At 45.0% G+C, this 72,089-nt stretch overlaps 1 protein-coding gene and 1 long non-coding RNA gene across 2 annotated transcripts; both read right to left on the bottom strand.

The window, feature by feature from the left end:
• Positions 1 to 49,766: 49,766 nt before the first annotated feature.
• LOC127345133 (uncharacterized) lies at positions 49,767 to 50,450 on the bottom strand. The gene is made up of 3 exons (XR_007878445.2): positions 50,435 to 50,450; positions 50,242 to 50,329; positions 49,767 to 49,930 (listed from the first exon to the last, which is right to left on the bottom strand). It is a non-coding gene; the product is annotated as an uncharacterized lncRNA (long non-coding RNA).
• A 5,984-nt stretch (positions 50,451 to 56,434) lies between these two features.
• LOC127345134 (uncharacterized) lies at positions 56,435 to 63,184 on the bottom strand. The gene is made up of 4 exons (XM_051371566.2): positions 63,070 to 63,184; positions 62,850 to 62,987; positions 58,382 to 58,450; positions 56,435 to 57,038 (listed from the first exon to the last, which is right to left on the bottom strand). The coding sequence occupies exons 1-4, from the start codon at positions 63,082 to 63,084 to the stop codon at positions 56,697 to 56,699; spliced, it is 564 nt and encodes a 187-aa protein (XP_051227526.1). The 5' UTR covers positions 63,085 to 63,184; the 3' UTR covers positions 56,435 to 56,696.
• Between the last annotated feature and the right edge of the window lie 8,905 nt (positions 63,185 to 72,089).

Raw genomic sequence — 72,089 nt, 5'->3', positions numbered from 1 at the left:
TACAGCAGCAAATGATTGAAAACATAAGAGTCTACGTGCTGATTGAAAACATAAGATATGTGCTGATAGAAGTTCAGATATGTGCTGATAGAAGTTCAGATTTGTGCTGACAGAAGTTCAGATATGTGCTCAAATTTGATTTTTGACTTTTGAAAGACATAGATAAACAAAAATTGTGGAAATAAATAGACTGATGAAACAAAGTACATGATTAAAAACTTCATTACATTGTTAAGACATGCATTGCAGGTGCAAACTAACTAGTTCCATAGAAAACAGCAAACAATTGTTCTAGATCAAACTCTGCTTCCCTCTGAAACTGAGGAATAAAAGTCTGAAGCAATGTCGTTGTTAACTGTAGCTCGTCAGGCTGTTTTCGGCAACGGCTGGAATTAGTTCAGTTAAGTGTTTCGGCAAACAATTGTCTATGCAAAAGATTGTACAAAGCAATGGGATGGCAAAGATTGTATAGCACGGCATGATTGTCTCTGCAATAAAAACGATAAACCCTATACGTATGATGTCGGGATTGGATCTATCAAATATGCAAGATCTAGATATAGGTCAAACGGGCGTGGTAGACATGTAAAACCGATCTCTCGATCTAACCATCCGAAAAACACGACAACAAGCCGATCACCGACAGATTTACCTTGGCGTTTCTTCGAGCCGGGCGCCTTCTTCGGCGTGTGTGTGCGATTTTCCTTCCCCCCGACGTTTCGACGACTGCCGGCCATGGCGACCACCGGCCGGGGAGATAGATGCGAGATGGATGAACGTCCGGCGAAGACACCGGATCGGGGTGAGCACGAGAGGATGAGGTCGGGCCGTCGGGGGGGTGGGTAGTTAAGATGCTCGTAAATCATGGGGTAGAGGCACGACGTATATAAGGGAGGGCGAAATATTTGATAGGTGGGGTGCGCGGGAGGAGTGGAGGGAACAAAAAATTTGGGCGTTTTGGCAGCCGGCGTACTACAATTTGGAGGGAACAAGTTTTTGCCGCGAAAGAAAAAATATTACTCTGAAAATGGAACTGTACATGTATATTTTAATTAAAAAATGACAGAAAATGAGTAAAACTCATAATAAATGCTAAATTCAATGTAAAATCATCAGTAACTAGTGGGACTGAGTAAATGTTGTGACATTCATGTGCAAAATTCAAATTTAAATTTTTCATGAGGTTTGGTGTAGTTTGATGTGAATTTACACAAGTGAGGGCATTTTCGGCATAACGGTCGAATCGTCGACCCCGGAAGTTGTAAAACCTTTTGCATGTGAGGTATATGTGAGAACACATCCCACATATACATGTGAGATTTTGTCTGAAAACACTTGTGGAACCTCATGTTGGTTGGGTCGATCCATGTGTGGACCCACATCGATCATGTCGGTGAAGGGCTCTTTTTCAAGCAAGCTGCAGTTCAAATACTCAGATTGAGCTGCAAATTTTTGTGAGTGGTCATGAAGGGTAGGTATGTGTGCCTAAGGAGTTTCAGATTTTTCTGACAATTTTAGGTGTTTGTTGATTTTTTTATTAAAAAATGACAGAAAACGAGTAAAACTCATAGTAAATGCTAAATTTAAATTTTTCATGAGGTTTGGTGTAGTTTGATGTGTTGAAGTGATGCCTACTTTGGTATAATTGTGCACTTCGTCCACAAATGAGCATTTGTTTTTTATGTATGTTCAAAAAATGACTAACATGCCATAATTGTTCTGACCTAACCTATAGTCCGAACAAAGGCATGTAGTCAACATTTTGTTGTACATTTGAAGTTGTAAATCATATGGTTTTAAATAATTTTGAAGTGCAACGTTATGATTCAATGTATTTTTCAATGTGCTGATGTTTTGCCATTGTGAACTTATTGACAGAGTTTACATAATAGCAGTGGGCTCCATTTTTGCATGACATACTTTGTGTTTGACTTTTGAACTTACAGGATAGCAACCACCATCTACCCCACAGCCTCATTAAATAGCGGTTGTAGGCAGTTACTACTACTTATTGTATTTATAATGCCCCTGGTTGGTTTTGCCTTCTGCCCTCACTTGTTCATGCGGTGAAGCAAGTCTCCTTCATCTTCTTTCTCTCTCTTTTGTGCTGAAAATCTCTTTTCTCTCTGAAGATTTTCGTTTGTTTTGAGAGGTAGGAAAATATGTTTTTACATGTCACTACTTCACCTCACCTCCTTTTTCTCTGTTTGTTGAAAATCCTTTTTGTCCTCTGAATAATCTTGTTTGTTCAGATCTATGGATATATGTGTGTATGGTTTCAGATCTATGGATAGATTTCTATGAATATGCCCTACCTACCTGTATTTTGTACTAGCTTTGGTAAAATTGCTAAATATACACAGGATGAACTGTGTTGTTTGTGGTTCGATGGGCAATCATTGTCAGCAGAGGCGGGAGACTCTCAGTTCATTTCGCTGTTATCTTGGAAGCAGATTTGATGACTTTATGGTATATATCCTTTTTTAGAATGTATCTTTTTTGTTGACAGATTCTAGACTATATCCTTATTTTCTGCATTTTTGTTCTACTATTTTTTCAGACTGTGCCTTGTTTTGTGAGGAGGCAGTTCAACAACCTTGTTGGTAATATCTTTTTTGTCGTTACATCGGATGAAGTGAAGTACAAATTTCATGTTAAGAAAGGCAGTTCGAAGACACGTGTTTTTGGTACTGGATACCAAAAATTTCTTCATGACTACGACCTGAAAGTTGGTGATTGTATCATGTTTGGGTTTGATAGTGCTCCTGAACTGTTTGGGATTTTTGCAGTAGGTCCTGATGGCACTGAAAAGCATCGTGTCGATGGTAATTCTGTTTTACCTTTTACCATGTGTTGCCCATTTTTTTAATATAACTGATGTTATATCTCCTCGTTTTTTATTCTTTTATTAATTTTAAATTTGTATGCAGAAATTCCAACTGCAGTTGTCCACACTAAAGGTGTTATGCTTACTACTGCTCAAACATTGAAGAAGGAACAACTTCTCCGTGAGCGTGGTCTTGGTCTTGGTGTTGTTTTTGTGCACACCTTGACGAATACTGATTTGAAGGGCAATGGACTGGTATAATTCTCCTTTTCTTTATGTAATCTTAGTTATCCTTTATATCCTTCCCATATATAATTTAATTTTTATTATTCAGCGTATACCGAAGGAAGTTGTTAGGTCCTTGAATATCTCTGAAAGCGGGGAGGCATGTTTTTTTGTTGATGACTATGGCTACCACCCTCAGGGTGCATACTACACTACTACTGATGGAAGGATGAAGTTCGATTCCTGCTGGTCGGAGTTTACTAAGGAGTATAACTTTGAATCTGGGAATGTTGTTCTCATTCTTTTCAACCAGGGCGGCCGTGGTGGTATTGAAGTTTCAGTTGATATCCTATGATATAATCTTTATCATATGATATAATTGTTTTAGTCTACAATTTTTGTGTGCCCATTGTGTGTTTATGTCATATCGCTACCCTGGCCGCTCTTGTGTGAAGGGATTGTATAGTGGGATTATGTAGGGGGTACACTTTACGATTGACTATTTGGTCCTGCATTTTTCTACCGCAGTTCAATTTTCACTGATTTTAATTGTTCATTTTTTGCAAATTAATATGTACTTCCCTGGGCCTTGGGAAAAACAGAACAAGCCCACTAGGCTGGTAGTTAAACAACTGGGTATGATTGCCCAGGTTCCAAATAACAAAAGTAGAACATAGTCTTTGAAACATGACATAGTTTAACCATGAACCTACAGGGGAACAACTAAACAGAAACTAAATTTAGTGGAGAACATGAGGGCCAACAGCTGGACCGACGAGCGGGATGAGGCCAGTCCTGACGTAGTCCCTGAGGAACTTGCCAAAGGCAGCGTGCTTCGCCTTGCTAGCAGGATTGTGCTTCTGCTTGCTACCTTTTCCAACTCCCGTCGCGTGCTGGATCAGACACACGAGATCGTTCGGGAAAACCCTGCCGCAGAATGGGCAATGTGGCTTTCCGTTACGACGGAAAGGGATCTCGCCGCCTTCGCCTTCTTCAGAACGAAGCGGCTCTTCCGGTCCCGGTCCTCCTTGTCGCTGTCAACGTCCTCAGAGTCTTCCTGCGATTTTGAAAGTAAAGAATAAGTGAGAGAAGGAAATTAACTGAAATACAATTGAAGCATTAAATATTTTTGTATGAACATTATTAAGAATTAATCATGTAGAATCAACATTTATGATCCAGATCCAACGATACATAATTACTTCACTAATATAAATAACCACCAATTTAAACTGTTGTCACAACTGGTTCATGGGTAGTCCAATCATTATTTCAGTATTATAAGTAAGCACCAATTTAAGAGAAAATGGTGATTATAAATTTCATGGATCAGGGATCAATCATTTGTTCCCTGATGATGTACTGATTCATAAAACAATATGGATTCATGACGTCAATAAGCAGGAATTGAACAAAAATTATGGTCATAAATTACATGCAACTGATAATTCACTTGTTCCCCAAATTAAAATGATGTACACACTATGGTTTCATCGTATAAATAAGCACCAGTTTAAAACAAATGGTGATTATAAAATCCATGTATCAGATCAATTAATACTACCTATAATATAATTCTTGTAATCATAATCACTCTGGTATGATTCATATTCGGATGAATTTAAGTTTGAAATGCATTGAGCGTTACACTAAGCAGGTATCATTCATCACACAAAAGGAATCATTACAGTTGAATCAAGATGTGCATCAAATATTACAGATCTAGTAACTACAAACCATAAATCAGATGAGCAAAAACCCGTAATCATCAATTTGTACAAGAAGTCGCAGACAGGGCAAATCAATCTACCCTATGAGCAAACCCTATGGTGAACAGTAAGATCAAGAAAAACAGGATCGATCGGAATAGTAGAGTACCTCGCTGCAGTTGTCGGAGGCCTCCTCTTCGAACTCGTCGCACTCTCTGGGGCCATATAGCTCGCGGTACTGCCTGGAGTGGCGGTAGAACGGGTCATTCGGATCGAAGCCCTGGTCATCTGCTTGTGCTGCGGGAGCGAGGACGTCTCCCTGGGCCTCATCAGCGACGGCGACCACGGCCGGTTGGGCGGAGCCCTCCACGGTCACGGCGCGGCGAAGAGCGGCTCCAGGTCCGGAAGAAGATCCCGCCTCCGCGACGTCGACTACTACCGGACCCTCGCCGTCGCCTCTGTCGACGTTGACGACCGCACTCGCCTCCGGCTCGTCTCCGCGAACACGCTTCATCTTCGGGATCTTCGGTGGAAGGGGAGGTCGGTGTTGCGCTGGTGGAGGTGCAAGCAGGGTTTTTCGCCAGAGATTGGGGAATAGAAGTTGCGGGTGGGAGAGACGATGGGGCCGATGGATATACAGTAGGTGCTGCCGTTTGGGTTCCTCTCTCTGACGCGTGGGTGTGAAAACGTGGATTGCTGCATGTAGTCAGTCCACTTTCCCATTACTTTGACATGGGTCCCACGCATGACGGATGGGCTGGCACAGAATTTTCAGTATGGGTATTAAAAACTCTAAATTATTTGAAATACGAATTAGTGATCACACATAGCCTCTTCTTGAGTTTAGGGGATGATTTTTTGAAAATTTCCAAACCAAACTGCCAAGATAGCATGCTAGCGTCATTACCCACATGTTGATGCACCCTTATGCCAACTTTTTTTCTAGTTTGTTATTTTCCATGGAAAGTGTTAGCCACACATTGGCCAATACACAAGGTTTGGAAAGATTTCAACAAATTTTCAATTTTATATGAAAGTTTGAGTGTTTGGTGAAACCTAGGTTGACCTAATTGCACTAAGAGGTTGTCAAACCTTTTTCCAAGTGAAACTTCTGTTGTAGGGTAATGTGGTGACGTTAAATGCCCCAAATTCATGGTGGTTTGGTGAGTTTTTGGCGATTTCCCTCTCTTTCGTCCGAAAACCCCTCGTTCGACACATGTCCACCATGGGGACACCAAGCCACCAACTCCCAAATATCAAAACCCATAGCAACCAAGGTGTCATATCACAATGTGCACAAGGGTGCCAAATCATGCCCCAAATCCATGGTGGTTTGGTGAGTTTTTGGCGATTTCCCCCTCTTTTCGTCCGAAAACCCCTCGTTCGACACATGTCCACCATGGGGACACCAAGCCACCAACTCCCAAATATCAAAACCCATAGCAACCAAGGTGTCATATCACAATGTGCACAAGGGTGCCAAATCATGCCCCAGATCCATGGTGGTTTGGTGAGTTTTTGGCGATTTCCCCTCTTTTCGTCCGAAAACCCCTCGTTCGACACATGTCCACCATGGGGACACCATGCCACCAACTCCAAAAAATGAAAACCCATAGCAACAAAGGTGTCATATCACAATGTGCACAAGGGTGCCAAATCATGCCCCAGATCCATGGTGGTTTGGTGAGTTTTTGGCGATTTCCCCCTCTTTCGTCCGAAAACCCCTCGTTCGACACATGTCCACCATGGGGACACCATGCCACCAACTCCAAAAAATGAAAACCCATAGCAACAAAGGTGTCATATCACAATGTGCACAAGGGTGCCAAATCATGCCCCAAATCCATGGTGGTTTGGTGAGTTTTTGGCGATTTCCCCCTCTTTTCGTCCGAAAACCCCTCGTTCGACACATGTCCACCATGGGGACACCAAGCCACCAACTCCCAAATATCAAAACCCATAGCAACCAAGGTGTCATATCACAATGTGCACAAGGGTGCCAAATCATGCCCCAAATCCATGGTGGTTTGGTCAGTTTTTGGCTATTTCCCCTCTTTTCGTCCGAAAACCCCTCGTTCGACACATGTCCACCATGGGGACACCAAGCCACCAACTCCCAAATATCAAAACCCATAGCAACCAAGGTGTCATATCACAATGTGCACAAGGGTGCCAAATCATGCCCCAAATCCATGGTGGTTTGGTGAGTTTTTGGCGATTTCCCCCTCTTTTCGTCCGAAAACCCCTCGTTCGACACATGTCCACCATGGGGACACCAAGCCACCAACTCCCAAATATCAAAACCCATAGCAACCAAGGTGTCATATCACAATGTGCACAAGGGTGCCAAATCATGCCCCAGATCCATGGTGGTTTGGTGAGTTTTTGGCGATTTCCCCTCTTTTCGTCCGAAAACCCCTCGTTCGACACATGTCCACCATGGGGACACCATGCCACCAACTCCAAAAAATGAAAACCCATAGCAACAAAGGTGTCATATCACAATGTGCACAAGGGTGCCAAATCATGCCCCAGATCCATGGTGGTTTGGTCAGTTTTTGGCGATTTCCCCCTCTTTTCGTACGAAAACCCCTCGTTCGACACATGTCCACCATGGGGACACCATGCCACCAACTCCAAAAAATGAAAACCCATAGCAACAAAGGTGTCATATCACAATGTGCACAAGGGTGCCAAATCATGCCCCAAATCCATGGTGGTTTGGTGAGTTTTTGGCGATTTCCCCTCTTTTCGTCCGAAAACCCCTCGTTCGACACATGTCCACCATGGGGACACCATATTATGTTATTGTTCACCACTTTGAGATTTTTTCGATGAAAAATTTCAGATAAATGAGTAAAAGTCATAAAGAAAATTTGAATCACAATTTTTGGTGATTTTTACGTCTGGTATGTTTTGATTTTGAAGAACTCTACTGCTCTGAACATTTAGTTTACTAGCACTTTGAAGTACTAGGATGTAGACAACATAAAATTGAAACCTCCCAAGACAATTGTTAACATATCATGGCAAAATATTTACAGTTTCAAAAGAACGGACTACTAGCCAAAAGCACCTCACGCAGGAGGGAGACCAAACCAAAAGATCAGGGGGTCATGCAGCAGAAGAGATGATCAATCCACCATCAGCAGGACTTTGTCGACCATGATCTTGCGGTAGAGCTCGTACGAGACCCAAGCATCAATGGCTGCATACTCGATGTTCATAGTTGGAAGTGGGAAGTCCCCCCACAGTCTGTGCCGATGGTGGTGGAACTTCTTCTTCATATCACCGAACCATGAATCAATGAGTCTTGCTGCCATGGTAGCCATGCCAGCCCTCGCATGACCAGTGTACTTGAAGTACTCGTCCTGGAGATCGACATAGTACTCAGAAGGAATCTCCATGTGCCATGTCCTCCGCAGAACTCTCTTGTCACCACGGATGTCAACACTCGCAAACGTAGCGCCTTCTCGAAAGAAATCGCAGATTGCCGGAGACTCCCACCAGTTAGCACTGCAGTAAACAAAGTAATGTACTAGTCACAGATCAGTTACAAATATGCAAGAACCTAAAGAGGTGACGAAGATGAAACAAATTAATAAATCGGGAACAATGTGTAGCAGATTTAGATCGGGAATGTACTGCTTTTCTGGAACAATGTGTAGCAGATTTAGATCGGGAATGTACTGATTTTCGGGAACAATGTCTAACGAAAATCAAAGAGAGACAGAACGGCGGCAAGTAAAAAACCCCAATCGAAAGATTAAAAAAGGGGATTAGTTCTTACGCTGCGTAGTGGAACACCAGCACATGTCGACGCATGCAGAGTTGAACCACGGCGATCTTCTTCTCGTCCTCGGCTCGATGGTTGGTGTACTCGAAGTCGAGGCCGACGAACTTGTGCTCGTCCTCCATGAGCCACTCCGTGTACATGTCGAGGACGCGGCGCACTTCCCAGGGGTCGTTGGTGTAGACCACCTCCAGGTCCTCCCTCGTCGTGCATGTGGATCACGCGCGTGCTAGTCCAGTTGTACATTTGCTGTTCATCCATGTCCATGGCGACGCAGCGGCGGGAGACGAAGATAATGAGGGAGAGGAGACGACGAGAAGTGTGGAAAGTGGAAACCAGGATGCGGTGCGAATATTGAGACGGTAGGGGAGGGGGAAGGGGATAAATATCATCCCCATTAATTACTCCGTCCGAATATTGACACGGCAGACGAAGAGAAAACTGACGCGGGTCTAGTCCAACTGACGCGCAGTCGACCGTGTTGTCACGTCTAAACCCAGCACCGCCCATTTGCACTCCTATTGACCTACCGAAATTTACTCCACGATATAACTTGCCATCATATCACGACCTCCTTCAGCCGCCGCCAGATCTCGCCACGTCTCTCGCCGCCGTATCTCGCCACGTCTCTCGCCGCCACAGCTCGCCACGTCTCTCGCCGGCGAGACTTGTAAGACTCGCGCTCCGCGTCGAGACCAACGATGGCGCCTACTAGTGGAGTACGTAAATAACATGTACGTCTCGCGATCGATCGTTGTTTCCGATTTGTAATCTTTCTTCATATTTTTTGCAGTGTCCAGTTTGCTTTGACAAGAAGGGGATGTGCGGCGGAGGGGAGTCGCGTTAGGTTTTTCGTCCAAACACTACAAGAGGGTTTTGAGGAGAAGACGGTACATGCACTTACAAGTTTAAAATTCATTCAGATGTTTTATTAATTCGCCGCCACATCAAAGTTTAACACGTGATCCTAGTAGTTATTGCTAGTTTAGTACTATTATTCAGATGTGTGTAATAATTGTTGGTCACCATATGTATTAACCGCTTATTTATGGTTGAGTTTTACGATAGTTGTGATAACTTTTACGTTCATACCAGTTTTACGATAGTTGTAGCTGTTAGAGATAGAGGTATCGGTAGTTCAGTCCTATACCGATAGAAGTTCAGATATGTGCTGATAGAAGTTCAGATATGTGCTGATAGAAGTTCAGATATGTGCTGATAGAAGTCCAAGATCTGAGACTCGGTGATTATCCGAGTAGACGCATATTTAACTTACTTTTGTATTAACTCTACTGAATTTAGGTCATCCCTTGCTACTATAGACCGTATTTCCTTAAGAAGTATGGTGTCCAGACCTCCCACAGTACAACTTTTGAAGCCGCACTCAAAACCAAAGATGGCCATGCATTTGTTGTTAATGTTACCAATCGGCAGAACCTATATCAACGGAAGATTTTGGAACGAATTTGCTAGAGTGTACAATTTTAAGGTTGGCATGGAGTTAATTTTCAGAGTTAACTCATCTGCTCAGGATACTCTTGTAATAATCGGAACTGAACCACTAATCCATCCAGGTAATTTTTCACCTTTGGACACAATGATTGATCATATTAATTATTCCATCTTATGTCGCTTATTTTAATTATGCAGCTTACTACCAGTTGTCCCGTACGAAGCGTGACATTGTTGACTCGCTCGATGAGTACTTGATGGAACAATGATAAATTGGAGGATGATGCATACCGTCATTCTTCAGTGGACAACTTGGACTACCTTGTTGACTACCACAATGCTGGAGATTATGATCCGGGAGCACTAGTTGTCCCAATGCTGCATTCTCTGCGTTGGACTAACCGCGAAAATTACAACAAACACGTGGTAAGCAGAGATCATATCATTTCATTAAGTTTGCGACCTACATTACGTACAAGTGTTAACTAAACTATGTCCCTACTGTTGGAACAGAAAATCCCTAGCCGTTTGGTTCCTAAAGATATGGAACAATATGGTGCAATCAGTATTGTGTGCCATCCCAGTACTTTGGTGCATGCGTCCTACGCAATTTCTTCAGACGATGGTCGTCTCTGCGTCAGTGGGTGGAAGGAGTTCATGGACAAGGAAAAGCACCTTCAGATGGGTGACAAGATGCTGTTCTTGCTTTACCTGGGAAATGCAGGGGTTTACTTGTTTGCTACCCATGTGCCTGAAATCGATCTGGAGTAGCTAGTCCGTGATTCATGGTGCCCGTGTGTCCAACTATGCAGCCCCTTTAGGTTTAAATTAAGTTGTAAGACTCTTTATGCGATTGTCGATTTTGCTTGTGTTAAAACAATAGTTAGTCATATCGTGCTGCTGGTTGTAATCGTGTCAAGTGTCGATTAATTAAAACCATTGTCAAAGTTATGTTACCGACATGTTGGCTTTCTTATATTTGTCCATATTTTTGCTTATATTAATTTGCTCTTAAACCCTTCTGGATAATTCAATGACAAGTTCGAGATCGTAAACATCTAAATAAGAACATTTCAAATGTTTGGAACAAAACATATAGTTGTATGCATTACATGTTTCTATCAATCTAAATCACTATCTTCTTCTGAATTTTTTCCTCGTCATCATGTATGTTCTCTTCCAAAATGACACTATCTTCCCGATTCTCTAGTTCATCTTCGCTCATATCCATGTCAACATTGGGACTATCTTCCTCATTCTCTAGTTCACGGATTGTACGAGCATCATGAATACGTACAACTTCAGCAGACGATGATCATCCTCCTCTGCTTCCACCTCTGCTTCCTCGTCTAGGTCGACAACATCATGAAATGTATGGTCGATCGAACCTTCATCCTCCTGGTATGCGTCTTCATTCCGTACAAATGCATCATCGTTACCATCTTCTAATTCTGGAACGTCGTACACATGTCTATGGCTGAACTTCGCACCACGTTCCACGGATCACCAAACTTTGTATCCTCCAAATAGAAGCATGTTTCAGCTTGACTGGCCAATATGAATGGTGAATTCTTGAACCATAGGATAGAAGTGTTAACGCTTTTAAAAAAACCATCATCTTTAATCTTGGAACCCTTGCTCGCAAGGTCGAACCGATCGCAACGAAACAAGTACACGGACTGTCACCGTGTTTGTTAGTCCCGTCTTGCAGTTCAAGAACTTCTTGCGAGAACACCATAGTAGTCGGTCTCATCTGCATCACCAAAAGATCCCTTAGTCGCTACGCCCGAATTTTGAGTCTTCGTGTCTTTATCCCGAGTAAGCGTGCGAAACCTCGCACCCTTTACGTTGCAACCAGCGTATACTACTACACGCCGGTCTGGCCCAGCAGCCGAGAGACTTCAAATCTTCTCGATGCATTGTCCAACTGTCTCACATGGTTTGCAAACCAACCTGCAAACTCTCTCTGAACCGTCTCCTCGATGTCACGCACACCCCTACCTCCCAATTCTTGTCGGAATTCACTGAAACATAGAAAAAACACATATGAAATACAGGACAATTATGTCTGCAACATTGAGAAGTAGTTATTAAAGTGAAGCTAACTACTTACTTGATATAACGTTCTACATCGTCACGGTTGTTCAGCACATACCAAACCATGTTGTCAAATTCCTTGTCAAAATGTTTCAAAATGGATTTCCCAAGACCTTTAGCTCCAACTGAAAATACTTCCATCTCGTCAGATCAGGTTTTCTCCGAATGTCTTGGTTCCTATCATCTTTGTTAAATCTTGTTTCTGTGCCATCCTTGAAAAATCTAGAGCAAAAAATCAAACACTCATCAACAATGTAGCTCTCTGCGATAGAACCTTCGGCCTTGCTTTGTTACGGACCGTAGACTTTAGATAACCTAATCTTCTCTCAACTGGATACATCCAACCATAATGAACAGGACCCCTCGAAAGAGCCTCCTCGGTGAAGATGAATAGCTAAGTGCACCATTACATCAAAAAAAGCTGGGGGAAGAGCTTCTCAAGTTTGCATAGGATCACAACAATTTCAACCTTCAATCGATTCAGCACATCAACTTTCAGGGTTTTGGCACACAGCTCCCTAAAAATCTTCCTAGCTCTGCAATAGCCACATACATTTCCTTAGATGCAATTCCCTTGAGCCCAGCCGGCAACACTCGCTGCAAGTATGTGGCAATCATGCGTCTTCATACCGGTAACCTTACAACCATCAATATTCACACATCTTCCCGGTTGCGCAATAACCATCTCTGGGAACCTAGTGTTTGCCAAATACCTACACAAATGTCTCTTCTGTTCCTTCGAAAGCGTCCACGGTGCGGGGCTTCGCATAAGTTACTGCTGCATCATCATCATCCTTCACAATTTTCTTCAACCAATACTTCTTCCACATTTTGAATTTCCTCAAATCAATTCTAGCACTAACAGTGTCCTTATTCCTGCCCTCAAGTTCAAGTAGTGTACCAACAATATTGTCACATATGTTCTTCTCAATATGCATCACATCTAAGTTGTGAGCTATCTTAAGTTCTAGCCAAGACGGTAGATGATGTAAGCTGACTTTCGTGTGCCATGTTGGTTCACCGGCATGCTTGCACGCTTCCGCTTTCTACATATTGGATTTTTCCCATGATCAAAATCCTTAAACATTTATACCATCTCAGCTACCTCTATTGGTGTGTAATTCCTTGGTGGATCTCTAGTCTCGGTTGTACCATTGAAAAGTCTCATGTTCCTGTATGGGTGATTTTTATCAAGAAATCGCCGATGCCCAATATATCCAATTTTGTTTTTCAAAGTTTCAGCGCAAGGATTCTCATCGCAATGCACACACGCATGAAATCCTCTTGTGCTTCGGCCTGACATAGTGGCATATCCAGGATAATCATGAATAGACCAAAGAAACGCAGCATGCAATGGGAAATATTCCTCTGTGCATGCATCAAATGTCTCCACACCGCTCCATAGCTGCATCATATCTTTTATCAGTGGCTGCATAAATACATGAAAATCTTTCCCCTGGGGAATACTTTCCGGGGATTAGCAATGCCATCATGTAATTCGATTGATCCATGCACATCCATGGTGGGAAGTTGTAAGGAATCACAAAAACAGGCCACATACTGTAAGGATTACTCATACTTCCAAAAGGACTGAAGCCGTCTGTGGCAAAACCTAGTCTTATGTTACGAGGATCTTTAGCAAACCAATCAAACTTGCCATCAAAGTGCTTCCATGCCTCACCATCAGCAGGGTGCCTCAGTACATTGGGCTCAACAACCCTCTTCTCTTTGTGCCATCTAGTATGTGTCGACATTTCCTTTTTAACAAATAGTCTCTGCAACCTTTTAATTATAGGAAAGTACCTTAACACCTTGTGAGGGATTTTCTTTTTTCCAGTAGGGTCTCTATATCTTGATAATCCACAAACATGGCAGTTCGTATCGTCCTTGTGATCTCCCCAAAATAAAGAACAATCAAACTTGCATGCATGAATTGTCTCATAACCAAGCCCAACATCATAAAGAACACTCTTAGCATCAGCATATGATTTGGGAAAGTCCACATCTGGCAAAGCTGTACGTAAAAGCTGAAGTAAGAGATCAAATCCTCTGTTTGTTATCCGGCTGTATGATTTGACATGAAGGAGCTTAATGATGAACGACAACCTAGTGAAAGAGGTGCATCCCTCATAAAGTTCTTTTTTCGCTGACTCAATTAGATTAGCATACAGATTTGGCAGGTCAGGACCTTTATTTCCAGACTTCTGCAGTTCATCGATCATACTAGACGAATCATCAACATAACAAACACCATTGTCTTCCTCTTCATCGTTGTCACTATCATACGCACCATCATCGTTTCTATCCCGCCCTTCGTCATCACTAAAATCTTCCCCATGTCTAGTCCATCTTGTATACGTCATGGACATACCTGAACAATTGTAGTGATCCTCGACTGTTTTTATATCCTGACGTATCAGATTTAGGCAGTCCTTGCAAGGGCACAAGATTGGTTCATCTGTATTGTCCAAGTGTTCTCGCGCAAACTTGATGAAATCCCTAACACCTGCCATGTACTTTGTTGTGAACTTCTTGGTGCCATCAGTTATCCAACTTCGATCCATTGCCTACAATTCAGTTAAGAACATGCCAACGTTCTTCAGAACAGATCTTGACAACTGATTAAAAAATCTAGACCTAACGAACAATCAGGACAACTCACCGATGATGCGTCTCGCCGCCACCACAATGGAGCCTTCACGGAATTCTTCTCACCTCGACGAGAACCCTAGTCGATTCGACTGTTAGCAAGAGCACCTATATAGGCCGTGTCTGCTAGCGGCGCGACTTAAACGAGGCACCCTCGGCCGACATAAATATTAATAAGGGAATTATTATGTCGTAACATCTAGATCACACCATTGAAATAAATATGTAGAATAGACTACTTACGGATCCAGATCAAAATTCCATATCTACCTTAGCGGTAAGACTCCGCGTCGGTCACGCCGAAGCCCTTGTTCGATTCTTCCAAACCACAATTTTTACTTAATTAAATATGTTCCTGACAAGTGGGTCACGCATGATATATAAAACTAATAACATTTAATAAAGTAACTTAGTAATATTTCGTCACCTCGATCTTTGATTTCGTCACCTATTAACAGACACGATGGAAGCCCTTCCCGCTTGGGTAATGGGTGACGATTTTTTCTTGACGAGAAATCATACCGTCAAGCATTACCTTAAATGCTTGACGAAAGATGAATTCGTCACCTATAAGGACACATCCATGACGGTATGCATTTTTGTCACCAGGGTTTTCGTCAACAAATCCCCCATCTCTTGTAGTGGACTGGGCGGGAGAATCCTCCTGGGATCGGCCGCCAGATTCGTCATTTTGTGCAGAATTATTAGAGTCATCATTTGAGCTGAATTCTTCATGGTTTTCAGTCAAATTTTGTTCTGTCACCTGTTGTTCATCAGGGACATCTGCAGGAGCAACATCTACAGAGGTATCATTAGTAACAATAGGGACAAACGGTAAAGGCATATAGTCATCAATGTGTGTCTCCCCATGAGTGGATGTAGAAGATGAGTTTGTGGGTAGAAGCAGAATGTCTTGGCGAAGTCGGGAACCAGCATTTGGATTGAGTGAGGCAAAGGGAAACAGGTTCTCATCAAACACAACATCGCGGGAAATATAGAAACGTCCAGTGGAGGGATCAAGACACTTGACGCCTTTGTGTCGAGAACTATAACCAATGAAGACACATCTAGTGGATCGAAAGGCAAGTTTTCTTTTGTTGTAAGGGCGTAAATTAGGCCAACAAGCACAACCAAACACTCGAAGAGATTCATAATTGGGAGTGGTATTAAGGAGACGCTCAACTGGGGTGTCATGGTTTATTACTTTGCTGGGAAGAAGATTAATAAGAAAGGTGGTTGTAAGAAAAGCTTCATCCCAGAATTTAAGAGGCATGGATGCATTGGCAAGTAAGGCAAGGCCAACTTCTACTATGTGACGGTGTTTGCGTTCAGCGGAACCATTTTGTTGATGAGCATGAGGGCATGATACATGATGAGTGATGCCAATTTTTTGAAAGAAACCATGGAGTTTTTCATACTCACCACCCCAGTCAGTTTGCATAGTAACAATTTTTCTATCAAACTTGCGTTCTACTAACTGTTGGAAATTAAGAAAGACTTGATAGACATCAGACTTCTTTTTAAGCAAATAAATCCAAGTGAATTTGCTAAAATCATCAATGAAGCTTACATAATATGAATGTTTTCCAACAGATAAAGGTGCTGGTCCCCATACATCAGAAAAAACTTGCTCCAATGGAACAGTGGAAACACTAGTAGAGACAGGATATGGTAATTGATGGCTCTTAGCTAGTTGACAAGAGTCACAAATGTATGGGTTTATTTCAGGAGAAAAAGAAATTCTATGTTTTTTGAGAACTTGCTGCACCACAAAGGAGGATGGATGTCCTAGGCGGCGATGCCATGTAGATGAAGAGGGCTTTATTGTAATGAAGGCTTGCTTGGATGACCCAGTAGAAAGAGGCACTAGTGGGTAGAGACCATCACGGCATGGACCTTTAAAGAGAGTGCTCCCGGTGACCAGATCCTTGATCAAAAAGAAAAAAGGATGAAACTCAATAAATACATGATTATCAAGTGTGAATCTATGAACAGACATGAGATTTTTAGATGCACTTGGAACATGAAGAATATTTCTAAGATGAAAAGAGCTATGGGGAGTACGCAACATAGAATGACCAATATGACTTATTTGCATACCGTTGCCATCAGCCGTGTGCACATGATCACGTCCTGTATACTTTTCCTGGGTAGATAGTTTGCTCAGCTCGCTTGTAATGTGATTTGTAGCACCGGTGTCAGAGTACCAGTTTGTGTCTACACCATAGGACGCCAGATTTGCGCCCTTATTGTCTTGATCATCACGACGACCACCACCATTGCGCCTATCACGCTGAAACCTCCACCAGCACACCTCAGCAGGATGCCCATGCTTCTTACATATCTGGCACTGAACATCAACATATGGAGTGGGAATTCTATCACGGCGGCGTCCATCATCACGGGGCGCATCTCTTGGTCCATCATCCCGGCGCTTGGGCCGGTCATCATAGCGATGTCTATCATCCTGGCGAGGACGCTGATCATCACGTCTGTCATCACGACGATCGCGGTATTCATCAGGGCGACGGTCATCACGACGGTCACGATAGTCATCCTGCCGAGCAGCATAGCCTGGCGAGCGGTCAGGGGCACGGCGAGCCAGGTTAGCAGAAGAGACAAACTCTTCTGCAACTGCATCTCCAAGTTTGTGCATCTGATCAAAGGACTGAAGCTGGCTGTAGAGATCTGTCAGAGAAGTTGATGGATTTGCACGAACTGCTGTTTTGAGGTTGTTGTAATCTGCACCAAGTCCATGAAGCATGTACCAGATTAACTCATCATCATCAAGCGGCTTGCCCACAGCGGCGAGTTCCGAGGCGAGAACTTTCATCTTTGCAAAGTATTTTTCAGCAGACATATTTCCTTTCTTGGTTTCATTGAGTGCAGAACGGAGATGCTGAGCCCTGGCCTTTGACTGAGTTGTGGTAAGAGAGTTGATAGTTTGCCACACCTCGGCAGAAGTCTCGAGTCCAAGAACATGAGACAGCATATCAGATGATAAGCAGCTGAGAAGATACCGCAAGACCTGTTGGTCACGGGCTATCCAGACATCATATGGAGGGTTGTCAACTTCACTTTTAACACCATCAGTATCTACTTCAATAGTTTCTGCAGGGGCCTTGTCACTTCCTTCAACGAGCTTGAGAACGCGAGCACCTCGAAGGGCTGGGACGACAAGAGCCTTCCATATGAGGGCATTGTCACGGGTAAGAAGCTGTGCGGGCGGCGCACCCAGAGCAGCGGCCAGAGACGAGACCGACGAATTTGAAGAGGAACCCATCTAGGGTTTTTTGCTGGATCGCGTCTGAAGAGGCGATCTGGAGCAGCGGCGGCGGCAGAGAAACTGCAACGGCGGCTGGTTTGTAGGCAGGTGTTGATTTTGAGAGGCGGCGGCGGCAGGGTATGCGGCGGCGGAGGCTGTAGATTTGTTTTGGTTTTGATTTGTTTTGGATTGTGGATGCAGCGGCAGAGAGATCCTGCGGCAGCAGTTGTCTAGGTTGTCTGTTTTTGGTGTTGGTTTTGAGGGGCGGCGGCGGCGGCCTAGCAGCGGCGGCGGCGGCGGTGATCAGGCAGCGATGTCGAGGAAGAGCGGCTCTGATACCATATTAGCGAAGACAAAAGCTAGGTTTGAACGACGTGCCCTCCAGGGTGTCGGGTCCGTGTTTATATAGGATGTAAAGCCCATCAAGCATTGTACAAGAGAGTCCTATACGTATTAGAGTACTACTCCATATACGATAGAATAAACAGAAGCAGATATTACACAAATATATTTAACACCCCGCTCCTGCCGACTCGGTTACGAATCCGACACGAAATCCACATGCCCGTGCCACATGGTTCCCCCTTCCCTTTGGCTGTAGCTGCTCACGCCGAGAAGGCCACCCTTTCACCATGCTGCGTAGGCAGGCCAGGGTTCTTGATTTCTCCTCCAATGGCCATGATGACAATCTCAGTTCACACATTCTAATCCAAATTTGGTGTTCTACATACGAGATTAAGATCCTAATGTGTTCATCCTAAAGCATTATGTCTAACAAGAACTTGCAGAGCACGATGGTCATGCAGCCACCGGCAGCATAAGGTCAGACGAGACCCATCCCCCGATCGACGTCCCTGCCGCGGCACATACGAAAGCAACACAGGCGAAACAACAAATACGATAATCATGGACTACCAAAAATACGCGATCCCCTCTTAGCCGTGTGACTATACTCATGATCATCTTTTGATAGACTTTCCCTTATTAATTTCTCATTAGATATACAAAGCTTTACATGAGTGCTCCAGTCTTCCAGTCGAAAACAAAATAATCAAATCGCCGGTACTTATAGCTAATTTTTTGGGGATTTGCTGGAAATCAGGTGCCTGATACTTAATAAGTTTAAATCGAGCGTTTGGAGATTCGTATTCTGTGCTTGTAGATTCGTGCTCTGACTTTTGGGCTGTTTGTGTTGTTGTTAGCCCGACGCATAAGCGGGCTGACTTGTTTTTTGCGGGCCTCGCGGAGTGGGCTCGTGGTGACGGTTCCTATCTACAAGGCGTCTTTTCTCTCTCATGGAACCGCTTACGCCGCGCATCAATTACGCGTGTGTTGCAAACGACATATTTTCAGTTGCATGTGGGTTGCAACTGAGATTTTTTCGGTTATATGTGGGTTGCAACTGATTTTTTTTTCCAATTGCATGAGTGTTGCAACTAAGATTTTTCCAGTTGTGCATATGTTGCAAATAAGAATTTTCACATACATGTGGGTTGCAACTGAGATTTTTCCAGTTACACATGCGTCACAACTAAGAATTTCCACTTACACGTGGGTTGCAACTGTTTTTTTTTTTTCAATTGAATGAGCGTTGCAACTACGATTTTTCCAGTTCCGCATATGTTGCAACTAAGAATCTCCAGTTACGCCTGCGTCGCAACTAAGAATTCCACTTACACGTGGGTTGTAACTAAGTCTTTTCCAATTACACCTAAATTGCTGCTAAGATTTTTTCTTATATCTTACATGGTTGTGCAGATTATTTTTTTTTCTAGTGAAAAATACGAACGCACAAAACTGAACGCCAAAAATAAGTTATTGATGTCAGCAACTGAGACTTATTATGTCTCATGTGACTGATCTCTAGGGGGCTCCCAATCTTTTGCTCCATGTGATGCTCACCACAGACATGATTATTGTGATGACGCACGCGCCTACTTAGCTAATCTTGCTCCATCTCGTGCTCATCGTCGTCGTCCAGGTCCGAGAAGTCCTCGTCGTCGTCGAGCTTTCGTAAATTATCCAGTTTAGCCTTGATGAACGCCTGGAACCTCTCTGCCCTCTCCTCTCTAAGGCGGGCCGTCCTCAGCGAACCAAACGGAGAGACGCGTGGCTCCGGGAGCTTGCGCTTGGTCCCCGCCGGCTGTAGGTGCACCGTCATGCGCTCGATCCTCTCTAGAGCCGCGCACACGTCCATGGCTCTCCGGCCGCCGCGCGCCCGCGATTCTTCTTGCCGCTACTTCTCTTTTCTTTTTGTTTCGGCAGAATCGATCCTCTCAGGCGTTGTCGCGCTGAGTTACGTGCGATGGATCGACGTGTGGTCTGGTGTGGCGGCTCTTCTTTCAGAGTTCATAAAGTTTTGAGACCCGGGTTCTCCGATTCCGTTTCCTACTCGAGCTGCGTGAGCGCGGCACGTTTTTCCTTCTTCTTACGGATCGCATGTCCGTGTCCGTGTCCGTGCCCAAGAGCCTCGGAGCCTTCCTCACATATAAACTGGCTTCGATCGTGTTGAACAAAAATAAGCTTATCTTGGGTGAAAAAGAGGAGGGGTTCGATCTGCAGTTGCATCGACCGGGTATTTTGTGAACTCGATCCTTTGGCCCATTCTATCATATTTTTGATGTTGGGGCGTGCTGAGCGTCCCTCGGGGGATCAAACTCGCCGATCCCCTGGACGTCCGCACAGGTCAAACGTTCCGGAGAAAACAAAAAAAAAAAATAGAAAAAATACATCACGGTAGCTTCTTCCTCCCGTCTCCCCGTGACTGCAGCCACCCGCATGGGCAGCCTCGCGGGCACCGCCGTGGCGTCGCCGGAGAAGCCGTCGTGGCGCCGCCGATGCGGCAACACTCCTCCTTTCTGCACATCCCTTCTCACCGATCTGCCTCCCCTACCCATGCACGCCGACGATCGCTTCTATGTCAGCCACGGCCATCGCCATGAAGCGGCAACACGGTGGGGCTGGGCGACTGTAGCAACGCCGATGGTGCACCGTAGCAGCCCAGATACACCTTTGTAGCAAGGCCGGCGGCCGCTTGCAGCAACGCCGCTGCACCAAGGTAGCAACGGCGGCGGCCACGCCGTAGCGCTATGGTAGCAACACATGCCGCCCTTTGTAGCAACATCGGCGGCCACCGGTAGCAACGCTGGTTGCCCCATGTAGCAAGGTCGGGCACCCCATGTAGCAAGGACGGCCGCGCCTTGTAGCAGAACCGGCCGCCGTTGGCTGCAACCCCGCCCCGCCGCTCGTAGCAAGATCCATCATGTGCAGCCCACCACCCACCTCCGTAGATTGCAGCAGACTTCATGAGGGTGACGACCTCTGCAAGCTGCGCGCGGGAGGCTGGTGAGCCCGGAGATGGATCATCTGGCCGCGGAGGTGGAGAAGACAACATCGACCTGGTCCTCGTCGCCGGCCCCATGCGCCGACCACATCGTCTCGGGGGAGCTCAGGTCGAGGCGGGTGAGCTCCGGGTGGCGAGCAGGCGGACGAGCTTCGGGATTGAGGAGATTGAGGCGGAGCTTGAGGTCGGCCGAGGGCTGAGGCTATGCGGGAGAGCCACGGAGGCGCATCGGAAGAGGAAGAAGAAGGGAATTTGTGCCAGCACAGCGACAGGGATGGAGTTGGGGGAGGAAGAAAGGTGGAGACCGACAGGAATCGGGCGGTGGTGGTGGGTCCACCACGACGCGTGTCGACAGGAGGAGCCGGGGGGACGCGAGCGTGCGATCCCCCGGGTGATATGGAGCGTTTCCCAGAGTCAATTGCTGGATCCTCATGTGATAACTTTTCACATTTTTTTTAACAAAATCTCGTCATAGGGCAGGGGAGCTCTGGGATTGCACCGTAGAAGAAGAGAATCTATCTAGTTTACGAGGATAACCATACCCGAAAACAACATAATTAAGACTCGACTAGTTAGAGAAAATCGAGCTAAAACCACGAACTCCACGACCACTACACCTAGGTCAACTAGTTCTGGAGCGTCATCAGACAGAGTGAACACTCAACACTAAACACTACACGTGTTAGAACACCGACACTAGAGAGAGAAGCCAGGACCCGGAGCAAGGGGAACGACATAGCGCGCCACTGAGACCTCCATGCACGTCTGCCGACCACACCCAAGGCCTCAAGCCTCCCACTGGAGAAGCTAAACCATGCATCATATCTCCAAGATGGCGCCTCCAGGTAGGAAATGATGCCAAAGATACCACCGATATCCGATCTAGCTAACTAGATCTAGGTTTTCACCTGTTGGGCAAGATGGTGAGGGTTGGAGGGGAGTTGATTCTCCAAGACGGCCCCATCAAGTTGGGAATGGTGCCTACAAACAACACCATCGTTGGATGACAAAGTCGAACAAGACTTTCGTTTGGCATAACTCGACAAGGTCGATCGCTCACGGATGGCCTCCCATGTTTTGAATACTCCCTGATGCGCCACAAGCAAGGCCATGACATAGCACCCACCACCTCTTTCTTGGGGCCAGCGATCTGGCCTCCATCTCCACAACTTACTCTTTCGTTGCAAACTAGACACTCACGCCCACTCATTCGGCCTACCACATGCCCAGATCTAGCCTTGCCGCCTTCACCTTCTGCATGAACGGCAGCATGCACGCTATGCACCGCAACTCTCCATTTCGTGTCAAGCCACGCGTCGAAACATGCACCTCCCGACAAAAGTAGAGTAGAAGTCCCAACCCTATACCACTCACGTGCAATAGAGAAGACACCACCTCGTTGTGTGGGCTTTCCTGCCAGCTTTGTTTGGGGAGGGAGGAAATGTGGCGGCTATGGTTTGGTTGGCTTTTGTGTCGCCCCAAATGGAGTGGCGGGGAGGGGATTGGTAGGGGACCTTTTTGCAAAAATGATGACAACTTATGTGTTACTGTTGTCCTAGTAACAAAAAAAACAAAACAAAAAAAAAGTTCAACAAAACATAATTGTGTGGGTTTCGATTTTAACCCTCATTGATACAAAACAATCTCGCGAAGAAGATACAATGTTTAGGACATGGTTTCTAAATACTTTTTTATATTTTAAACGTAAGGTTTGAAAGCTGACTTTGAATTAATAAAGCCATCAACCGGCCAGACATACAACTGTAGCAACAACAGAAAGAAAAAACAACGAAACTCTAGGGTTACCAAAATACAGCAAAAGGAGCAACAGAGAAGAAGAGAAGCAAGCTACACTACACTAACTAACTAGGCAGAGAGCTTGAATTCGTTGATGGAAGTGTTGTCCTCTGTTGCAAGGGCACGTCACCGAGAACTGATCCGAACCAACAGATCTCTCATGCGAAAGCAAAGCATACTCATGACCGGCAGATCATAGTTATCATCCTGCCTCGAGCGCATCGCCATCACCCGCACCGGACGAGGCCTTGCCGAGCTTTCTCCCTAGCCAAACCACCACCCCTAAAGACGCAACCTTGACACGTATCCTACAACTACATTGACCCCATGGTGTAAGGAAGAAAACACCAGCATCACCCGTGGCATGAAAACTGCCTAGGAAACCACCCATGGGTATCTAGGAGGCCACCCAAATCACGCAGAACACCGTGTAAAAGTAGCTAGGGAGACAATGGTCACGACAAGCACAAAGAAGATGAAGAGGGTGTGCATAAAGCCAAAGAAGAGAACCTTGCGCCATCAGAGAAGCGTGCAAGTAAATCATGGCGGTGTGATCTATGTATGAGAAAGGAAGGACATTTGGTAGCGCCTCCAGGAAGGAACACGACGTCGAGGATGTAGTCATCACCCGCAGCGGCCGAAGCCTTCCACGGATTTCGTCGATGTCCCTGATGGCGTGTAACTCACACGTTCGTTGGGAACCCCAAGAGGAAGGTATGATGCGCACAGCAGCAAGTTTTCCCTCAGAAAGAAACCAAGGTTTATCGAACCAGGAGGAGCCAAGAAGCACGTTGAAGGTTGATGACGGCGGGATGTAGTGCGGCGCAACACCAGAGATTCCGGCGCCAACGTGGAACCTGCACAACACAACCAAAGTACTTTGCCCCAACGAAACAGTGAGGTTGTCAATCTCACCGGCTTGCTGTAACAAAGGATTAACCGTATTGTGTGGAAGATGATTGTTTGCGAAAAAAGAGAACAAAGATTGCAAGAGATTGTATTTCAGTAAAGAGAATTGGACCGGGGTCCACAGTTCACTAGAGGTGTCTCTCCCATAAGACGAACAGCATGTTGGGTGAACAAATTACAGTTGGGCAATTGACAAATAAAGAGAGCATGACCATGCACATACATATCATGATGAGTATAGTGAGATTTAATTTGGGCATTACGACAAAGTACATAGACCGCCATCCAACTGCATCTATGCCTAAAAAGTCCACCTTCAGGTTATCATCCGAACCCTCCAAAGATTAAGTTGCTAACAACAGACAATTGCATTAAGTATTGCGCGTAATGTAACTAGTGACTACATCCTTGAACATAGCACTAATGTTTTATCCCTAGTGGCAACAGCACATCCATAACCTTAGTGGTTCTTGTCACTCCTCCAGATTCACAGAGGCATGAACCCACTATCGAGCATAAATACTCCCTCTTGGAGTTACTAGCATCAACTTGGCCAGAGCATCTACTAATAACGGAGAGCATGCAAGATCATAAACAACACATAAGCATAGCTTTGATAATCAACATAACAAGTATTCTCTATTCATCGGATCCCAACAAACGCAACATATAGAATTACAGATAGATGATCTTGATCATGTTAGGCAGCTCACAAGATCCGACAATGATAGCACAACGGGGAGAAGACAACCATCTAGCTACTGCTATGGACCCATAGTCCAGGGGTAGACTACTCACACATCACACCGGAGGCGACCATGGCGGCGTAGAGTCCTCCGGGAGATGATTCCCCTCTCCGGCAGGGTGCCGGAGGCGATCTCCTGGATCCCCCGAGATGGGATCGGCGGCGGCGGCGTCTCCGGGAAGGTTTTCCGTATCGTGGTTCTCGACGGGGTTTTCGTCACGGAGACTTTTTATAGGCGAAAGGGCAGGTCAAGAGGCGGCACGGGGGCCCCACACCACAGGGCCGCGTGGCCAAGGGGGGGCCGCGCCGCCCTAGGGTGTGGCCCCTCCGTGGCCCCTCTTCGTCTCTCCTTCGGACTTCTGGAAGCTTCGTGAGAAAATAGGCCCCTGGGCTTTGATTTCGTCCAATTCCGAGAATATTTCCTTACTAGGATTTCTGAAACCAAAAACAGCAGAAAACAAAGAATCGGCACTTCGGCATCTTGTTAATAGGTTAGTTCCAGAAAATGCACGAATATGACATAAAGTGTGCATAAAACATGTAGATAACATCAATAATGTGGCATGGAACATAAGAAATTATCGATACGTCGGAGACGTATCAGCATCCCCAAGCTTAGTTCTGCTCGTCCCGAGCAGGTAAAATGATAACACAGATAATTTCTGGAGTGACATGCCATCATAATCTTGATCATACTATTTGTAAAGCATATGTTGCAAGAGCTTAATCATGAGCACAACAATTGCCAAGTATCACATTACCCAAGACATTTATAGCAATTACTACATGTATCATTTTCCAATTCCAACCATATAACAATTTAACGAAGGAGAAACTTCGCCATGAATACTATGAGTAGAAACCAATGACATACTTGTCCATATGCTACAGCGGAGCGTGTATCTCTCCCATAAAGTGAATGCTAGGATCCATTTTATTCAAACAAAACAAAAAACAAAAACAAACCGACGCTCCAAGAAAAAGCACATAAGATGTGATGGAATAAAAATATAGTTTCAGGGGAGGAACCTGATAATGTTGTCGATGAAGAAGGGGATGCCTTGGGCATCCCCAAGCTTAGACGCTTGAGTCTTCTTGATATATGCAGGGGTGAACCACCGGGTGCATCCCCAAGCTTAGAGCTTTCACTCTCCTTGATCATGTTGCATCATACTCCTCTCTTGATCCTTGAAAACTTCCTCCACACCAAACTCGAAACAACTCATTAGAGGGTTAGTGCACATTATAAATTGACATATTCAGAGGTGACACAATCATTCTTAACACTTCTGGACATTGCATAATGCTACTGGACATTAATGGATCAAAGAAATTCATCCAACATAGCGAAAGAGGCAATGCGAAATAAAAGGCAGAATCTGTCAAAACAGAACAGTTCGTATTGACGAATTTTAAAATGGCACCAGACTTGCTCAAATGAAAATTCTCAAATTGAATGAAAGTTGCGTACATATATGAGGATCATGCACGTAAATTGGCTTAATTTTCTGAGTTACCTACAGGGAGGTGGACCCAGATTCGTGACAGCAAAGAAATCTGGAACTGTGCAGTAATCCAAATCTAGTACTTACTTTTCTATCAACGGCTTAACTTGGCACAACAAAACACAAAACTAAGATAAGGAGAGGTTGCTACAGTAGTAAACAACTTACAAGACACAAAATAAAAACAAAGTACTGTAGGTAAAAACATGGGTTGTCTCCCATAAGCGCTTTTCTTTAACGCCTTTCAGCTAGGCGCAGAAAGTGTGTATCAAGTATTATCAAGAGATGAAGTGTCAACATCATAATTTGTTCTCATAATAGAATCACAAGGTACCTTCATTCTCTTTCTAGGGAAGTGTTCCATACCTTTCTTGAGAGGAAATTGATATTTTATATTACCTTCCTTCATATCAATGATAGCACCAACAGTTCGAAGAAAAGGTCTTCCCAATATAATGGGGCAAGATGCATTGTATTCAATATCCAAGACAACAAAATCAACGGGAACCAGGTTATTGTTAATGGTAATGCGAACATTATCAACTTTACCCAAAGGTTTCTTTGTAGAATGATCAGCAAGATTAACATCCAAATAACAATTTTTCAGCGGTGGCAAGTCAAGCATATTATAAATTTTCTTAGACATAACAGAGATACTTGCACCAAGATCACATAAAGCATTACAATCAAAATCTTTAATCTTCATCTTAATGATGGGCTCCCAACCATCCTCTAACTTTTTAGGAATAGAGGCTTCACGCTCTAGTTTCTCTTCTCTAGCTTTTATGAGAGCATTTGTAATATGATGCGTGAAAGCCAAATTTATAGCACTAGCATTAGGACTTTTAGCAAGTTTTTGCAAGAACTTTATAACTTCAGAGATGTGGCAATCATCAAAATTCAAACCATTATAATCTAAAGCAATGGGATCATCATCCCCAATGTTGGAAAAAAATTCAGCAGCTTTATCACAGGCAGTTTCAGCAGTTTTAGCAGCTTTCGTGCAGTTTTTCGCGCTTTGCATTCGAAGTGGAAACATTGCTAACACCAATTCTTTTATTAGTATGAGTAGGAGGTGCAGCAACATGTGTAGCATTAGCATTACTAGTGGTGGTAATAGTCCAAACTTTAGCTATATTCTTCTCTTTAGCTAGTTTTTCATTTTCTTCTCTATCCCACCTAGCACGCAGTTCAGCCATTAATCTTATATTCTCATTAATTCTAACTTGAATGGCATTTGCTGTAGTAGTAATTTTATTATGATGATTCTCATTAGTCATAACTTTCGATTTCAAAAGATCAACATCAAGAAGAAGACTATCAACTTTAGAAGCAAGTATATCAATTTTCCCAAGCTTTTCTTCAACAGATTTGTTAAAAGCAGTTTGTGTACTAATAAATTCCTTAAGCATGGCTTCAAGTCCAGGGGGTGAACTCCTATTATTGTTGTACGAATTCCCATAAGAATTACCATAGCCGTTGCCATTATTATAAGGATATGGCCTATAGTTGTTACTAGAATTGTTCCGGTAAGCATTGTTGTTGAAATTATTATTTTTAATGAAGTTTACATCAACATGTTCTTCTTGTGCAACCAATGAAGCTAATGGAACATTATTAGGATCAATATTAGTCCTATCATTCACAAGCATAGACATAATAGCATCGATCTTATCACTCAAGGAAGAGGTTTCTTCGACAGAATTTACCTTCTTACCTTGTGGAGCTCTTTCCGTGTGCCATTCAGAGTAGTTGATCATCATATTATCAAGAAATTTTGTTGCTTCACCAAGAGTGATGGACATAAAGGTACCTCCAGCAGCTGAATCCAATAAATTCCGTGAAGAAAAATTTAGTCCTGCATAGAAGGTTTGGATGATCATCCAAGTAGTCAGTCCATGGGTTGGGCAATTTTTAACCAGAGATTTCATTCTTTCCCAAGCTTGAGCAACATGTTCAGTATCTAATTGTTTAAAATTCATTATGCTACTTCTCAAAGATATAATTTTAGCAGGGGGATAATATCTACCAATAAAAGCATCCTTGCATTTAGTCCATGAATCGATACTATTCTTAGGCAGAGATAGCAACCAATCTTTAGCTCTTCCTCTTAATGAGAAAGGGAACAATTTTAGTTTAATAATATCACCATCTACATCTTTATATTTTTGCATTTCACATAGTTCAACAAAATTATTAAGATGGGCAGCAGCATCATCGTAACTAACACTGAGAAAATTGCTCTCGCATAACAAGATTCAGAAAGCAGGTTTAATTTCAAAGAATTCTGCTGTAGTAGCAGGTGGAGCAATAGGTGTGCATAAGAAATCATTATTATTTGTGGTTGTGAAGTCACACAACTTAGTGTTTTCAGCGTTGGCCATTTTAGCAACAGTAAATAAAGCAAACTAGATAAAGTAAATGCAAGTAAACTAATTTTTTTGTGTTTTTGATATAGCAAACAAGATAGCAAGTAAAGTAAAACTAGCAACTAATTTTTTTGTATTTTGATTTAGTGCAGCAAACAAAGTAGTAAATAAAACTAAGCAAGACAAAAACAAAGTAAAGAGATTGAGAAGTGGAGACTCCCTTGCAGCGTGTCTTGATCTCCCGGCAACGGCGCCAGAAAATATGCTTGATGGCGTGTAACTCACACGTTCGTTGGGAACCCCAAGAGGAAGGTATGATGCGCACAGCAGCAAGTTTTCCTCGTAAAGAAACCAAGGTTTATCGAACCAGGAGGAGCCAAGAAGCACGTTGAAGGTTGATGGCGGCGGGATGTAGTGCGGCGCAACACCAGAGATTCCGGCGCCAACGTGGAACCCGCACAACACAACCAAAGTACTTTGCCCCAACGAAACAAAGGAGGTTGTCAATCTCACCGGCTTGCTGTAACAAAGGATTAACCGTATTGTGTGGAAGATGATTGTTTGCAGAAAACAAGAGAACAGTATTGCAAGAGATTGTATTTCAAGAAAGAGAATTGGACCGGGGTCCACAGTTCACTAGAGGTGTCTCTCCCATAAGACGAACAGCATGTTGGGTGAACAAATTACAGTTGGGCAATTGACAAATAAAGAGAGCATGACCATGCACATACATATCATGATGAGTATAGTGAGATTTAATTTGGGCATTACGACAAAGTACATAGACCGCCATCCAACTGCATCTATGCCTAAAAAGTCCACCTTCAGTTATCATCCGAACCCCTCCGCATTAAGTTGCTAACAACGGACAATTGCATTAAGTATTGCGCGTAATGTAACTAGTGACTACATCCTTGAACATAGCACTAATGTTTTATCCCTAGTGGCAACAGCACATCCATAACCTTAGTGGTTCTTGTCACTCCTCCAGATTCACAGAGGCATGAACCCACTATCGAGCATAAATACTCCCTCTTGGAGTTACTAGCATCAACTTGGCCAGAGCATCTACTAATAACGGAGAGCATGCAAGATCATAAACAACACATAAGCATAGCTTTGATAATCAACATAACAAGTATTCTCTATTCATCGGATCCCAACAAACGCAACATATAGAATTACAGATAGATGATCTTGATCATGTTAGGCAGCTCACAAGATCCGACAATGATAGCACAACGGGGAGAAGACAACCATCTAGCTACTGCTATGGACCCATAGTCCAGGGGTAGACTACTCACACATCACACCGGAGGCGACCATGGCGGCGTAGAGTCCTCCGGGAGATGATTCCCCTCTCCGGCAGGGTGCCGGAGGCGATCTCCTGGATCCCCCGAGATGGGATCGGCGGCGGCGGCGTCTCTGGAAGGTTTTCCGTATCGTGGTTCTCGGTACTGGGGTTTTCGTCACGGAGACTTTTTATAGGCGAAACGGCAGGTCAAGAGGCGGCACGGGGGCCCCACACCACAGGGCCGCGCGGCCAAGGGGGGGGGCCGCGCCGCCCTAGGATGTGGCCCCTCCGTGGCCCCTCTTCGTCTCTCCTTCGGACTTCTGGAAGCTTCGTGAGAAAATAGGCCCCTGGGCTTTGATTTCGTCCAATTCCGATAATATTTCCTTACTAGGATTTCTGAAACCAAAAACAGCAGAAAACAGCAACTGGCACTTCGGCATCTTGTTAATAGGTTAGTTCCAGAAAATGCACGAATATGACATAAAGTGTGCATAAAACATGTAGATAACATCAATAATGTGGCATGGAACATAAGAAATTATCGATACGTCGGAGACGTATCAGTCCCACCCAGAACCCGAAGCCGGCCACCACCATGAGGTCGTGACGGGGGAAACAAAGCTGGCGTCACCGACAATGATGCAACCAGTATTGCCAGCCCAATGGACGCAGTGACCGAGACCCGAGTCAACTAGTCGAGCTCATCGCCGACACAAGACGCACCCCGCCAGACCGCCACAACAACCAGAACGCGTACGGCCCGTCCATGCCGTCCCATAGCAGCCCTCGTTGTACGTAGCGAAGCACTGTGCCCCACCAAGTATGTGATGAGGCGGCGGCGAGAGACAGGTGCTACCAACGCCACCACCGCATCACATGCGCGCGACCGAGGCAGGCAACCAGCAAGCACCAGCGAACGCCACCGTTCGCATACATGGCAACCTAGACTACCTTTTTGCCATGTAGTACAACCTAACATACAGCAAATAAATTTAATCGAAATGGACAGGGTGTTTCTGCACCCGGGTGCATATACACCCTTTATTTGAAATGCACATTAAACATATTTACAAATGTCAAAAAAAATATGAATAAAAATGCCTCGTGTATATCTTGACATGTTACATATTCACAAAGTTGTTTCAGCAAAAACCGATATGTTTTATGCCCTGTGCAAAAAAGATAAATTTTTGGTGTTAAAATAGTCTATTTCACGAGGTATTATTTGTCTTTTTTACACATGGTATAAAAATTATCGGTTTTATGTGAAACTTTACGTGCGCACATAAAACATGTCCCTATACATGCTAAATTTCTTTCCTAATTTTTTTACATTTTTTAAATATGTTTTATACAAACCGGGTGCATATGCACCCAGGATCAGTTTTGGTTTTCCGAATCGAAATCGACATGTTTCATACTTATGCACTTGCAGGTATGATATCTAGGAGGACGATGTGCCGTGAGACACTGAACAAACTTTAGCTCTAAATAAATTCCATAAAATTAAACAAAACTTAAAAGTTCCATTATCCAGCGCTATGGTCGTGCTCGTGCAGCCGCCGGCAGCGTGAGCTCACGTCGAGGCCGATATCCACCCGAAGTCTCTGCCTCTGCGGCGGCAGGGATTCAATCCACACGAGTGAACAATAATACAAGTAGCATCAAGGATGCATATACAGATCCATGAAATTGTCTGATGTTGCAAATCAATGTGGGACTATACTCGTGGTCTTTAGATAAATTCTCCAAATAACATTCGTAATTGCTTACATATACGTTGCCTTACATATATGGTGCTCCAGTTTCTTGCGGCTAGACCAAAATAAGCAAATCTCGTGTAAAAAAGAGAAGGGGGCTTCGATCTGCAGTAGCAGCACATCGACACGATCCACACGCGCCTGCTTAACTAATCTTGCTCCATGTGGTGCTCGTCGTCGTCGCCGTCCAGGTCGGAGAAGGCCTCGTCGTCGTCGAGCTTCCGTATGTTCTCCCGTTCAGACCTGATGAACGCCTGGAACTTCTCTGCCCTCTCGGCCATCTCGAGAGGGCTGGTCGACCTCAGCGAGCTAAACGAAGGGCTCGTGCGCGGCTCCGGGAGCTTGCGCTTGGTCCCCGCCGGCTGTAGCTTCTGATGCCGGAGCAGCATACGGTCGATCCTCTCCAAATTCGCGTACAGATCCAGGTCCATCACTCCTTCTCGTCGCTTCTTCGCGGATCCTGCTACTTGATGGCGGGCGTTTCAGCGCTTCGTTACGTGCAATGGATCGATCGATGTGTGGTGTTGGCGGCTCACCTCTCGGGCTTTATAGCCTTGTTGAGACCTGAGATCTCCGATTCCGGTTACGACTCGCGTGCACGTGTCGGCGTCGGACTGAATACGAAACGAAATGCTCATGCGCCTGATACGGTTAGTGTCCCGGTCCAGGCAACTGCAGTGGCGGGAGCATGTCATCGAGCAGGATGCGGAACGGTGGGTGCATGGGGTTGTGGCCGCATCGGCAGGTAGGTGGTGCCCGCGCAACGCACACATTGATGGTTGATTTGCATTTGTCGCGGGGTTGGATACCGTCTGGTGTCTGACTCATAGATTTGGTTCTTTGATATAGTGTTAAGCGGTTAGGATCTTTGGATTATCCCACTTTAGGTCTTTTTATATTGGTATATAGGTGAAAATATGTTTCACAATGATTCAAATAATATATAGTTTTTATTGTAGATGTTGATGTTTGTCTTACATGTTTGTTCAACCCCCCCCCCCCCCCCCCCAGGGCGACGGGGCTCTTCCTCCAGCCGGCGGCCGCTCCCCCTCCCCCACCCTCTCTCGTCGCCGCCGGTGGCAAGGGGTCGCCGGGAAAAGCCCGCGTGACGCCAGTGGTGGCGGATCTTCATTCCCCGCGTCACGGAGGCCGGGCCGGGGGCCCTTCCCCTACCCAGCGACGGTGCTCTTCAGGTGACCATGGTACGGCGCAGTCGGGTGTCTCAGGCGACGGTGCCATCTCACGGCGGCGAGCCTCGGCTGGAGAGGGCACCGGCGGCTGCTGGTCTGCGCCACGGCCCCATGCATATGGGCTTGGGTGGGCTCAGATGGTGTAAGGGTACATTGCCCCTATGTGTGGTTTTGGTAATTAATGACAACCCCTATGGACTAATATTTTCATTGAGTTTATATGAATGGCAAAATATGTTGTTGCCACCCGGTGGCAATGCCCCCCCGGTGGCCACCGTCCGATGATTTGGTGGAGATTCGTTTCGCACTAGCAGATGTCCACCGCGTTTCGATTAAAACTCAATGTATCCCGCTGAGAACTGAATTAGAACCTAATTTTACGTACATTTGTCAGGGAACCAGCAGAACAATGCAGCGCACGACCCGGTCAGCTAAGCACTTTTTTTGCCAGTTCAGGCACATACCACATTGTGTCAAATAAATTGCATGCATGGCGTGTCATACTGATCCTTGCATGCATGCCCTGCTATACTACACTGCTGAGTGCTGCATGCATGTCTTGATAAGCTGTTCACTTCCCAAAAATGTAAAAGCCGTGGCTACCCATGGCCTAGGGTGATGCCAGAAAACAATGAACCATGTCAGTGACATAAACCACCCACACGACTCAAAGAGCCGGAAAAAGCGAGCACGTTTCTGGAGACACATACCTGCTCCGAGCAGCCGCCAATTTGACATTGGTCATGGCACGCACCTGTTGCAGCTTCCCGTGTATGCGTGAGAAGTACAAGCTGAATTGATACGGCCGATCTGATGCAAATCAATCAGCTTCCCGTGTGTGCGTATGAGTAGTACTGGCTGAATTGCAAGTATCGATCAGGTTAGCTTGGCATAACATGCGCATCTCGCCGGATCTTTTCCTCGTCGTCATCGTCGGAAAGTAGACGGCAGTAGCGGCAAGGACAATAACGCCGTGCAAATCTACCATCTTGCTGTGATGTTCAGAAATCATGGTACGTTAGGGCATGTACAATGGTAGGGAAGACATGCCTTTTCTTAGTAGTCCACGTCATCTAGAGAAGATGATAAATATTAGGGATACAATGCATTATCTCTTATTGTCATTTCTTACAATAAATGAGAATTAATTATTTTTAGTAAGAAATTATGTGGCTAAAGGAAGACAAGTCGTACAATGGGGAAAATAGTCTTCTCTTATTTCATAAGAGATCATCCCTTAGCTAAGGGAAGACAACCTTCTCTTTCTTCCTTCTCTCTCCTCCAACTAAGCAAATATCCTACGTGGCAAACGTAAGGGAAGGCTGACATCACCCCATTGTACATGCCCTTATGGTCTACGCGCGTCAGTCGTTCAACCTATTTATTTGGGCTTTTGCTCCGGTGTCCCCCCCTCCTCCAACTTTTAACAAATGGATGGCTAGGATATATGGATACCCTTTCGTTAGGAGGTTGTTTGGTTGAGGACCAAAAGCTGGATGACATGAATGGTACCATTTTTAATTGCGTTTGGTTGTAGATGGGGTGGATGTTCCAAAAAAAAAGTGATCTGGCAAAATTTGCCGTGCTGTTGATCCCAAAATCTCCAGAGTTATGTACCACTTCAAAGCGTCCTCTAAAGGTATTTGGCACGCGTTGGATAAATTTTCGTTCCCAGCTGTGCCCCCTAAAATCTCCTTTCGTCCGGCGCGGTTCAATACGGTGACCGACGTCCTGAGCCCATCCCCGGTCAACAGGGGACGTTCCGGGCGCGCCGGACACAACGAAAAGCGAGGCGACGAGACACGGGACTGACACGTCAGCGACACATAAAAATTGGACCCCCTCTCCCGCCACATTGGGCCTCTCCCGCCACGCAATTCTGCCCTCCCAAAAGATTTCACCGCCTCTCCCACCGATTCATTTCTCCCTCTCGCCGTCTCTACTCTCTCCCATGCATGGCGCCACTGACAGGCCCCAAAAAATTGCCAAGGAAGCGGCCACCAAGCCGTCGGGCAATGAGACGAAAGGGCCGAACGCGCCCTTCGCGAAGCCGCGGAAGGCGCCAGTTGCGAGGAAGAAGCCGGAAGGCTGGACCAATGATAGGTGGGAGCAAGACTGCCTGCTGCGGAAGCTGTCGATGACAGAGCGGGGGGATGGCGGGTGGTGCAGCATGAGAAGAAGTCGGAGACGGCGCGTGCGCACCAGAAGGCGCTGGCTGCGTTTATGGCTGCTACCAACGCGAGTCCATGGAGTACGTTGGGCCCAGCGTACATTCCAGGGTGGTGTCCCTGTCGACATTCGGCTTCTTCAACGACGGCCCTTATGCCACTCCCGGGTGCGTGACACCGAACTTGTCACCGCGGTACGAGGATGCGCCGCCGCATGGCGGCTTCAACCCCGGCATACAACCTAGCGCCCTAGCGCCGACCAGGCCCCGGTGCGGACGGCGGCCCGTTCACTGGGCGCAGGGGTCCGCTCGAATTCGAGGGCGCCGGTGGTGAGGAGGAGGAGGAGGGGGAGGAGGGACGAGGGGGTGGAGGACGACGACGAGGATGACGAAGAGGGCCGCAACGAAGAGGACGACGAGGACGAGGATATCGCAGATGCCGCGAAGGATGCAGAGGATCTCGTGGAGGTTGACGCGGTCGGCGTGAGGAAGAAGAAGAAGAAGAAGGCGTCCTCGGGCACACGAGTCCCCAAGTGGTAGGTTCTGGAGGATGAATGTCTCTGCGAGTCGCGGTCGACGGTGAGACATGACTCCATCATCGCCGCCAACCAAAAGTACGGAAAGTGTTGGGCGAGGATCAAGGCGGAGTTCGATGAGCGCAAGCTTATCAACAAGGATTACCACAAGATGACAATGAAGAGGAGCCAAAAGTCAATGTTGACACGATGGGCCTTCATCTAGGCTTCGGTGAACATGTTTCATGGGTTCCATAACGAGGTCGAGACCAGAGGCGACAACGGCACGAAACCTCGGTGACAAGCGATTAACTTGTCAATGCCTACGGGTTGTAGACTAGGGTTTCGCGGAAAGTAGAGGACGAGTAGATCTCGAAGGTTTCAGCCGAAAAGGTGCTCGACTGCTAAAAACTAGGGTTGTGTTGACAACAAAATCGATCCTTTCTTTGTCCCTCAACTCCCCCTTATATAGGAGGCGGAGCCGAGGGTTTCGTGTCGTACAAGTTACAATTTCCGAGAGACTCTTTGAGTTCATCCCGTATAATTACATCTCTTTTATTCCTAATCCATCTCTAGTTTCCATATCGACACTTCAGCGGGCTTCCGGACTTTATATTCTTCGGGTCATGGGCCTTCAAGAAACCCCGGGTAGCTTCTTCGGCAGGCCCATTCGGGGTGCCTATGTCACTGATGCGTGTGGTTGGCACGTCCGTTGGGAACCCCAAGAGGAAGGTGTGATGCGCACAGCGGCAAGTTTCCCTCAGTAAGAAACCAAGGTTTAATCGGACCAGTAGGAGTCAAGAAGCACGTTGAAGGTTGATGGCGGCGAGATGTAGTGCGGCGCAACACCAGTGATTCCGGCGCCAACGTGGAACCTGCACAACACAACCAAAGTACTTTGCCCCAACGAAACAGTGAGGTTATCAATCTCACCGGCTTGCTGTAACAAAGAGTTAACCGTATTGTGTGGAAGATGATTGTTTGCAGAAAACAGTAGAACAAGTATTGCAGTAGATTGTATTTCAGTAAAGAGAATTGGACCGGGGTCCACAGTTCACTAGAGGTGTCTCTCCCATAAGACGAACAGCATGTTGGGTGAACAAATTACAGTTGGGCAATTGACAAATAAAGAGAGCATGACCATGCACATACATATCATGATGAGTATAGTGAGATTTAATTGGGCATTACGACAAAGTACATAGACCGTCATCCAACTGCATCTATGCCTAAAAAGTCCACCTTCAGGTTATCATCCGAACCCCCTCCAGTATTAAGTTGCTAACAACAGACAATTGCATTAAGTATGGCGCGTAATGTAACTAGTGACTACATCCTTGAACATAGCACTAATGTTTTATCCCTAGTGGCAACAGCACAACACAACCTTAGAACTTTCTCACATCGTCCCTGTGTCAATGCAGGCATGAACCCACTATCGAGCATAAATACTCCCTCTTGGAGTTACTAGCATCAACTTGGCCAGAGCATCTACTAATAACGGAGAGCATGCAAGATCATAAACAACACATAGATATAACTTCGATAATCAACATAACAAGTATTCTCTATTCATCGGATCCCAACAAACGCAACATATAGAATTACAGATAGATGATCTTGATCATGTTAGGCAGCTCACAAGATCCGACAATGATAGCACAATGGGGAGAAGACAACCATCTAGCTACTGCTATGGACCCATAGTCCAGGGGTAGACTACTCACACATCACACCGGAGGCGACCATGGCGGCGTAGAGTCCTCCGGGAGATGATTCCCCTCTCCGGCAGGGTGCCGGAGGCGATCTCCTGGATCCCCCGAGATGGGATCGGCGGCGGCGGCGTCTCTGGAAGGTTTTCCGTATCGTGGCTCTCGGTACTGGGGGTTTCGTCACGGAGACTTTTTATAGGCGGAAGGTGATACGTCTCCGACGTATCGATAATTTCTTATGTTCCATGCCACATTATTGATGTTATCTACATGTTTTATGCACACTTTATGTCATATTCGTGCATTTTCTGGAACTAACCTATTAACAAGATGCCGAAGTGCCAGTTCCTGTTTTCTGCTGTTTTTGGTTTCAGAAATCCTAGTAACGAAATATTCTCGGAATCGGACGAAATCAACGCCCAGGTTCCTATTTTTCCCGGAACCATCCAGGACACCCGAGAGCCGCCAGAGGGGAGCCCTGGGGGCCCCACACCACACCCTGGCGCGGCCAGAGGGGGGCCGCGCCGCCCTATGGTGTGGGCCCCCCAGAAGCCCTCCTGCGCCGCCTCTTCGCCTATATAAAGCCCCTGGATCGAAAACCCTGATACCAATTGACGAAACTCCAGAAAGACTCCAGGGGCGCCGCCACCGTCGCGAAACTCCAAATCGGGGGACAGAACTCTGTTCCGGCACCCTGCCGGGACGGGGAAGTGCCCCCGGAAGGCTTCTCCATCGACACCGCTGCCATCTCCACCGCCATCTTCATCACCGCTGCTACTCCCATGAGGAGGGAGTAGTTCTCCATCGAGGCTCGGGGCTGTACCGGTAGCTATGTGGTTAATCTCTCTCCATGTACTTCAATACAATGATCTCATGAGCTGCTTTACATGATTGAGATTCATATGAGTTTTGTATCACAATTCATCTATGTGCTACTCTAGTGATGTTATTAAAGTAGTTCTATTCCTCCTGCACGTGTGTAAAGGTGACTAGTGTGTGCACCGTGTGGTTCTTGTCGTAGGCTATGATCATGATCTCTTGTAGATTGTGGAGTTAATTATCATTATGATGGTATTGATGTGATCTATCTGGTTATGTTGATCTATCTTACACTATAAGGTTACTTAAATATGAACAAATTGTGGAGCTTGTTAACTCCGGCATTGAGGGTTCGTGTAATCCTACGCAATGCGTTCATCATCCAACAAGAGTGTAGAGTATGCATTTATCTATTCTGTTATGTGATCAATGTTGAGAGTGTCCACTAGTGAAAGTATAATCCCTAGGCCTTGCTCCTAAATACTGTTGAGTTACTACTGCTTGTTTACTGTTTTATCACAAGCATTACTGCTGCAATACTACCACCATCAACTACACGCCAAAGCAAGCTATTTTCTGGCACCGTTGCTACTGCTCATATATATTCATACCACCCGTATTGCACTATCTCTTCGCCGAACTAGTGCACCTATTAGGTGTGTTGGGGACACAAGAGACTTCTTGCTTTGTGGTTGCAGGGTTGCATAAGAGGGATATCTTTGACCTCTTCCTCCCTGAGTTCGATAAACCTTGGGTGATCCACTTAAGGGAAAACTTGCTGCTGTTCTACAAACCTCTCGCTCTTGGAGGCCCAACACTGTCTACAGGAAAAGGAGGGGGAAGTAGACATCAAGCACTTTTCTCGGCGCCGTTGTCGGGGAGGAAAGGTAAAAAGGCACTCATACTTCGGTTCCTGTGTAAAGTACTTTTCTCGGCGCCATTGTGTTTGTGCTCGAAGCTATTTCCTTTAGATCCTGCAATTGCAACTTTTTGTTTCTTGTTTACACTAGTTAGGCATAATGGAAAACATCTGTGAGCTCTTTGTACTATTTCCTGAGTCAAGACATGAATGGTTTAATGCGAAAATTAAAAAACCCATGGAACATGTTAGCATGAATACTTTGAACACCATTGTTGCTAATGATATGGAAAATTCTAAGCTTGGGGAAGCTGGTTTTGATGAGCATGATCTTTTTAGTCCAACAAGCATTGAGGAGAAAATTTTCTTTGATGATACTTTGCCTCCTATTTATGATGATTATAATGATAGTAGTCTTTTGGTACCACCTACTATGGAGAGTAAATTTTGTTGTGATTATACTATGCCTCCAACACTTGATGAGAATAATAATGATAGCTACTTTGTTGAATTTGCTCCCACTATTACTAATAAAATTGATTATGCTTATGTGGAGAGTAATAATTTTATGCATGAGACTCATGATAAGAATGCTTTATGTGATAGTTATATTGTTGAGTTTGCTCATGTTGCTACTGAAAGTTATTATGAGAGAGGAAAATATGGTTGTAGAAATTTTCATGTTACTAAAATACCTCTCTATGTGCTGAAATTTTTGAAGCTACACTTGTTTTATCTTCCTATGCTTGTTACTTTGCTATTCATAAACTTGTTTACTTACAAGATTCCTATGCATAGGAAGCATGTTAGACTTAAATGTGTTTTGTATTTGCTTCTTGATGCTCTCTTTTGCTTCAAATACTATTTCTTGCGAGTGCATCATTAAAACTGCTGAGCCCATCTTAATGGCTATAAAGAAAAGAACTTCTTGGGAGATAACCCATGTGTTATTTTGCTACAGTATTTTGTTTTATATTTGTGTCTTGGAAGTTGTTTACTACTGTAGCAACCTCTCCTTATCTTAGTTTTGTGTTTTGTTGTGCCAAGTAAAGCCGTTGATAGAAAAGTAAGTACTAGATTTGGATTACTGCGCAGTTCCAGATTTCTTTGCTGTCACGAATCTGGGTCCACCTCCCTGTAGGTAGCTCAGAAAATTAAGCCAATTTACGTGCATGATCCTCAGATATGTACGTAACTTTCATTCAATTTGAGCATTTTCATTTGAGCAAGTCTGGTGCCATTTTAAAATTCGTCAATACGAACTGTTCTGTTTTGACAGATTCTGCCTTTTATTTCGCATTGCCTCTTTTGCTATGTTGGATGAATTTCTTTGATCCACTAATGTCCAGTAGCATTATGCAATGTCCAGAAGTGTTAAGAATGATTGTGTCACCTCTGAACATGTGAGTTTTTGATTATGCACTAACCCTCTAATGAGTTTGTTTCGAGCTTGGTGTGAAGGAAGTTTTCAAGGGTCAAGAGAGGAGGATGATATACCATGATCAAGGAGAGTGAAAGCTCTAAGCTTGGGGATGCCCCGGTGGTTCACCCCTGCATATATCAAGAAGACTCAAGCGTCTAAGCTTGGGGATGCCCAAGGCATCCCCTTCTTCATCGACAAATTATCAGGTTCCTTCTCTTGAAACTATATTTTTATTCGGTCACATCTTATGTGCTTTACTTGAAGCGTCTGTATGCTTTTGTTTTTGTTTGTGTTTGAATAAATTGGATTACATCATGCTTGTGTGGGAGAGAGACACGCTCCGCTGTAGCATATGGACAAGTATGTCCTTGGTTTCTACCCATAGTATTCATGGCGAAGTTTCTCCTTCGTTAAATTGTTATATGGTTGGAATTGGAAAATGATACATGTAGTAATTGCTATAAATGTCTTGGGTAATGTGATACTTGGCAATTGTTGTGCTCATGATTAAGCTCTTGCATCATATGCTTTGCACCCATTAATGAAGAAATACATAGAGCATGCTAAAATTTGGTTTGCATATTTGGTTTCTCTAAGGTCTAGATAATTTCTAGTATTGAGTTTGAACAACAAGGAAGACGGTGTAGAGTCTTATAATGTTTTCAATATGTCTTTTATGTGAGTTTTGCTGCACCGGTTCATCCTTGTGTTTGTTTCAAATAAGCCTTGCTAGCCTAAACCTTGTATCGAGAGGGAATACTTCTCATGCATCCAAATCCTTGAGCCAAACAACACTATGCCATTTGTGTCCACCATACCTACCTACTACATGGTATTTTCCGCCATTCCAAAGTAAATTGCTTGAGTGCTACCTTTAAAATTCCATCATTCACCTTTGCAATATATAGCTCATGGGACAAATAGCTTAAAAACTATTGTGGTATTGAATATGTAATTATGCACTTTATCTCTTATTAAGTTGCTTGTTGTGCGATAACCATGTTCACTGGGGACGCCATCAACTATTCATTGTTGAATTTCATGTGAGTTGCTATGCATGTCCGTCTTGTCTGAAGTAAGAGAGATCTACCACCATAGGGTTAAGCATGCATATTGTTAGAGAAGAACATTGGGCCGCTAACTAAAGCCATGATCCACGGTGGAAGTTTCAGTTTTGGACATATATCCTCAATCTCATATGAGAAAATTATTAATTGTTGTTACATGCTTATGCATAAAAGAGGAGTCCATTATCTGTTGTCTATGTTGTCCCGGTATGGATGTCTAAGTTGAGAATAATCAATAGCGAGAAATCCAATGCGAGCTTTCTCCTTAGACCTTTGTACAGGCGGCATAGAGGTACCCCTTTGTGACACTTGGTTAAAACATGTGCATTGTGATGATCCGGTAGTCCAAGCTAATTAGGACAAGGTGCGGGCACTATTAGTATACTATGCATGAGGCTTGCAACTTGTAAGATATAATTTACATGATACATATGCTTTATTACTACCGTTGACAAAATTGTTTCATGTTTTCAAAATCAAAGCTCTAGCACAAATATAGCAATCGATGCTTTTCCTCTATGGAGGACCATTCTTCTACTTTTCAATGTTGAGTCAGTTCACCTATTTCTCTCCACCTCAAGAAGCAAACACTTGTGTGAACTGTGCATTGATTCCTACATATTTGCTTATTGCACTTATTATGTTACTCTATGTTGACAATATCCATGAGATATACATGTTACAAGTTGAAAGCAACCGCTGAAACTTAATCTTCTTTTGTGTTGCTTCAATGCCTTTACTTTGAATTATTGCTTTATGAGTTAACTCTTATGCAAGACTTATTGATGCTTGTCTTGAAGTGCTATTCATGAAAAGTCTTTGCTTTATGATTCAGTTGTTTACTCATGTCATTACCATTGTTTTGATCGCTGCATTCACTACATATGCTTTACAAATAGTATGATCAAGTTTATGATGGCATGTCACTCCAGAAATTATCTGTGTTATCGTTTTACCTGCTCGGGACGAGCAGAACTAAGCTTGGGGATGCTGATACGTCTCCGACGTATCGATAATTTCTTATGTTCCATGCCACATTATTGATGTTATCTACATGTTTTATGCACACTTTATGTCATATTCGTGCATTTTCTGGAACTAACCTATTAACAAGATGCCGAAGTGCCAGTTCCTGTTTTCTGCTGTTTTTGGTTTCAGAAATCCTAGTAACGAAATATTCTCGGAATCGGACGAAATCAACGCCCAGGTTCCTATTTTTCCCGGAACCATCCAGGACACCCGAGAGCCGCCAGAGGGGAGCCCTGGGGGCCCCACACCACACCCTGGCGCGGCCAGAGGGGGGGCCGCGCCGCCCTATGGTGTGGGCCCCCCAGAAGCCCTCCTGCGCCGCCTCTTCGCCTATATAAAGCCCCTGGATCGAAAACCCTGATACCAATTGACGAAACTCCAGAAAGACTCCAGGGGCGCCGCCACCGTCGCGAAACTCCAAATCGGGGGACAGAACTCTGTTCCGGCACCCTGCCGGGACGGGGAAGTGCCCCCGGAAGGCTTCTCCATCGACACCGCTGCCATCTCCACCGCCATCTTCATCACCGCTGCTACTCCCATGAGGAGGGAGTAGTTCTCCATCGAGGCTCGGGGCTGTACCGGTAGCTATGTGGTTAATCTCTCTCCATGTACTTCAATACAATGATCTCATGAGCTGCTTTACATGATTGAGATTCATATGAGTTTTGTATCACAATTCATCTATGTGCTACTCTAGTGATGTTATTAAAGTAGTTCTATTCCTCCTGCACGTGTGTAAAGGTGACTAGTGTGTGCACCGTGTGGTTCTTGTCGTAGGCTATGATCATGATCTCTTGTAGATTGTGGAGTTAATTATCATTATGATGGTATTGATGTGATCTATCTGGTTATGTTGATCTATCTTACACTATAAGGTTACTTAAATATGAACAAATTGTGGAGCTTGTTAACTCCGGCATTGAGGGTTCGTGTAATCCTACGCAATGCGTTCATCATCCAACAAGAGTGTAGAGTATGCATTTATCTATTCTGTTATGTGATCAATGTTGAGAGTGTCCACTAGTGAAAGTATAATCCCTAGGCCTTGTTCCTAAATACTGTTGAGTTACTACTGCTTGTTTATCGTTTTATCGTTACTACTGCTGCAATACTACCACCATCAACTACACGCCAGCAAGCTATTTTCTGGCACCGTTGCTACTGCTCATATATATTCATACCACCTGTATTTCACTATCTCTTCGCCGAACTAGTGCACCTATTAGGTGTGTTGGGGACACAAGAGACTTCTTGCTTTGTGGTTGCAGGGTTGCATAAGAGGGATATCTTTGACCTCTTCCTCCCTGAGTTCGATAAACCTTGGGTGATCCACTTAAGGGAAAACTTGCTGCTGTTCTACAAACCTCTGCTCTTGGAGGCCCAACACTGTCTACAGGAAAAGGAGGGGGAAGTAGACATCAGAAGGGCAGGTCAAGAGGCGGCACGGGGGCCCCACACCACAGGGCCGCGCGGCCAAGGGGGGGGCCGCGCCGCCCTAGGGTGTGGCCCCTCCGTGGCCCCTCTTCGTCTCTCCTTCGGACTTCTGGAAGCTTCGTGAGAAAATAGGCCCCTGGGCTTTGATTTCGTCCAATTCCGAGAATATTTCCTTACTAGGATTTCTGAAACCAAAAACAGCAGAAAACAGCAACTGGCACTTCGGCATCTTGTTAATAGGTTAGTTCCAGAAAATGCACGAATATGACATAAAGTGTGCATAAAACATGTAGATAACATCAATAATGTGGCATGGAACATAAGAAATTATCGATACGTCGGAGACGTATCAGTCACTCCGCGATGTGGTATGCCTCTTTCTATGAAACAATTTAGCGCCTAGTTTAATCTCGACCTGATTGCGCATCCTTTGATTAGTTCGACCGCGCATGGCGATGTAGCGGAAGCACTCATAAGGGAATAAGTCTTTCGCGCTGATGCATTGCTATAGCAAGCTCAAAATGAACGAGAAATAGCGGTTGACACATCTTTCGTTATCAAAGGGGAAAAATGGCATTGATCTGGATGTGCCGCTCGCTACATCAGCAGGGCGCCCTATCGGCAACAAGGCTGCCAAGGCCGTCTTGGCCGACGCAGCGGCGACCGAGAAGACGCATGCGTCGATCACACGGTGCCTTGCCGAGGTCTCCCCGACCCTGCTCTCCCGCAACCAAAAAGCCGACGAAAGGTGGGCGGCGCTGCTCAAGAGGCAAGATGAGACGATGGAGATCTAGAAACGCAAGGAGGACATGTCCCCGCTGACCGCGTCGACAGCTGGAATGTCTCCGCAGACGCGGGCGGCGCACAACTGCTACAAAGGCATGATCCTCGACGACATCGAAGCCAAATTGGCGGCGGCCGAGGCAGCGGCAGCAACCCCACCCCAGGAGCAAGAGGCGGCACCAGCAGGCGCGTCTGCGATAGTGTCTGCTAGTACAGCTACGCTAGCGGCATCGGCATCTGCATCGGCGTCAGCCTCGGCGTTGGCCTAGGCGTCGGTGACGGAGCAGGCACACCGGGCAGAGCACAACGAGGTCATCGTGATCGACGGGCCTACGTCGACTTAGGATGCGCGGTCAGCCTTGCCGAAACCCTTCTTAGAATTTATGTTTAGGTTGCACCATTGGTCTGTAATATGACCGCGCGTCTAGTACTTTTATCGCGGCTAATTCGATCGTGACGACTTCGGCGGGAACGATCTCTTTTGAATGTCGACTATTTAAATTTCTGTTTGGGGACCGCGTTTGAAGGAAACGGTTGGGGAGTGACGTCCCCCAAACGCGGCACGAAGAAAACGCGTCCCCCAAACGCTCGATCCGGCATCGTTGGAGGGATGCTTTTGGGGACGCGGCTGGAGATGCTCTAATCCTCTATTATTTTTTGCTAGAATTGTTCACCCGTCGCTAGAACATCGGTGCCGCCGCACCTTCCCTGTTGCCAAGACCCGCGCATAAATCACATTGCGCCACTCTAGGTGAGCTCCGTTCCCAAGTCCGGTAGCAGGGCTATGCTAATCCGATACGTAGGAAGCAGACAAGGCTTGTGGTCGACGCCCCCGCCTTCGTGCGCTCTAGGGGAAGGTCAGTGCCCCTTCCTTCGTGCCCTCTAGGGGACGGCCGGAGAGCCCCGCCTCCGGATGCTCTCCACTTCTCCAGGGGACGGCCGGCGAGCCCCGCCTGCACGTGCTCTAGGGAACTGCCGGCGAGCCCCGCCTCCGCGTGCTCCTGGGGACAGCCTATGAGCCAACGCTTCCTAACATTTTGTTGATTCTTTTTTTTGAGGGCAACATTTTGTATTTTTGTTAAGTTAATAATCACAGTTAATTACCTCTAACGTCCATAAAATCCAATGAGCCAAACGAAAAATGGGATCACCTAAACGTGGACCGTCCCATCCACAAAATCTGGTCCATCCCATCCCCCTACGTATTTGTACATCAACCAAACACACACTTATCCCTTCAACTTTTATGTAAGGGGGGGACACCGAAGCATAGCTCATTTATTTGTTGGATATTACCATGCACTATCCATCGATGCATGTTGGCAGTGAATCATTACTACTAGATTTAGATGTGCGCCTTGGCGCACGATCCCGTAGTCAGAATTTGTATAATAACGTAGAAATAAGGAGGAAAATTGCATGCCTACATGTAGTCTTCTTCTATTTAATAATTGACAAACCTTCATAATACTTGGATTGGATTTGAAACATCCACATGTACACGAGAACACGAATTCAAGCAGCTATATAGATGTGTTAAAAAGAAGTCACACAAAATTTACATTCTCGCATTATTTAAGTTGGCAGTTGGCACTCAGCCTTACATACAAGCATTTTTAGCATAAGGTCGAGTAATATTTTATTAACTAACAATACCCACTACGTTTGGAGTATCCTACAATAGTAAATATAGGCACAAGTGTTAGAATTAATTCTATATACACAAGGCTGTACATGCTTAACGGCTTGTCGCATGGCTTGTCGCATACCAGAAGAACCACCGCAGCCTGCACAAAGAGAAAAAAAAACATTGACCGCACCCTACCCTGACCCAAGCACCCAACCCAAACCGAGCCCAAATTGTTGAAATTCCCCTCGATTGAGTGAAGCTTCTAATTGGTTCCTCTACTTAAAGCTGGACTGTAACTTTCAAAGCACACACAAATATGTCAGGAACTCTTGTTTACCAGAAAATTGTATTTAAAGCACACGCTGGAAAATAAGCAGCATCGCAGCAACATAGCATCAACATTCGGTAATAAAAGAATCTGATTCAACTTAACACTTAGAATGACAATAAAATAAGCAGTAGTTCTCATTAACTATTCTTCTAATATATATCTTCCGCTAAAACCTAGAAAAATCAACTACATTTTGAAAGAAAACCTTCAAGTTGAAAATAATTATTCAACTGACGTCAAACAACCAGCTGTAATAGATAGATCTACTACAGTTTGAAATAAAGTCAGCCATACATGAGAGTATAAATTATATGAAAGCTAGAATCTTAGAACTATTATGTGGAATCAACTCATGCTGTCATACATGTTGGCAATCAAATTATAAAATATACGGTTTCATGTAAATTAAACAGACATGTCAAAATTATAACATTAGTTGTCAAAATTTATAGAATAAGTACATATATAGTCTAACTTCGGAATAATGTGACATACACTATATCCATGAGAAAATGTTACAAGTAGAAGAAATCATCTGAATTAACTTGGGTTACCTGGCAGACCAAGGGTACTGAAATCATTTGGGGCGCATGTTCCCGTAAAATCTAAATAACCAAGGGTATCTCAACCTGTCTTAGCTTCTATCAATATCTTACTTGCATTTCAATAAAGCACAAATATTTATTTCGTAAATTTGGGGTATTACACTACAAAGGTCTATGCAAAGCGTGTAGCTCAGGTTTCGTAGAAACATTAAGGCTTGATCTCTAATTTTTTGAAGGATTCCTTGAGTAAATATATACTCCAATCATGCTACCTATATACTCTAGTCACATATTTCTGTTATGAACTTACAATCCGCACCATAATTTAATCACACTTGTATTTTTTGCACTGATCATACTACTCTAAAGGAGGACAAAAATTTAATTCGAGAGTAAGGAAGGAATTAGAAAGAGGGGCTCATTATATAGTCTACCTTGTCAGATTCAGAGAAACTGCAACCGTGTTAAATAACCTGAAGACGAATTAATTCACCAGCAAGTTCAAATTTCGTGTAATCATGGCAATCATACTTGTCACATTAAAGAATAGATCATCTCTGTACAACGCACGTGCATGCAAATATTTTTACAGTAACTTGTTGTAAAAAGGCAGCAAGGATCAACTTACAGTGTGCAAGTTCTGGAGCTTCTCATGCAGTCACTATTCCATTGCTGAAAGCCTGAAACCACATAGAGGCCCAAGTTTAAACACAGAAGTATAAAAACACGAGAAGCGGGAAGTATAGGCTGGATATGAAGAGTGGAAAGATTACTAAAAAGGAACGTAACAACAGAATTATGGTATTACATTGTAAATGAATATAATCTAGCTTACGGTCTGTAGCAATATCCAAGAATAGGTAGTAGTCCCTGATAATCCTTTCCTTTCTATGGCATGATGTATAAAAACACAAGAATCTAACTTTAATTTTTATTTTTGAAAATCTAGTCCATTTTGATTGCTTTTTAGGACTAAATAACTGCAGCAAATAGCATACAATTTAACGCTTTGCTCATATTTTCTGCAGATACAATATATGGTACCTGAATCCATCAGATTGAATTGCTTACACGAAGAAAAAATAAAACTAAACTGTCATCATCCTATCTAGCACACAATGCTCGGAACCAAGGGGATTGTAATGAAACAGGGCATTAAGAAGATCACTACAGAAAATAAGACAAAAAAGACCCAAAAAATGTTCTACGAACCCTGCTGTGATAAAAGTAAGCATGTTCATTTTAAAAAGTGAATCCTTGTTGAGCCTGTATAGGAACCCCGCTGTGGTTAACTAAAACCGAGTAAATATAAGCCATACAAAGCTGAATGTTTCATCACTTTCGTGGAACTCTATTTAGTTTCATATAAACTTCCTATTAGTGTAGCATGCCAATGCAAGTCAACTCATTACCTAAAGATGAATGGGCTCCGCCTTTAGTTGTTCTATTCCTATTAGATTTGAGGTTCAAACTCCTAACCAAGCATAAGGTTTTTGTCCAGAGCTGCAAGAAGACCCACCAGATGCCCTCCTTGAACCTGCATTTCCACAGTTCTGCTAATTAAATCAGATGCAAAATATGTGGTATCACTAATTAGACTGACACAACAAACCTATCGAAGTAGAGGGGGCAAACTTACGAAAAGCACAGGCAAACCCCTATCCAAGCCACAACCATCCGATGCGGAAAGCTCCAGCACGAAGATAACCCGCAAGGAGGAGAGAGCAACACACAAACCATGTGAGCGAGCAGACAACACTGACAAAAATCATAAGAAAGACGGACGAGCAGAAGAACAAATCACAGAGAGACAGGTGGAAGAACCAAAAGTGGCTAGGAAATAACAACCAGCTCAACACAAGAAGTAGACAGGGACAGCAGCCAAAAAGAATGCCAGGAAGAAGGAGATACCACAGAACCAAGGAATCCGCCAAAGAAAACAAGACCACATGCGCCCCTCAACTGAATCCACGGGAAAGGGGGCGGTGAGTAGTAAAATTGTTTCTAGAGGCAAGAATGTTGGTAGCAATCAGATGTCCAAAATAAAGTGCAAAAGGAGAAGTACTGAAAGCAATTATATTTCAAGAACTTACTATTAGTGTAACATGTTAATGCAAGTAAACTCATTACCTAAAGCTCAATGGACTCTTTGCTTTTAGTTGATGTATCCATATAGGTTTGAGGCTCATACTTAGAGCATAACCAAGCTTGCGGTTCATGTCCAAAGATGCCTGGGACCTGCAATTTCATTGATATGCTAATGAAATCAGACTATATTTTATTGTATAGCCATAAAGCAACATGCAGTCTAAAAAATGGGATGTAACTGTATCCGACCTTTTTCCGCAATTAAGCGCTTCATGGAAAATCAAAATGCCCAAGTAACAAAAATGAGCCAAAAATTTGATTATTCTCCAGTAGCCAATATTCAGCGAGCATAATTAATATATGTACATAAGAGAAGATTGCTATTACTGGGATGAACATTAATCCTAGTTACTGTATGCATGAGCATCGTTTTGGCATATTAGTAAAACAGTCTTACCGCGATTCAATGGCGGGGAAGAGATTTAAAGGCTCAATCCGATGGCCGAACCGCGCTAAGCTGTGTGGTAACTCCATGGGGGTACAATGTTTATACCTTTAGATGCATCCACATTAATCTTATAAGATCCTAACACATGGCTCTGGCATTGACAAAGGGAAAATTATGAACATGGTGATTAATACTGCACAAAGTATTGAAAAGGATGTCTATTAAGAAACAGGCTAATATTATTTTATTTGCACTTATGTTACTCGGTTACAGTTAATTCACCAAGATGGTTGAAGGACAAGGGAAAAGTTTGGATGAAACACGGCAGTTGCTTGATCAAAGAAAGTATGTGCTCAGGCTCTCCATTATCACTGCAACTTGCTAATAATTTTATGTTCGCGGTATTAACACTCCGAGATATTCAGAAGAATGATAAAATGAACCAAAGGATATGTCAATTACAAATCGACAATTCCAGGCTCATCATCCTGGCTGTAGCAGCTAGGCCCTCCTAGCCCTCTCTTTCCTGACAAGTAAGCCATAGATATACCTATAAATAGAAGTGGAAAACAATCAGTGGAATGTTAATGATCTTATTGTAAATCCTTGAAACAAACAGAAATCTCACTGTCTGGTACAGAGTCAAATAATCTACCAGCTACAAAATCCTCTGAAAAAAATCAATTCTGGAGATTATCCAGCGTAGAAGGTGGATGCTGAAAATGTTCTGACACCAGCAAGATTGGGACGAGTTGTTCCTCCTGGTCTTGATGAGTTTAAGACCAGATAAATCACTGAAAGAAGACAGGATGCATCTGGTATAGCAAACGATAATACTCTTGTTAACCAAAGAAGAGAAAGAGAGAGAGAGAGAACCGTGAGATTGAAGAGGACGCTGGCAAGCACGAATCCTCTGGCGTCGGCGGCGACCTTCAAGAGAAGACGGGTCGCCGTGGGGCCGTAGTCGCCGGTGAAGTAGGCCAGGATGGGCATGTCGGCTCGTCCCTCCAGACAGTCCGCCACATCTCGCGGTGGGATGTCTTCCTCGGCGACCTCGGGCGAGAAGAATTGACCCACGCAGAGCAGCGCGTGGAACGGCCCCGTCGACTGATTCACCTTGGAACGCACAGACATGAATGAGAGGACGAAACAAGTGAGAGGTAGAGGATAGGGGCGGAATATACCAAATCTGACGTGCTTGAAAAGCTGATGCAGGCCGCCGTGGGCGTCGCCGGCGGTACCTCGTCATGGAGCTGGCCCCGGCGGAGACCTCCTCTCCAGACTCACCTCTCGCATGACGTGCCTTCCTTCATCTCGCATCCGCGCTCATCTACTGCCAAGAGCCGGCGTAACCCACCGCGACGTCGAGGCGGCGGCGCTGCCGTAGCCATAGCGCGGCGGCGTGCTGCGACGGGGACGAGGGCGGGCAGGCGGGAGCGGGAGCGGGAGTGACGGCTGCGGGAGCGGGAGAGGCGGCGGCTGCTGGATTGGGGAGGATTGGGATAGGGCACGACGCGCCAACGCCGGGCCGGGTGGGCTTCATCGACCCATGGATAAAAAGTGGGTTCGCGCGAGGGCCTCGTCCTGGACTACTCCACCAGTGAAAAAATGAACGGACAAGATTGCCAGACGGGTAAGATCCAACGGCTACGAGCAGCTAATCTCTGTGATGCCCCCTATGGGGGGCATCATATATACCTTTAGATACATAGTTCATGTATGCATGTATACTGTTCCTATGACGCTTACCACACTCTCTGATCCTGACTAAGCAGTTCACCCATGGACAAACCTGACACTCTCTGATCCTTTCCCGCTTGGGGCGGACATGAACATTGCATAGCTGCGATCCGGGCAGCGGGTTTGCAGGTTGTGTAGTAATTAGCAGCATGACATGTGATAGTGATTTGCATGCAATGAGAATCTCAAAGCTAGATCAGACGGCAACCAAAGGGGGGGCATTGCCACCGGGTGGCAACAAATCCACTCTCTTATTTCATAGCTAATACTTGTAGTCCATGTGTTGGATTCAAGTATGGATGCCATGAAGATAAAAGATATACCTTGAGTATTGGCATCAAGATCATCGATTTGAAAACATATATTTGAAATGATCAAGAAGAAGAAATGAAGATGGAGTTCTTATGTGGAACTTAATATTAGCCATGCTCTAGCTTATGTGTTAAGCGATGAATGATCAAAATCTTGAGTGCTTGATTCCAATTGAAGAATTCAAGATATGGCTCTAAGTCGGTATCATGATAGTCTCATAAGTTGAGCTATGATTGACTAAGATTTAGAGCATGCAAACAAATGAAGAGTTCTTTATACACCTCAAGATAGTATGATAGAGCATGAAAAGATACAAGGTTGACCAATACAAAGAGTGAAGAATGATATTCAAGTTCGGTCAACACATGAAGCATGAAGAATGTGTCACATGGAGTCATGTGGTATCTTACCATGGGCTTGCATCAAAAGAAAGAGCTCATGTAGCCCATGAGAGGATGAGATCAAGTGGTGATCGTCATCAAGGTTGATTTGGGCAAGTTCAACATGGAAACCTCAAGAAGATCATATGCTTGAAGCTTGCCGTCCATTTGGTGATAATGGACATGTGAAGATGTGCTTAATGAAGCTATCTCATAGTGGCGTATGGGCGAGCAAATCATGAGTCTTCACGGAACAACAATGATCAAGTGATGCACTCCGACTTGATGGAACATGAAGTGTTGTAATCAAGATCAAACGGGATGCGCAAGGCAAAGATATGGCCTTGCTAGGATTTCCTTTTACCGGTCTCAAGGTGGTTGTTGGGAGACCGGGTTATAGGTTAGATAGCCGCACTATCAAGAGGGGCTTTCGGTTGGGTAACTTGATCACATCATCTTAGGGATCTCAATCCTTTGCATACTTTGCATTTTACTATTCTTGTTGCTTCTTGGTGTTTCTCTGTGTGAGGTTCTTGAGCTTGTTGCTAGCTTTAAAACAAGCCCAAGTTCATTGAAAACGGGAATCCATATGCATCTTCTATTGTGTTTTCGAGTTTGGAGGTTTTCTCGGTGTCTCTTTTATAGATAGGTCAAATCATTCATCTTGTGGTTTTTACTCTGTGGGTGGACAATGATGTTTCTATGCATAAAGTTTTAGGACTTGTTGTTCTCATTCCAACAAACCCAAGATCATTGAAATCGGTGTCTGAACGCCCCAAAAGTTATCACTGTTTTGTAAACATGTTTTCCTGTTGGCGAGGCTCCTGGTCGACCGGCCGCTCCACCGGCCCACCCGGCACCACGACCGGCGGCGCCGGCTGGCCCGGCACAGGCCGGGCCCCACACCGGTGCACATCGGATGCTCTCCAGTAAGCAATCGCTGCTCGCCCGTCTCGCCGGTTTCTGCCGGGTTGGCCTGGCGCCACGCTCGGCGTGCCGGCTCTCCCACCAGGCTGCCCGGCGCCATGGCTGGCGTGCCAGCCCTCCCGCCAGGATGCCCGAAAACTCTCAGATATTCCCCAAACGGTCATATTTCTTTTGGCTATAAAAGGGGCTTCTTCCCCAACAGTTTTGTAGGGTTCTTGAGCATGTTTTTTACCACCATTGTTGAACCTCTTGAGCTTTCTTCCTCTCCCTTCCCTCCTATGATTCTTGCATATTCTTGGGGGATTTGAAAAAGGAGATCTAGATCTATAACCTCCTCCAATCCGTTCCTCCTCTAAGTGAGGGGAACTCTTGGGATCTAGATCTTGGAGTCATTTGTTGATTTCCTCCATTGTTCTCCCTCTCTAATTCCTTCCTAGAATTTTGTGTTTTGGTGGGATTTGAGTGTGAAGGATTTGAACACCTTTGGTGTTCTTGCTTTTGCATCCATGCATAAGTGTTGAGCTCTCCACCACGATTTGGTCGAGTGAGAGACCGTGCGCTTATTACTCTTGGAGGGTGACCTCCTAGTTGGCTTGGTTGGTGTCCCGGTGACCCCTTCGTGGAATATTGTGAAGAGGCCCGGGCTTCTCCTTCGTGGAGCTTGTGAAGTGGTTTTGGAGCTTGCCATCTCCGGAGTGGAGGAAAAGCTAGCCATAAGGAAAGGGCTATTCCTTCGTGGGATAGGCTTGAAGAAGAAAGTGAGCCTTCGTGGCGCTGGGAAATCCTTCGTGGGATCCCCACCTTTCCAAACGTGACGTACCTTCTTGCAAAGGAAGGGAACACGGGAATACATCTTCGTCTCCGCACGTCTCGGTTATTTCTATACCCGAGTTTACTTTCCTTTGTGATAGCTATCGAGTTTGAAGTATTTATTATATCTTGCTATCACTTGTTGTTCATATATATATATATATAGTGCCAATCTTGTTTAGCTCTAGTTGTTGTTATTGCACTTAGTTGAGCCTAGCATATTTAGGGTTTGTGCATGTAAAATAAACGTTAATTTAATTCCGCATTCTTACAAGACAAATCCGTAAGAGGTTTAAAAATTAAAACGCTTATTCACCCCCCCCCCCCCCTCTAGGCGACATCTCATCCTTTCAGATGGGCTCTAGTGGGCCGGGTCTCTGCTGCGGCTAGGGCTCCAGGAGGCGGAGACGATGACGAGGAGGGGTTCAGGGGCGGCGGCTCGGCGGCCGGCCCATTGCAGCAGGGCGGCCTGAGCTTCACGGGCCCATCTAGGCCTGGCCGGGCCGACGGGGCCTGATGTGCTCCCGTTGCCTTGTCCGGTCTATGACTACCTCTCGGCGGTGGAGGTGGGTTCCTCCCGCGTGGCTGCGAGGTTGTTGCTCCTCGCTTCGACGATGTTGTGTATCTCCGTTGTCCAGGCCGTTTGCCAGTTTCACGAAGCGACTGATGATGGCGACTTCAAGATCATGGTGGCACATGCTAGTGGGTGGCGAAGCTGGGAGGTGGTGCTCCCTGGTGCCAGGGTTTTTTTTTTGGTCGAGGGTGGGAGAAACCCCTGTCAGCTTGGCTGACCATGACGCGGTGCCGCCTTCGTGTGGCACCATTCCTTCCTGGAGGGCGTCGTGGGAATCCCTGACCACTATACTCTACGTGCCAGGGGAAACCATAGGACATGTTTGGTCCAAGCAGCAACGCCGTGTCAACAGCGTTTCCCTTCTTGAAGGTGTTGCTTGGTACGGGGCACTTCAGAGTGCTTGGAGCATGGTGGGACAAAGACAGAGGGCGCATCGGTTTAGGGTCTTTATCGTTTCGTCGCTTCACCATTGTTGTCATTTCTTTTCCTTTTGGGCATGTTATTGATGTTGCCCCATCATTTTCTTTGTTCAAACACTTGTATCGGTGTAATTGCTATATTAATATAGCGGAGCGAAAGCCTATTTCAAAGAAGACAATAAAATAAAGGTATTATCATTGTTTATTCACTTACTTCGAAAATAATATGGTTGTGTTTTCTTTCGAGATTGGTGTTTTGATATTGAAATTATATTAAGCTGTGTGTAGTGATTATTGGGCAATAATCGCGAACCAACTCATGATTTTTTCCAACAAAGAGTAATATCTACAAGATATTAAGTACACGCGGTACAACAATTTAGTATAACGAGCAATTCAAGACATTGAAGATGCACATAGCTAAATTATTAAAAACAAAGGGTAAAACCCAAGATCTAAATCGATAGTAACTAACAAAGGAATCAACCACTGTCCTGACAGGGCACTAGTTGTGAGAAGGTTCTGGTAAAAGCAACCCTTTCAGAAAGTGCAACGACACACAAGTGCCCGTCGCCGGATATAGTGGAGGACTATGGCTTATGGTTTTCACTAAATTATAATTAACCCCGAAATAAGTGTTCTCACATATTTTATGGTGTTATTTGTCAAAAAAATGTCTTTGGCTCCCGAGCTCTAGTCCCTTTGTTTTCAAGAGAATAAAAAATTATCAAAAAAAATCTCAATAAACATCTAGACATAGTCAATAATGTATCCTACAAACATGCAAAGCCGCAATGCGAAATTCTTTGCATTGTGGGCTACACAAAAATGAAAAGAAATCTGGTAAATTTGTAGATTTGAAAATATGCATACTCATATCCATATTTTTTGTGAATACAAATTATTTGAACTTGATATTTTACATGTTTGTTGGATACATCATTGGCTACATCCGGATTTTTCTGATTTTTTGAAACTCGCAAATATAATTTCCAACTTTTTTTAATATAACTGGTTCACTCGAGCTCGGGAACCAGAAATCCCCACTCTTTAGTCATGTGAGAAAAAAAATCGGTGCAAAGACTCATTTCCCAGATTATTAAGTGGAGAAAAAAAATTCCACCGAAAAGAGTTGTTCATTTCCCAGATTAATCGTGATACTCGCCTGCCATTCGACCTGAAACAATCATCTTATGGAAATAGATCCATGCAGATAATCAGTATTCGGTAGGATGGTTGACGTGCATGTCTTCTTGTTTGAGCTGGGTGTTCGCTTGGCCAAATCAGCAGTTATACTGAAAGATGTGTAAGGAAACCAATTCGCAGCATACAAAATTGTTAATGAACCGTATATGAGACAAATTCAGTGAAAAAGAAGGCAATCCGTTCACATGGATTAGAACTGCAATATACGCTGCACGAGTCATTGAAATCCAGTGCCATCCATGCTAGTACTACACTATGGCTGCCGTTTGGCGGCGTTCAGATCGACATCATCAAATTCTCTAATATTACACGGGCCCACCTTAAAGCCTTGCTCTAGCTGACTTTGTCAGTACTTAGTGGCACAAATTCGTCATAGCGAACTTGACGAAACAACCCATCCCACGCTTAATATGTCTGATCTGATTAGCAGTCCGCCTGCTACCATATATACATGCGTATGTTTTGACTTGTTATCTCTGATTATCTCTTATGAAGAAAGAAACTGTACCAGCTTGGGGCCACACTAGGCCTGATCGATTGACAGCAAAGCTAATCCATCCTCATGATACGAGCAAGGTACCCTATCATAGACCCCTCTTCCTCATGAGCAGCATACTGACTTAGAAGAGATACATTCGATCTCATAGCTGCCTCTGACTTTATCTTCAGCAAATGGACCTCGTGCAATTCCATCTTGCGGTCATTGATTAGCTCCTCCAATTCTAAGCTTTTCCTGGTAGCAAACTTCAGCTGTTTGAGCTTATTTGAATCTGGAGACTTCGTTGTCTTCTTAAGATTTGTCGTCCTTGAATCGTACAGCTCCTTTGTCTCGTACAGACCCTCAAGCTCAAGCTGAAGAATAGCATCCCTCATCATAAGCTTTTCATGCAGCTGGAAACAAGTACAAATAACCCACAATACAGATTATCAGTTGTGTAACAAATAAATATATTATTAGACACTTAATTTTGTAGGAAAACTTGTTCGAGGTAGTATCTTTCAGTTTGAACAACACAAATATCTGTAGTATATTGGCCTAATTAGTATCATTAATGGTTCCAAGAATAAGGTTAGTAATTGTGCAAGAGCAAGGCACATCAGTAGACCACTAGAGCTTAAGTCATTAGGAAAATTTGCTGGAGCTCTCAGGCGTCTGTCACTGCATGCCACCCTGTAGACTTTGACTGGCTAGGTGTACAATTTCAGTTTCTCTGCTTTTAGCTTCAGTTTCTGTTGTCGCGCTAGTAAGGACACTCTATCCGTCAGGCCACGGAATGAAGGTTCTGGATTGATCACTGCAGAGACAAGGAAATGGAGAAGCGGCAGCTACTAGGTTTAACGAGACAGAGAAGTCCAGGTCTGAGTCATTTTAGAAGTTAATAGAAGAGAATAGGTTGAAACGTTGAGCCCAAGTATGTTATTAGTCTGTCCCTCCCAGGACACATATCCCTTGTTTGGAGACCCCTAGCTGTAATGTGAGTGCAGGCAATAAGAAAACTCTATCTTCTCTGTATGCTGCCCCGACCTAGTTTAATTCTCTAGAATTTCCTAGCCTCTGATCAGGCAGCGCCCGGCCACAGCGCTGCCTTCCGTTAACGCCAGCCTCGGCCCCCGATGAGTTACGTGCTCAGCTTCCAAAGTAAAGGACACATCAGGTTCAGTTTTGTCTTTTACTTTGGCTAGCCCGGACCCTTTGTTTCATTTATTTTCGTTTCTATCAACTCTTTTTCTCCTTAACCTATCTCCATTGGATGGACTTCCGAAAGAATAATATCGTTACTCCCCATCGCAGTTAGGATCCATTTGGTTTCTTCTTCTAATACGAAATAGAACAAATTTCCATGTGTGTTCGCCAAAAAAAAATCCTCAAAGGTTAGTTGTTTACTATACCACTAGTCGCTCTTCAACAAATGTAAATGATTACTACCTCCATTCCAATGAATAAGGCTTATATTATTTTTAAATTTCAAACCATATAAAATTTGACCAAGTTTTTATAAAAAAATATTCAAAATACAAAATCAATATCATTTAGATACTCATGAAAAATGTTTCCATATAATATATGTAGAATAACATATTTATTGATCGATTTATCTAAAAGTTTGGTCAAACTTTACTTGGTTTGACTTTTGAAAAAAAGCCTTATTCATTGGAATGGAGGGAGTATACTGGTGAACTAAGTATGCATCTGCTGGAATTACATTGCGACCAACACAAAAAGTCAAGGTTACCTCATCAAACTTAAACACAAACAAGCACACTGAGTCGATATCCTCTTCAGTTAGTTTATCGATTTCCACCTGCACATACAAATTACTTCATCATTAAAACAAACTAGATCAAATGGGAATCAACTAGGAATATGAGAATGTGGGAATAAACTAGAAACACAAGGGGTGGGCAAGATAGCTTTCCCGGGCAATGAGTAAACTTGGCTAACAGCCTAACAAGTGTCTCTACCTTAATTATTTTCAAAAGCAGACTGGAGTCCATGAGTACAAAGAGAAGGAGGCCATAAGAAAAAATACCATCAACAAAATAAAGAAAAGAAAAGGCAACAAAAATAAACTAGATGTACGCTGCACAAAGAGAATTTGCTAGCCCAGTTTAAAACATTGCATTTGCCTTGTTCCTGTCTGCACTCGTGTCGCAGAGTTGCAGGAGCTGTGATTTTTTGCTCCCTGATCATATTCCAACTGTATGTTCTACCTTCGATAATTCTGTGTTCCGATGTTCCACAAAGTCACCGCACAGCCCCGCAAAATCCAATGTTCCATAATCTCTCTGCATTGTCCTCTACGAAGTTCACGAAGGTGAGGATGTCCATGCCGCCAAGCAGGTCTCATCCTGCATGTGAAACATTGTTCCAGTGTGTTCTTATCATATCTTGTATTTAGCCAATCTCTGAAGGCCGACCATAAGAGCATTGAAATGCTGGGTACCAAACAATCTTCCCTGCGCCCAGCCAGCTCCACTAGAAGCGCACAAGTTTCCCCTGGGAGAGGACAGTGATGCCATTAGTATATCTTGTTCATTATCTCATGGGTGAATGGCAGCCAAGTAACCAACTGTGTTAGTGTTACCATGTCTTGGTGTTCCAGCACAGTTGTTAGAGAAAGGTTTGGATGAAGATCAATTTGCCAGAACTGGAATGCAAGAGAACAGAATCTGTCCTTTGCAAAAGTGAACAGGACCGGATATCGTAGGTATAGCCAGCCGATTACACTCCAATCATCATACCATATAAATTTTTCTTGACCTAATCCAACTGTACATTTAGTAGACTGCTGAACTGTAGGTATTAAATCTGTAAGAAATTTCCACGTCGCAGTGTCCATGGGCATCTTCACCTTAAATATGTTGCACCAAAAATACCACTCGGGCACTTAACATTGGAATTTTCATAGCAGGGCTTTGTTATGGATCGCTAGACCCCTGACACCTAGGATGCCATTTTTTTTGCTCTGTATTACCCTATAACCTGTTACTAGGCTACAAGGCAAGTGCTCAGACTTTAGCTCTTTCTTTGAACTTTCAGTTTAACACAATTCTGATATGATATGCATGGGGGTAAACAATTCCAGTTTAACACAATTCTGATATGATATGCATGGGGGTAAACAAGACGCCAATCAGCCAATTGGCAGTTTGTGAAAAATAGGATAGAAGAGTAAGATCCTCTGGGTTCTGCTCCTTAGGAGGAACGGGTAAATTATTTGTACCACAGATGCAACCCAATAGTCTATAACAGCAGAAGTTCCACCTTGGTGACAGCGTGACACTGCTTTACACATTCCATGAAGCCATCTGGATGTTTTATAGACAGATGAAGACACTGTCTTCACAAGCTGTCCTCGATAAAAGGGACAGGCTTGTATCTGGACGCAGTGGCCTGATGATAATATTCGGCAATATATGATCTTCCCTTGCAACCATGCCGACAGAACAATCATCAATCAACACGATAACATTAGCGAACACTTCATCAAATCGAACAAACCATAGCCCAGAGACAACATAACACATTGAATTCCCTGATGCGTCTATAATCATTGGAGGATACGCCCCTTAATCATAAGTCCATGAGCACCTTGCAAATCAGACACAAGACTGGCAACCGCAACAAGCCCCATTAGACCGGCTAGATCGAGGCAGAAGAAGACTATATCTTCATGACGAAAACTTCCATCAAGACCAATAAAAAATGTGAATATATTCTGCCCTCTCCATGCCGTCGATCCATAGCACCCTAGCCTATCAGGCGGAGAGCTCTGACTATCAGCGTCAAGACCATTACTGGCATTATCACCAGCACAGCTTTTAGTTCTATGAGTACTATGCTCATTCCCATCAGTGTCAGTATCATCATTAGTGGTGCTACCTTTGGAATCATATTCGCCAGCTACTTCCATCTCGAATACATGGGCATCCATTTTTGACTTCAACCTGACAATGCCTTCTCTATAAGCAAATATGACTACTTCTTCAGGTTTACCAGCACTGTTCAGGCGAGAGTTTGCACCGCTGGCAATCTTACTAAGAAGATGCCTACTTGCCTGCATCACAGCCAGACAGGCACCCATTTGTTTGGACAACGCGACTTCACACAAGCCATACAGGACAAGGTTTTGAAAAGTGCCAATCTGAGCGTTATCCTCATGATGACAAGCAACACGGAGGATCTTTGTTAGTGGTGGAATGAGGCGGCTGACACCTCCAGTAATGCAGGGCGCAAAGACTTGAATGTACATGTTATCCTCGTCTGGTGGATGCTTTGGAAGGAGAGGAATGCAAAAGCTAGTGATCACCAGTGCAGAATTCAAAACTAAGCTCTAGGAAATTGTGAACAAGGGGTGCTGTAAGCAAGGCCAATGGGATGCCATTGAGGTGCTAAATCCAAAGATGTGGAAGACTTGGGCTAGATGTCTGCTTCTGGTCCTGAACCGTTTTAATGAAATGGGCCAAAGTTGTAGCTGCTAGTTAACCAATAGCATCTTACCGTTTCTTCGTTTTAATGAAATGAAAACTCAGCGTTGACCGGGTTTTGACAAAAGTGAATCCAAGGGGAGAATGGTTGACTTCTCTTGAAGTGAATCCCACTTGATATTCGCCAATTTACTTCCATTACTATGCTACATGTCCTTACTTTGCTGAAGTTGTAGTAGTTGATCTTCTAGCACTGTCTTTGTGGTGAAGTCCTCCTACATAGAACCGCAGATCCTAAATTGCATGGTCTATCTTGAGTTCCAGTGAGGGCTGATAGTGTAACCCAGGTAAGTATGCTGAATTCTCATGAGCCATGTAAGTAGCCCAGGTTGTCTACAAACAAATCAATAATATCAAGACACCTGGATCAGCTGGTTGCAAAGACTACTCAAGTAGTTCCAGATCACCAACAAAATGCAAATGTAAAACAACCAGATGCCCCAACTTTCCTAAAAACGGAATCAAAATTCAAGGAATCCATTATGCTGTAGAATAATAATATCACAATACCTGAGTTGTCCACTATCGGGTAACCAGTGAAGAAGAATAGAACTCTCTTGATTAGGTGGGTGCACAATCATGGTTTTGAACTCCTCACATTTAGCCTCAACCTCTCCTTTTGGGTCTTACAACATGTCTTCATGGGGATCATGGGATAAGTGGAACTACAGGAATCCCTTGACTACCTGCACAATGCTGATCAAGAGAACACAGCAACTTGGGTCCCCATTTCTGCTATAAGGAATGCAGCAACCCATCATTACCTTTTCTATGCGTACAGTTTGTTGAGTCGATCAGTAACATATCATATAATCAAGAACTTGACTACAGGGGTCAATGGTGACCATGTACCCATGATAGATACTCCGCTTCTTTGTGGAATCGTGACGCACATTCCGATTGTCTGGAGTCTAAATATCCAGTCACACAAAGAGCACATTCATAACCGTCAATACTGATGGTCAATGCACTAAAGAATGGGGAAACGACACTCCAGTGAGCACTTCCAAACTTCCTCATGCCCAGACGTCTTGTGTTAGCATGCAAACTGGGTCAGTATTCAAATGGCGTGCCTAAATCTATCATGCATGTGCTTCCAGCCATTTTTGATAGCACCGAGCCGTGGTTGCGCTTCAACGCCTAATGAGTTGAATGGAAACACAAAAGATAGCAGCAATGTCCATGTGTCGTCTCCTGAACATATGGAATCTTACCACCAAAAATTTAAAAAAAAAATCTTAGCACCATGAAAAGTGACCTATGGTCCATGTCGATTCAAACTTGCTAGGCCTCCTTCCCGTGTTACCAACCCATGATCTATGTATGCATCTGCCAAAACACTCCATATGCGCACCACATATCCCCATGATCCTGGCAGATATCACAACGACGTTTTCTAGCTGGATACTTGTGACTGAAGCACCGCATCGAACAGGTTCTGGGCGAGATGAATGTATCCTGCCCGTGTTAGCAATCCATGATCCGCGTACCTTCTACCAAAACACTTCACGCGCGCGCACCAATTATCCCAACTATCCTGTCACGGATCCCAACGACGTTTTCCAGCTAACGACTTGTTTGCTCAGGCACCGCAACAAACAGGTGGCGGGCACCATGGATGAATAGTCTGGGGTGCGGCCGGCAGTGAAGCCGAAGCCGGCAACTCACACCAACGCCCGGGTTGGAGGAGCATTAAACAAGAGGGGTCCATACCTGTTGCTGCTCCTGCTGCGGGGGACCTTCTGCTCCTGGTCCGGCGGTGGAGGATGGAGCGGCCCAACCGCCGCCCTCGCTCAAGCGCCGCGCCTCCCTTGATCTCCGGTAGAGCTTCTTCCGTCCAGGCCCATGACGCTGAAACCACAGGGGCAGCAGGGAGAGGCGGAGTGAGGAGGGGCAATGCCACAGGCCATATCGTGATTTTTTGTACTCTTACCGTGATCCTCGCCATGGCTTAGGGCTTTCACCTCCTGCAAAGTGGAAACCCCGGCTCTACGAGGAAATGGAGGGGGAAGGGGTGCCGAGTGAAGAAGGTGGCGTGCGCTTGTTGTGGTGCGGGTGGACTTGGAGAGGAAGTTGATGCCCGGCTGATAGCAAAATCCTGATTTTCATTTGAAAAAAATCTCCTAATTTTCCCTGTCTATAGGAAACAGCTTGATTTTGATTTTTTTTAAACAGAAGGCTTTGCAGCCCAGCTTAAAATTAATTAAGCCACTTACGGCAGAAGTACAAGGGTGCTGAAACAGCTTACAGAAACGGAACAGGTAAAAGAAAAAGGACAGGTCTAGAGCTAAGCAAGGAAGAACATGGAAGCTAGCCAGAGCTCTGCTGCCAACGATCTTCACGACGTCGCTAAGGAACTGCCCCAGACGGAGAAAGCCACCTGCTTCCAAGACAGGACGAACTGGAGTTGCACAGGAGTAACACCGATCCAGGGTCCGAGACGAAGGAGCAGCCCGCACGCAGGAAGGGGAAGAAGAGCCGGGCCTTGACGTCTCTCATGCCAGGATTGCTTCTGGAGGAGAACCCTATCCCCTCGCCCAGGCTCGTGGGCGCCGGACCGCCGGCAAGCATCACCGCCATGAGCACCACGCCAAGAAACCACCAAAAAGGATGCCTGCAGAGACGAACCGAAGAACTTCCTCAGGGGCCAAGAACCAGCACCACACCAAGCGCCGCCGAGCAACACACGACCAACTCGCCAAACACACGGAGCACCTCGTCCCAAGGCAACGGCTTCAAGAAGCTCACGGCACCGAGGCGCCGCCACTGACCGGCCCGGGGGACCTAGGGTTTTCACCCGGGACGCTTCCTGTTGATGGAGACCCCCACAACGCCTCCAGGGAGGACCATTGCGCCCGTAGGCGCCGCCGTCGTCGGGCTGGACAAGCCAGCCAGGGCTTTCGCCCGGTTCCGCATACAATAGTATTGGCTAATATATGCCACGTATGGACATGGATCACGGTGCGTGCGCATTCCAAAGGCATACTACTAAGACTGCTCATAGTGGGAGTAACTTAGCTAGTAACATCACACAACCCAAGGCATTTTGGTGACATGGCATGGCAATGAATGAAGAAAAAGAGTGAGGTGGTAACTAGCTATGTTACCATAACATCACACACCCCAAGACAAGTTGAGTCTACACCATACTAAATGACACAATGCATGACACCACATATAAGTTACTACCCACTATGGAGGTAGTAACTTAGACTAGTAACATATATCATGTTACTAGTCTAAGTTACTCCCCACTATGACTAGCCTAAAAGCATTGTAATATTACTTCATGCAGTTTAAATTCGTGTACACCTTAAATTTCTGTTATAAATATGATCAACCGCAGCCTAAAAAGAGAAAAGGGATTTAGTGAATAACATTAGACTATGCATTGTTTACTTCTCTCTTTTTGTGCAAGCCATAGGCCATAGATGGCCATAACTGTTGGGTCCATGACTAAAAAACCGTCCCCCAATCTTGGCTCTTATAGCACCTCTAATGGGCCCTGTAAACGTGTGAACTACTCCGTATAAAAGTGTAGTACAGGCCACTGAAAACAAGATTTGCAGGTTTCAATTCGTTGGTGCAGATCGGAAATGGTAAACGAAAACTGAATTTTCGAAATTTTGCACTCACGGAAGAACATGAGTTCGATCATAGATAATTTACAAACACAGTAGCAATCCAAAAGCTACAAATACATATAAATAGCTACAGAGGAGCGTGGTCCAACATAGACCAAAATCAAGCTAGTTCGTTGGTGGGAGCTTCAGGGCGTGGCGGCGTTGGGGCGGCGAGGACATCAATCGTCTGAGAGGTCAATGAGGTCCGCCGTCTCGAGCCCCCTCTCCCTGGCCACGCGTGCTTCGATGAGCGCGATATCACATCGCCACTCCGCCTCTCGCAGATGATCTCCGCCTTGCGCGGGAGCTCGGACTCACGCATAATCATCTCGAACGCATGTGCTCCTCATCGGAGTCCTTAGTGTAGTATGCGTTGACGATGATGCTCGCATGCGGGGGAAGGGGGCGTGCTCCACACGTCGGAGGAATGGGGGGTGGAGGAGCAGGTCCCTGCGAGGAACCCTTCCCGTAGGCGACGATGACGCCCACAATCGGGGGCGACGGCGCGCGGCATTGCCCTCGAGGAGCGCCACCAGGCCGGCGCAAAGGCACAAAGGGATGGCGGGGGAGAAAGGTCGCGGTTCATCCATTTTAGCGCCGCCCTCTTCTTCGCCCCCTCCGAGTGCTTGCACTTTCGCTCCCCGTCGGCGTGGTTGTCGCATCGGCGTGGGGGTGGTCCCCGTCGCCCCCGCCTCTACATTTCCCTCCAACCCCGAAGCCGCCGAGATGGCTTGACATGGCCCAGATTTGGCGTTCATCCGCGATGGCTAGGGTTCGGCGGGGTACGAAATGCGGGTTTCGACCCGTGTCCTCCACCATGCTCGGTATTTGTACCGACCCACCGACCGATTGTATTGGTCACCAAAAACATTTTCACGGGGCCGCTCATAGTATAGACTCTGCTAGCTCGACCAACCGCTCCCGAGACTAAATTATCGTTGGAAGTTTACAGTTTTGGCCCGATTACAAGGTCGTTTGAGTTGCTCTTATCATGGTGTCATAGGTATCATAGGTAAACTGTTGACGATTCACGGTACTCAAGTTAATAAGGAATGAGATTAACAATGTATCTTAGCTAAAAGCACGCCTTCCTAAGAGCATCTCTAGCAGATCGATCTTGGCCGTGTACAAGAAACTGAGATCGTACCTGAACAAGTTTCGTGTTGGTGCCGCGTGTGTTGCGTCCGAACAGATCCCCAAACCGCTACTGAATATTTTTTAGCGTACGATTTTCGGGGACTGTTTGACTCCGAACCCATGTCGTTACATCAAATCAGTATATATTAGATATTGAACAAACATATATAGAGTGGTAGTTTGAAGTTTGCAAATATTTTGAAACCAATTAATAAACAATTGTTTCGCAGCCAAAACTATATGCAATACAACAAGTAGCAATTAAAAACATGATCAAATGAAACTGATAAAATCAAACACTGACAACTAATGTGACCAAGTCCATCCCAGTGACCATCTTCATTCGTTATTAGTAACATCATCATGTTATTATCTTAGACCATGAGAATATCAAGTGACCTCGTCTTGGAAGGTGCACGTTGGTTGTCGTCATACATTGCTCGTAACTGTATAATAATGATGATGATAATCGAGTGTATGGGAAATTACGTATGGGAACTTGGATAGTTCACGAGTGGAAGTTACTCTTACAGACGACGGAGAGATACGATCTATGCTCCCTCGGTATTACAATGTCATCACATCATGTAGCCATACACATTGTGATATTGATTGCCAAGGACAACGAAATACTTAACAAGAAAAGTGAATGAAACCGGAACGAGGATATCAGGTATAGTGAGCAAGTGTTTAGTCAGAGGGATATTGTAGTCTTGCCTCGGGTGATCATTAGTATCGTGCATTAATGGAAATTGTACTTTTTATAAGACAAGGTTTGCTTGAATATACTTCGTGTATGCTAGGAGCCATCATGGGTGTCCAAGAGTTGTTGGTTATTTATCACACGAAATGTTCCAGCCATTGAAATTGTTTCAGAGAAACTTCAGAAGACTTTCGAATTTTTTTATATGGTGATTTTGGGAGGTGCAAAAGAACACATGGGCTGTAGCATTGTTGCAGCAACATGCTTAGACTCATGGGCCATGTAGGCCCATATGGTATAGGTTCCTGACACCCCAAAATCCCCCTTGGACGGCTAGGCCCCTTGCTCCAACATGGGGAAAAGGGAACTGCTAGGATTGGGGGCACGACCAAGGGAAGGTGGTGACTGGAGCGGCATCGGTAGGTGGGGAAAGGGCGCCGTCCTAGGGCTACCCCCTAGAAGCCACGATAAAATTGCAAGAACCCACAAGAAGTGTCTAACTCGATTTTTGTAGGATGTGATGTGGTATAGTTTCATCATCGCAAATGAGATTGTATGAGATTCTATACTATGCACGACATGATGGAAACCATGTAATTGTATTTTTACATGACCTACGTGCCAACCTTCTGTTGCATTTACTTTATTAGCTATATAGATAGCAATAGTGCTAATTTAAAGGATGAAAGGTGACGATCCAACATCGGTGGACCTATGCTTGAGAAAGAAAAATTAAAGACCGAAACCATATCAAAAAATATTATGACATGTTATGTTAATCCTTTATATGCACCCTTTTTGTGTGGTGGTCATTTTAATAGGGTGATTCCTCACACAAATATTAAGTAGTTAGTGTTCAGCCAAGTGTGGCATCGTCTATAATACTTGAAATTTTGAGGTCGCCATGTCACATGGGTAGGGCAGACTTGTTATATATGAGGTGGTATGAATAGTTTGCATAGCCAGAACGCTTTCTTGTCTTGAAGTTCGACTATGGTGTCATGAGAACAGAGAACACCCACCGAAAGATGAACAAGAGTTACATGATGATGTAATTGGCTAGGTGTCCTACCAGTCAGACTCTGTCATCAGTGATCTCACACATGAATGACTGAAGTTGCTTCTTGGATCTTAAATCACTTAAAGACAATTGTGAGGGTTATTGTTTTGGGTGGGATCACATTTCAAATTGTTTAAAACTTAGTGCAATTAATCATGAAATTATTCTAAATGAACTTGTTATTTGTTGTAGAGACGTCATGACCCGCAATATGCCTTTAATCTTGACCTATGCTTGAGAAAGAAAAATTAACTGCTAATGGAAGCAACTATGCGGAGTGGGTTCATGTCTCCAGGATTGTTCTCACGGGAGCTAAGAAAGAGTACGTTCTAGAAGCATCTCTTCCAGGACCTCCGGCCGCCACAACCACAAAGGATGAACAAGACATCTATATCTCTAAAATAGATGATCGAATTGCGATGCAGTGGCTGATGCTGATTTGCATGGAAACAGAGTTGGAAAAGCATTTTGAAAACGAAAGTGCCTTCTAAATGTTCAAATAGCTAAAAGCTTTGTACCGTAAACAAGAAGTCAAACATTATGAGGTAACAAGAACACTCTGGGCATGCTAGATTGAAGGGTAACATGCATATAAAACAAAACTTTCTATCCTATATGATTACCTAAGATCTACACTATGTAGATGCGATAACGAGATTCAATCGTGATAACCATCGAGTAGTGTGGTAGAGGTCGGTGACGATGATGATTCAGGCAATCCCCGCATCTAGGAAAAATCCTCCATACGCGAGGATATCTCCTCCTTGATTCCGATAACAGAACAGATGATTCCTCTATCCTAGTCCATGCATACATAGATACGATCCGCGAGGGCTTCGTCTTCCAAGGCTTAGGTCTACTAGCAAGAGTGGTGCAACCTTATGGCGTGTGTATGTGCAGAACCTCTGCACAAGAGAACCTCCACATAAGGGAGAGACTCTACGTGGGAGAGGGGGAGAGGAGAACGCCAACCAAAGGGCTCTAAGGAGAAACTATGGGAACTCTGGATGATTTGGGAGAGAAGGGGGGCTTTATGTATATAGGGGTGAGTGGACACACCGTCTTGGCGAAGGGACAACCCAAGGTTGCGCCCCACCCTCCCTTGGTTGTTGCACCCCATAGGGGAAACCCTAGCCGCATCCACCCCTAAACCATGCCCCCCCACCACATGGGTTGCCTTGGGAAGCCCCACGGGGGATTTGGAGCATGTGAGTCGGCCTACAAAGCTTTATGGTTGGCATATAAGTTGGTCTGACATTTCTCTCAACCAGTGATCAAATATGTGTTGATAGTGCTACATGTAACATACCTGCCACTGTCACATTTTTTTCTTAAATTGCGTACACACACTCCATTTATCTACCGTCCATCCCTTACTTCTTTGGGTTCAAAGGGTTGTGAACTCGTCGGAGCTGCGAAATAGAGCATGATTCGACCATGCCTACCTTGTGGCAATGTTAGAGTTGTAGGGTGGAGTTTTCAATGATTATTATGGAAACCAGAGAGGCAACTTCATCAAAGAGATTGAGTTCACAAGACGAAGGGGAGCCACCACAGACGGAGAAGAGGTAGGGAAATTGGTCGGAGAGGCATGGTTAGGAGGAAAATATTAGACCGATACTAGAGAAGGAACTTATGCCTACCAACACTAGGTAGATGTACACTAAAAACGATAAACTACTAATGGTGGTCGTTGGGGGTAATGCGGCCAACAATCGCAGCAAATAGATGAAATAAAATAAGACATGTAGGGATTCGTTGCATAGAAAACAAAAAAATTCCTACCGCGAGAACGCAATCCAAACCAAGATGCAATCTAGAAGACGGGAGCAACAAGGGGATGATCAAGACTCACCCTTGAAGATTTCCAAAGCCTATAAGAGTAGGCTCTTATTGCTGTGGTAGACGATCACTTGTCGCTTGCAAAAGCGCGTAGAAGATCTTGATCACGGTGCCACGATCGGGCAGCACCTCCGTACTCGGTCACACGTTCGGTGTTGATGAAGACGACGTCCTTCTCCCCGTTCCAGCGGGCAGCGGAAGTAGTAGATCCTCCTCGGAATCCCGGCAGCACGACGGCGTGGTGGCGGTGGTGGTGGAGAACTCCGGCAGGGCTTCGCCTATGCGCTGCGGGAGTTTGTATGTGGAGGAGGGGAGGCTAGGGTTTGGGGAGAGGGGGCTATGGGCGCCGGCCTCAAGGGGGAAGGGGTGGTGCGGCCAAGCCATGGGCTGCCCCCTCCCTCTCCTCCTCATTATATAGGTGGAACCCCAAGGGTTTGCCCAAAGTCTTCGAATAAGACCCCAACAGAAAAACTGCCTTATGGACGAAACCTAGAGGGACAGGGACTCTCCCCTTCCCCCTTTTCTTGGCCGGCCAAGGAGGTGGAGTCCACCATGGACTCCACCCTCCCACTTGGTTGGCTGGTTAGGGTTTATGGAGTCCCTCCGGGACTCCTTCTTCCATAGTGATTTATTCCGGATAATTCTAGAAACCACCTTCCATAAATCCACCGGATCATTTCCAAACTTGGAAAGTGACTTCCTATATATGAATCTTATTCTCCGGACCATTCCGGGACTCCTCGTGATGTCCTGGATCCCATCCGAGACTCCGAACAAAACTTCGAACTCCATTCCATATTCCATATCTACTTAAACGACATCAAACCTTAAGTGTGTCACCCTACGGTTCGCGAACTATGTAGACATGGTTGAGAACTCTCTCCGACCAATAACCAATAGCGGGATCTGGAGATCCATAATGGCTCCCACATATTCAACGATGACTTTAGTGATCGAATGAACCATTCACATACGATACCAATTCCCTTTGTCACGCGATATTTTACTTGTCCGAGGTTTGATCATCGGTATCTCTATACCTCGTTCAACCTCGTCTCATGACAAGTACTCTTTACTCGTACAGTGGTATGTGGTCTCTTATGAACCATTCATATGCTTGCAAGCTATTAGACGACATTCCACCGAGAGGGCCCAGAGTATATCTATCCGTCATCGGGATGGACAAATCCCACTGTTGATCCATATGCCTCAACTCATACTTTCCGGATACTTAATACCACCTTTATAACCACCCATTTATGCAGTGGCGTTTTATGTAATCAAAGTACCTTTCCGGTATAAGTGATTTACATGATCTCATGGTCATAAGGACTAGGTAACTATGTATCGAAAGCTTATAGCAAATAACTTAGGGATTTCTATTTTCGTGCCCCTGGTTCGTTAGTTGTACTCAGTTTTCCCCAGCCTCTTAACTTTTCCTCAGTTTTCCCCTCCCTCTAGTTTGAAACCCCTCGCAGAGGCTCGGACGGGAGGGTTGCCATCTGTTCAGAGGCCTTCCGTTACCGGTGACGGCTAGGGAGCCGCGGTGGTTTTGACTTGACCGTTGCTTTCGAAATGTGTTGACTATTGACTGGAAGAGCTGACCCAAAGCTTTCCCCTCCGCCCGAGAGTGGAGGAGCTCACACACCGCCCCTCCGCCGCCACGCCATCCTGCCCACCTACCTTATGGCGTCGTCCGCCGCCGAGCTGGCCCCGCCCCCACCACCACCCCCGGGCTCCGCCTCCACCAGATCTGGATCTACCCCTGTCCTCTTTGTAATTCCGTCATGTGTGCCGACTATTGCCGCCAGCCGTGGAGAAGATTGGGAATCGGAGGGATCTAACGCATGGATTCCATCTGGGTAAGCATCATCTGCCTATATGAATTAACAGTAGGCAGTTTTTGAGCGCCAATCGTTGTTGCTCAACTAACTGCGTTGCTTTTCGAATAGGATGGATCCAGCGCTGGCTTTTCGGCTGGTGGTTAGGCTGGATTCTAGCTTTACGCGTGATTCTAAACGCTGTAAGACTGGGTTTAACTTCCCTGTGGTGGTTGCAACCACCATCTCGTTAACGGATTTCAAAGCTAACATCTACAATAACTACACCTGGAGCTCTCTCGATGCAGTTCATTTCGAATATTTCAACAGCTCGGAGGGAAGATTTGTTCCACTAATTTCCGAAGACGATCTGGGATTTCTTTTTGCTTTGAATGCTTCCTGCCGGTTCGGTAAAATTCGTATCCATGTGGACAGGGGCCAGGCATCATCTCTCTCTGGTGCTGGGGCATCATCAGGTGGTCGGGCATCATGTCTCTCTACTGTTGCTGCCTCTGCTAATAGTGTGCGCCGTGGCGCTCCTTGTAGGTCCACAGCAGCACCATCTGTCCCCAGTGCTAGTGGTAGCCAGATCGTTCGTACGGTCGATGTGGAGGACGATGCAGACATTGAGGATCAGCCTCCTCAAGATGATGAGGATGAGTTGATGTTTCCTGAATTGGTAGATCGATGCAAGAAGGCGAGGCAATGGAGGATCAATACATGGAAGATATGGCTTTTGGTGCCGATTTGATGACACCGATGATGAAG

The sequence above is a fragment of the Lolium perenne genome, chromosome 3, assembly GCF_019359855.2.
Source record: "Lolium perenne isolate Kyuss_39 chromosome 3, Kyuss_2.0, whole genome shotgun sequence".
Taxonomy (NCBI): domain Eukaryota; kingdom Viridiplantae; phylum Streptophyta; class Magnoliopsida; order Poales; family Poaceae; genus Lolium; species Lolium perenne.
Note: the sequence above shows the minus strand (reverse complement) of the source record. Positions and strands in the feature narration are given on the sequence as shown.

Bases quoted from the DNA above. Each gene is read 5' to 3' on its own strand.
- LOC127345134 (XM_051371566.2), bottom strand. The intron at 58,451-62,849 runs GTATGGACCCCT...TTGTATGTGCAG, and splicing joins CGCAGCAGGAGCAGCAACAG to GTGGAAATCGATAAACTAAC. The intron at 57,039-58,381 runs GTAACCTTGACT...ACTTGTTTCCAG, and splicing joins TTGTGTTTAAGTTTGATGAG to CTGCATGAAAAGCTTATGAT.